Below are 72,089 nucleotides of genomic sequence, written 5' to 3' on the forward strand. Positions count from 1 at the left end.
GGGTTTTAACCTCTTGGTTTCTTAGAATTGATGGCATAATTTTTGGTGCATGAGATGCGGTTGATATGGTCTGCACCAGACTAAGGTTAGGCTGGGCCTGCGAAATGGTTGGAGGAGCTAGAGGCTGATAAGCCGGTGTTGGGGCTTGGAAATGGACAATAGGGGCCTGGTGCACAGGATAACCCAGGTAACGGTGATTGGAGGTCGGAGGTGTGGCCGAAATGTATAAAGCTGACAGATACGGTTGACTTGGTGAATACTGAGTTGAAACATGAGTTGAATAGGCAACCTGTGACTGATGGTGTGGGACTGCAGTGGCCTGAAGAGGATACACTGGTGGATGACTATACATAACTTGTGGACGGTTAGGTCTAGATTGACTATGGGATGGACGGTCTTGTGGTCGACCCGGATCTACAGGAGTTGGAGGATGAGAATATTGGCGATGTCGGCTCGCCGATGAGGTGGAACTCACATGACTTTGTTGGTCAAGAGCTAGAGAGGTCCCTTGATTCTGATCTGACTGACTTGATGCCATAAGTGAGGCATGTGGCTCAACAAGGCTAGCACGCTTCAAGAAGACCTTGACCACAAGTAAGTCCTTAAGACACTCAATTGAAAGGGACTCGTAGTCCTTGAAATTGAATAAAGGTGAACCTTGAGGAATAGAGACATGACTTAAATAACTATTGGGTTTAGGTGAAAATATCTTACTCTCTAGTTTTTTTTTGTGGCTAACTTTGCTTGGTTAGATTTGGACATTTGTGGGAGGTGTGCCCCTGATTGGGTAGTATACTCTCTAGACATAGACTTAGAAGTTGAAGGTGGGTTCAACTTTGATTCTTTAGTTTTGGGTCGAATGCCCTGACTTTTTTGAGTAGCTCGACCCATACAAACTTGTTGCACTCTACGATTTGGTTGGACTACAAATGGGTTAGCTAGGCTTAGTCCTGAGTGTGAGATTATGGACCCACTAATACTCAATATCGATTGACTTGAGGCAAAGCAGACCCAAGGAACTGAACCATAAGATCTTGTAGGTCTAGTCATGTAAAGGAGTCTAGACTATGTAGTAAATTAAATAACTGAGTCACCATGAACAATGGACATAACTACAAGACTACGCATAAAAATCTCACCCTTTTTTTTTTTTTTGAATTTTATCCTCATTTTTCTATCTAAGAAACATGATAAAGATATTTCTAAAAGATTTTTTATTATTTTTTTGTTATAGAGAATAAAGGATGCTTCTAAAGAAGATAAAGTCAAGAAAATTCTAAGTTATGCAGATAAGGCTTAAAAGCAAAAAATAAGATAAAAAAAGATGAGATTAATTTCTAATCTAAGCAAATAAAGCAGATAAAGCCTAGATCTATGTTTGTTTCTTTTCTCTTCTTTTTTTTTTAAAAATAAGTATTTTATGAAAAGAGGTAAAAAACTATTTTGTTTTTTTTTTTAGGAAAGAGAAAAAGATTCTTTCATTCTAAAAACATAAAGATGCACTTAAAGAAGATAATTATGATCTAAATATGATAAAAGATGATCTACCGATGATAAGCATGAACGGAAGAAGATATGAAAAAGATGATATAGATGATATCAAGATGAATCTAAAGATGTTCTAAAAAAACAAAAATGGTAAAGATGATCTAAAAGATTATCTAAAGAGATAATATAAAAGGTGAACATAAAAGAAAGATCTAATGACAAAGATGATCAAGATGTATATAAAAGAAAGATAATCTAAAAGATGAATCTAAAGAAGATCTAAAAATAGAGATGATTAAGTATCTAAAACAAAGATAATCTAAAAAAATAAAGATGATCTAAAGAGAATCTAAAGATAAGAAGATCAAGATGAGATCTAAGAGAAAAATGATCTAAAAAAAATAAAGATGATTTAAAGATAAAAAAGATCAAAATGAGAATTAAAAGAAAGATGATATAAAACAAGAAAGATGATCTAAAGATTGAGAGGAAAATGATCTTAAATTTTTTATGGAGAGAGAAAAAAAATAAGATATAGAAAGAAAAGTTAGAATATAATAAAAAGAAATCTTTTAAATCTACCTCAATTTTCTTTTCTTTGTTTATTTTTTTTTTGCTGGAAAAAATAAATATGAGAAAAAAAAGAAAAGAAAAGAAAAGAAGAAGCTTATTTTAAATCTAAAATACGGACCTGAAGCTCAAGGTGCCCCACGGTTGGCGCCAAACTGTTTACACTCCGATCTGCCTTTACTTGTTTGAATTGGTAGATCTAACGTCATTTAACCTAAATCTAGGGTTCCTTAGGCATGATAAAAAGCTGAGAATTTTAGGTAGGTTTTACCTATGTTTTTTTTAAGATTGGAGGAGAATTTACTTAGTTTTCTAAGGGTTTTGGGGTCTCTAGAGGTTGAATATGATTTCTGGAAATATCTCTTATTTTTTGGGATTTTGGAAGATTTTTTCTAATTTTAATTTTCTAAGGGGCTTTCCTATTTTTGGGAAATTTTTTTAATTTTCTTTCTTTTTTTTTGTTTATTTTTCATCCTATTTTTGGGTTAGTGAGATGGGGTATTTATAAAATTCTTTTCTTGATTTTTTTGGAATTGTTTTGGAATTATTTGGATTTATCTTGAAGTTTTAGCCTTATCTAATTCAAGAAAACGCATTTACAGCATCATAAAACATGTTGACTGCATCATCAGATCGCGTATGTGTCACCAAGCCGCGTATAGGCCTTTCGGGCCACGTTATAGTCTGGCCCGCAGCCCGACACTTGGGTCTTACAAGGACTAAATTGTCTTTTGTTATATTTTTTTTATCTGTAAGTCGGATTCAGACGATTCTTGGACTGTTGAAAAGATCTCGGGCTCTACTTCAAGTTGAGATAAAATTTGGGTAGTTTTGGAGCAATTAAATTGGGTCAAGATTGCCTATGGTCTACTGGGATTTGTGTGGGCTTTTAGGACCAGAATCGAGATTTTTAGGAGTTCCCGTTGCCAGAATTTTGAGGGGGGTATCTACAATTTAAAAAAAATAAAAATATACAAAGATACCATTTACTTTTAGTACATGGAGATCATAGATACTCTGATCCATCATATTTGAAATCAAGTGGTCGTAAGCGTGTACTTAACTAGACCCAAAGTTCAAAAAAGCAAAGTTCAAATTTTGTGTCACACCCCAAACTATTCAATTTGACATCTAATGACTAGAAATAATTATGAACTTCTGTTAAAAAAGATAAATGGTCTCATAGAATATAATCCCCGAGGTTATATACTGTAAAACCATTTATTTTTGTTACAAGGAGGTCATAAATACTATTAGCTATTAGATCTGAAATTGGATGGCTCGCAGTATGTCACAAAATTCGAGAATTTTTTGGTCTAATCAACCACACAATCACAGCCACCCAATTTAAAGTTTGACGGGCAAAAGTGATTGTGACCTCTTTGTTTTCAAAGTAAATGATTTCTTCTTATACTTTTCCAAGTCTAAAGTATCTTAAAATTTGTAAAATAAACAAAGGCGAATTACTATTTTTGTATCAAAGAGAATAATTACTTTCAAGTATTCTAAATTTTATAGTACAAAGAAAAAATAGACATAAATAATTTTGGGAAGCGTAACAATTTATTATTAAAAACTATAAGTTTTAAAATATTGATATGCAATTCTGATAAAATTTATTTGAAAATACCCAATTTCTTGATTTCAAAAAGGTGAAAATTTTCACAAACAATTTTAAGACGCATGAAATCTGACAAATAAAACTATAAGAGGGTGGATTCTAAATAAAAACAAAGAAACAGAACTAGCCATTTAAAAATACAAACATAAAAATCTTTTTGTTGAAAGATCACATTCTCTTTTATAAATTTAAAATAAAATGTGAGAATTAGTCAAAACTGAAATTCAAATTATCAGAAATTTAAAGGAAAAGAAATGACCACAATGCTTAATATATACAAAAGAGATGATGACCAACTCCCTACTTTTAACTTTCAAGAATTTTGAAAGAGAATTGGAGATGTACACGTGCAAACACACACGAACACATGTAAACAAATCTAATTGACCTCCATTTTTTTTAAATGTACGCGCCTTAGTGAGGCTCACCCAAATAAAATATAAACATAATAATTTTAAAAAATAATAATAATAAATCACCCATGTAAATATTTTAAGGGTATTTTCATCATTTTATTTACTGATAAATGACAAAGTGGGGTAATAGCAATAAAAATGTATTCAATGAGTGCAGACCTTTCATATTGGTAATAGACCTAGGGACGGTTAGGGTGCTTATTAAGAATATCTTTATTATTATTTTTATTCTAAGAAAATGGAATCCATTTACCCTATATGGTGGCCTAAATTTTGTAAGGGTCGCCTTCCCCACATCATATCTAGGGATGGGATCCCTATTTACTCTTGCAAGACATATCCAATGCTTAATAATGGCTTAATAATATAGACAAATAGATATAAAATCGTTATGATTTCTACGTCTCACAAAAAGGTATATCCAATTAGAAGTGTAGTTTATTGTTTAGTGCTTTTTTTTTTTTTTTTTTGGCGAGTAAGTGGGGGGAGAGGCCACCTACCTTTGGTAGGAATTGAACCTAGGACATAGTATTTTCCTGCTTGCTTACAAAACGCTTAAAGGTTGTTTGGATGTATTTGTTGTCATTGATAGTTCATATTTTCAATAAAATTAAGGATTGTCAGGATGTATTTGTTATCACTGATAGCTCATATTTTCAATAAAATTAATCTTGATATTGAAACATTTGTTGTTTGGAAGTGTCACTCATAAAATTATCTATGATACACTTATAAGCAGTTTTATGCATAAGTTTATCTTTTTGAAAAAAAAATTTATTTTAATTTGCTGAAAATCACTTTTTTTAGCCGGAAATAATTAAAATTAAGTAAAAATACTAAAAAAGTCAAATGATTGAATAATATTATACAAAGATTTGGACATGTGCAATTTGATGTCCTAAATTACAAGAACAAGAATAGCATTACAAACAAACATGAACATATCTTTTATTTTAATGTCAAAGGTTAAGAAGGTGCTTGTCACCTTCAAGCGTCCACACTATGTGGACCTTATACTTTTCCTAAGAAAAACGGGCTGTTTAGATGACACTTAGAGTAAATTATCTTATATAAAATTAATATAAATTATCTTATATAAATTAATATACTCTGCATAATATTATTTTATCAACAACAAGTCTAACAAGTTATGTTGTTTCCCATATTTTTCCTTTTTTTTTTTTTTTCTGATGCAACCTCATGCAAAACTTGCAACTTGATGCAAGGTCAAGTGTCAATTTTTTGGTGGTTGTGTTTATTCAAAGTAGCACCTTTTCTCAAAGGGCATTGGTTGTTACTCTTAATCTTTGCATAAATATTACTTTTTTTTGTGAAACTCATTGTTCATCAGAAACAACTTCTTTTTTTAGGGCACATCTCTCAAGGTGCTTCCTTCTAAGATAAATATTTAAGGAATATATCTTTTGAACAAATTTTCAAGCACATACAAATTTGTGAACATAAATTACTTTAGTACTATTTTTACTACACATTCACTAACATTTATTGTACAAATACTATTTTTGCTAACCAATTTAATTGAAGTTTTTGGTTGGACCACCATTTGAGGTACAGATAAATTGGAGTGGCCATTGTGTCTACACACTCTCTCACATATATACACACAAACATAACATACAAATATACATGGAAGCTACTACGCAATGTCTATGGGCGAAAATGAACAGTGTTTTCGTCCACAGGCTCCGTGGCATCTGATTTTTTCAGATGGCAAGGATTAAAGACTGCCATGGACCTAGCATGTCAGTAGTGGTCAAACCATCACAGACATAGCAAGTCCGTAACGATCAACAAATACGTGGAACCACCACAGACCACGCGCCGTCTGTTACGGCTCCATTCAATAAACCACCACGGACATAGTATGTCCGTGGCGGGGTAAAGCACTGTAGCATTTCGCCTATAGGTGTTTTTAATACTTTTCACACACACAAACATATATATATATATATAAAGAGAATGATTTCATGCAACGGTTGCACCTATGAGTGGTTTTCTATCATACTTGACTTATAGCTCATCATATTCTAAAGTTATTAAACAGCCATGATCATTCAATAGTATTTGAATTTTAATATTTCTTACAAATTTGATTTTTTAAAATTTAGGGCGTGTACATCTAACCAGTTCGCACAAAAGAAAAATATTATTATTTTTATTAAAAATAAAATGATAAAAAAACCCCTAAAATATTCATAGTATTAATTCGATCATTTTTATTCTTTGAATTATTAATTTTAAATTTTATTTATGTGCACCTCACTGAGGTGCACAAACCCATTAAATTTAAGGTTAATCTATTTTATACAACATTACTAAAATTCAAATACTATAAAAAAAATTATAATTGTTTGATGGATTTTCGATAGTAATGAGCCAGGAATAAAATATTATGCAAGTTCAGTCATAATTATTTTCATTTTAATATAATTCATGTCTTATAAAATTATGAATATTGTGAGGTAAGATTTTGGAAAAATTATGTATACCCTCTCACCTATAAAATTCTATGCATGGATAGACCTTCCCCGCCCCTATGGTTTAAAAAAAGAAAAAAGGTACCAAATTCCCCAATACAATTTTCTTTAGCATATAACACTATTTTCTCAAAACCCAGTCGGTTCTTTTGGTTCGACTCTCTCTCTCACTACCCAGTCGATTGTCTCTCTCACTACCCAGTCGATTGTCTCTCTCTATCTTCATTGTAGGTTGTTATTTCCTTGGATTTCAACCCTATTTCATTACAGATTTGTTCTCAAGGAGCTTAATGGGTATGACCTAAATAAGCATATTTGTGATCTATTTTAATTTCTTTGTTTTTTCATTATGTAGGTTGTTATTTCCTTGGATTTCAACCCTATTTCATCACAGATTTGTTCTCAAGGAACTTAATGGGTATGACCTAAATAAGCATATTTGTGATCTATTTTAATTTCTTTGTTTTTTCATTATGTGGATTAGATCACGCTGACAGGATCTAGTTTATTTTGTCGTATGCGGCTTTTCTGTGCTCCAGGATTTTACTGTAAAAATCTTTTTTTTTTTTTGCATAATCTATGATTTTTACCGTGATTTTCTGTGCAGTATGTTTTTCACGTTTTTTTTCTTTTGCGAAACTGTCATATGATTTATATTATAAAAACCATATGGGTTTTATTGTAATAAGATTTATATACTGTAAAAACCATATTGTAATATACTTTAGACTATGTAAAAACCATATGGGTTTTTTGAGCTAGTCTGGCAATCACGAGCCGGACCAGCTTCTGATTTATCAGACTGGTTCCAGTTTTGTATTAGATTTGTAGTAAAAGCTGGTCCAGCAGAAAAAGTGCTGAACCAACTTCTATTTATTCTTGAAGACCAGTCTCCTTGTCATACCAGTTTGAAGTTTATTATTCAAGTCAGTCCAACGCTCCATGTGCTAAACCAGTTTGAAGTTCGCATTAAAATCCGGCCCAGCATGCAGAGAGCTAGACGTACAGTGCCATCCATACGTAGTATCCCTCGATAGCGTAGATGGGAAGTTTTTAGAAAGAAACAGAGGAGAGGAGAGAGGGGTGTTCAGAGAGAATCGACGAGTAATTGTCAAAAATAAAATAGAATAAACGAGTAGATGGAGGGAAGTCCGAAAAGAACAAAGAGTGAGTGAGGAGAGTGTTTTGACATAACTCGTTACAGTCAGTGGCATTTTTGCCCTAAAGGAACTTAAAATTTGGGAAAATTAAAAAAAACAAAAAGACAAAACCAAGATACCCCAACCTAATTTTTTCTGTCATTTTTTTTCTCTAACATACACTTTTTCTACAAATACCTCCAATCAAAAAAAAAATAAAAAATGCTTAAACTATCTTTCCTTACTTTTATCTTATCCACGCCTCTTTCTCCTCTACCCACCAAAATAGGGGCTCTAGCATTATATAAGTAGGGCTCCGGTACTGTGTAAGTAGAGCTCCGGCACTATGTAAAGTGCAGTTCGACAGTAGGCTCCAGTACTGGGCACTATGTAAAGTGCAGTTCGACAGTAGGTACTGGAGAGCATTATATAAGTGGGGCTCCAGTACTTTGTAAGTGGGCTCCGGTACTTTGTAACTAGGGCTCCGGCACTATGTAAAGTGCAGTTCGACAGTAGAGCTCCAGTACTGTGCAGAGTGTAGGGCTCCAGTACTGTGTAGAGTGCGGCAGTAGAGCTCTAGCACTGTTTAAAGTACGGTCCAACAGTTTCAAAGGGCGGTCCGCAGTTGCAAAGGGCGATCCGGCAGTTGCAAAGGGCGGTCCGACAATAATCAATTTCGGTCTGGTAGTTGTCTAGGGCAGTCCAGCACTTAGGTGCTCCGACAATGTGATGGTGCGCTCTGTTAATGTGCTACTGGGTCTCTAGTAACGTGCTGCTGGGTCCAAAAGTCAACATCAAATGTGGCCTAAGTGATTTTTATGTATAAGAAGGGCATTTATGTCTAAAATAAATAAATTTTTTCTTTCCTTTGGGGAGTATTTGTATAGAAAGTTTGCTTTGGATAAAAAGTAAGAGAAAATGTTAGGTTGGGAGTAAGTTGCATAGAAAGCGTGGTCTTGGTTTTTTTTTGTAATTTTTCCTTAAATTTCAAGTGGGGGTATGCGAAGAAAGCTTTTGGAAATTGATGCAAATAAAAAACTATAACTGTACAATGCATGGAAACCTATGGTGGATAGCAGTATGTAATTTTCCCTTTGTTTTTTTTTTAAATTTTGTATATTTTATGTCTATTTTATATGAAAAATTGATTCATGCAGGCTAGACCGTATTTCTATATATGCAGTCCAGAAAGTGTATAGCATCCATCTTAAAGATGGATGCAAATAGGTGTCCCATCTAAAAGCAATAGAAACTAACGGTCCAAAGTTTTCTTATTAGAAATATTATTTTAAAGTTTTCTTATTAGAAATATTATTTTTAGTTTTTAAAATTCATTTATTTTTTCATATTCATGATCTCCATGTTAGAGATTATGTGCTCTTAAATTAAGTCTTAAAATCCGTCTCAAAATTAGATTTATTAAGAGGCCTGCATTTCAACATATACGGGCTTGGCTGCATAGAAACCGGGTCTATTTTATATGTATAGGGGTAGTTTTGACTACTTTACCAATTTTCATTTTAATGTGTAATTCGCTTCATTTTTGTTGAGGCCAAAAAACCAAAAACCATATCTCCGGGCAAGAGAAGAGAAATTCTTTAGAGTAAGAGAAGCCTCCTTTTACCAGCGTTTCTAAATAGAATTGGCAATGAGTCGGGCCTAATAAATAATAATAATAATAAAGGCAAAATATAGGGTTGGGCAGGGCCGACTCTCTCGTCACCTTGGCCCAAGCCCGGCCTAGGCCTTAGGCCATGGTGGCCTAGCCCTCGGGCCAAATTTGGTGGCCCAGGCCTTAGTTTACTGGGGCGATGCCAACTCGACAATGCTTGCCAACCCTATACTAAATAGTTGGCCAGCAACCAAGTGGTTTAGCACATGTATAGGGCCTTACAATATGAAATGGATTTGCATAGCATTCCACCAACCGTCAAATTCCAAACTGACCATGAGAAGTTGAAAGACTGTTAAGGGGAAGGCACACCTCAATCATCATAGTATTTTTGGATTTAAAAAATACTTGTATTTCAAATAAAAGGAAAAAAGTTTATATAGAGCCCTGGCTCTAAACAATCAAATTAGAGCTCACCTTAAAATTTATACTAGAATAGGTTATTTTGATGCCCAAATTTCATTAAATTGATCATCTCGCCATCAAGATGCATGGACACGAGAAAAAATGGATTTTAAAGTTTTGGAAATAATACATGATTTTAAAGTTTTAAAAATAATACATCTTGTAACGCATTTTTTTTACCGTCGATTTTCAAGATTTTCAAATTTTCATAGATTTGCTCAATCTACACTATTTTTGAAGCATTAAATTTTATAATTCAAGATTAAACCATATTTCAAAGCTATCACAAGAATTTCCAATATTGAAACCACATTTCTTGATACAATTTGAAGGTGCACTTTAATAGTGGATTTTAGCTTAGAACCTCGACTTTTATACCCTCTGATACTCTCTTTTCTTTGCCTTTTTTCTCATTCTCTCTGTACATCCAAACTCTCTTTTTCTATAATAAAACTACTCCAGTGCTGTTTCTAATTCGTGTGCACAGAAAATATAAGCAAATTACTAGTCAAAAAAAGAAAAGAAAATAAAAGCAAATTTGAGACCTTTTCTTGAGTTCCAAGAAAAAATTTGCTCAATTTATGAACACTAATTAAAGCATACAAAGGGGACAATTATTGTCTTGAGAAAGCACTCCTGCATGCCATAAAAAGGATTTACGAAATTTTTCAGCTCCTATTTCATCCACTTAATCTAACATATTGGTGAAGTTTGAAGTTTTAGGAATAGATAACCCAGTGAGTGTACTGTACAAAGTTTAAGTATACATCATCTATCTACATCTCCCATGTAAACCCAAAGTATAATAAAGCATCTCTCTCTCTCTCTCGTTAACAAATCCAATAAAACACGCACACCTGCTCAGATTCTTCCCCTCCTCTCTCACTCACCGCAGGGGAGAGTGAGAGAGATGACCTTGTCAAGACGTAGTTCAATTCTTAGAGGCAACTAGGACATTATCCTTCACTTTCTGAGAGACCCAAGTTGGGTTTGAAACTATTTTAAAACTAGTTGCTTCTGACTACAGCTGCTTGAAACCGGTGGCAAATGGCCCCAAACGTATAATATTTTACACACCAGTCACCTTGGGATTCAACAAAACCACAAAAAAAAACAAATTCAAGTCAAGAAAACCAGCACAATCACGATTTAAACTTTTAAACCCTCTCTCTCTCTCTCTCTCTAACGTAGAAGCAACTCACCATCACCAGAGACCCATTGCTCTCCCTCCAGATCACTAGAACCTCCCAAAATGCTAAATCAAACCACCATATCGAAACCCACATACAGCAGGCTCCGAAAATGCCTATTAAGCCCCCTATTTCTTCTTCCCCTCATCATCATCACCATTTCATCGATCATCACAACGATCTCAGCCCCTAACATCCTCTGCAACTCCAATGGCCAAAACACTCAACTCCCCAAACACATATTCATTCAGATTGGCAGCATACAAGCCCAGCTCGGCACCATCCTACATGATCTTCACACACAACCCCAAAACAACCAGACCCGAAAATATGCAGACTCTGTTCTAAGTATTGCCCTCTCTATAGACAAGCTCGCCCATGAGCTCTCCAAAGTGCATAACATAGAGACAGAAGAGATCAATGCCGCTAACAAAAAGAGAGAAGTGATAAAGATCAACACAGTTAACGTCAAAAGAGGAGAGAATGACACGGCTAATGCAGGGAGAGGAGGAACCAATGTAGGCAACGTAGAGAGAGAACAGGTTGATGTAAGTAATGAGGAGAGAGAAGATGGGTCATGTACTGACAGGCTCTTCATTTCAAAAGAACTCGAATATTATACAGTCCCAAAGACAAACAAAAATGGCAGGAAAAACTTCCTGGGTCTAGAGGCTATTTACCCTTCTGTTGGGTTGGCTTGTAAAGCTTTATCAGTAGAGGTGGACACATACATGGCTTACAAGCCCTATGAGCAATGCCCAGATGATTGGATCACTATCCAGAAGCTAATGGTTATGGGTTGTGACCCCCCACCCAGAAGAAGGTGTTTTTCAAGGTACCCCAAAAATTTTACAAGCCCAATTTCCCTCTCTTCATCTCTATGGAGCCTGCCTAGTGATAACCAAGTCCTATGGACCCACTACAAGTGCAAAAGGTTCTCTTGCCTTCTCTCTAAAAATGTAGATAGAGGTTTTTTCAAGTGCTCAGACTGCTTCAACTTAACTAAGCAAGCCTGGTTATACCCAACAAATGCATCAGAATCAGCAGAGTTCACTATTGAAGAGGTGTTAAAATTGAAGCCTGATGAGATAAGAATTGGGCTGGATTTCAGCCCTACAACTGGTACTTTTGCTGCAATGATGAGAGAGAAAGGGGTCACAGTGGCCTCTGCAACCTTAAATTTAGGGGCCCCCTTCAGTGAGGTGATTGCCCTAAGGGGACTCCTGCCCCTTTACCTCTCGATAGGTTCAAGGCTTCCTTTTTTTGACAACACACTGGACATTGTGCATTCTACACTATTCTTAGATGGGTGGATAGACCTAGAGTTTCTAGAATATATTCTATTTGATTGGGATCGAGTGCTTAGGCCTGGTGGCATTTTGTGGATTGATCGATTCTTTTGCGCTAAAGAAGAGATGGAGAAGTACCTGGCAGTGCTTATGAAACTTCAGTATCGAAAGCATCTTTGGAGGCTGGTGCCCAAGGTAGACAGGGAAGGGGGCGAGCTCTTCTTCTCTGCAGTTATGGAAAAGCCCTCTAGAGCTTAGAGTTGCCTCTGTATATCACCAAAAAAAAATGAAACATCGCTTTTTCTCTTTTCCCATAGCATTATCATCCATCCAACAACATTACCAAAAAATGGATCTAAAACTCTATGTAGAAATTTTGCTTTTTCTTACAGAACAAATGCAGGGTTTAGGTTACTTAGGAAAAAGAAAATAGGTTTCAGGCTATTTATGTGAGAGAGAGAGAGAGAGAGAGAGAGAGAGATTTTAGCTTAAAAAAGAAAACGACGACAGCCTGGAATAAAGAACACTGCTCAGCAGAGAGACCTGGCCATCCATTCATCACTTTTATGTTAACTTCAGATCAATTTAGTTTGAGTTATAGAATCTCCTTCCAAAATCGAACAGATCTGTCATTCCCACATGACACAAAAGCAGCCTCAGTTGGGGAGTGTTCGAGCCAGCGAGGGGGTCCGATGTGATTCGATGGCCACCTAGCAACCTTGTCACCAGTTAGAGCATCCCAGATGACTACCTGCAATGCCTTAATTTCATAAGGGGAGAGAGAGAAGAGAGACACAGAGAGAGAGAGACAGAGAGAGAGAGAGAGATCTGACTTCGTTGTTTGGTTCATCGACAGATAGCACAAATTCTTCTGTTTCATTGAAGACAGCCTGCAAGCAATGATTTTAATGCGTGAAAAAAAGGCAAACCCAAATAGGAGGGACTTTAATAGATGAATATGTAATTCCCATAAAACACATGAAAAAAGGCAAACCCAAATCGGAGGGACTTTAAGAGATGAATTTGTAATTCCAACAAAACAATTACATTTTCTAGGGAAGATGTGAGAAATATAAAGAGGAGTATTTAAACTAGTCAAATAATAGCAAACCAGAATTTCCGTGTTCTAAAGGACACCTTAACAAGCACCGAAACAATGCAAATGTTGGATTTAGTATTGGATTTCAAGACAACCTACAAATGTGAAATTTTAAAGTACAAGACAAATTAGAATGAAGCCTCAAGCAGAGAGAGAGAAAGATGTTGATTTGTTAACTAACCTGACAACGCAATTGTGTATGGATAGCTCCGATGTACTGCTTGACTAGTCTACCACTCCCAACTTCCCACAGCTTAACTGTAGAATCTTTTCCACAAGAAAGAACATACCTGCCAATACAAATAAAGGACTTGCTCATGTTCTGTTCTTGTTTTAGCCATTGTTTTCTCAAATAGCGTTTAGAACTTGTTCATTATAGAATGCAACATAACTGTGTGGTTTACACTAATGTTAAGTATTAAGATTCTCGCTGGTAGGGTACCATGATAATGAAATGCACACGGAGTGCAGCTGATGATATAAGAGGCATACACAATTTCCTACGTGATATTTCTCATTCAAACTCTAGCTTTTTTCTCCTCAATCCATCTCTACTCTCTCTCCCTCTCTCTCTCTCTCTCTCATAGTCATGAACCACGAACCAACGTAACCAAAAAAAGCTTAAGCACCCTAAAGTGCCAACAAAGAAACTTGAATGCCCACCTTTGGTCCTTGGTGAAATTTGCACTAGTGGCCTCTACTGAACCATGTGCCCCAATGATCGATCGTACGCATTGGGCACTTCCACCATCCCATACTCGGACAGAACCATCTTTGGAGGCTGTCACATACATTCCACCATTAGATGAATACCGAACCTGCAGGCCAAAATATGATTATCTACATAACATAAGTGCCAAGATAGCTTCATTTTTTATGGTTTAACATGAGTTTTAGCAACTTGTGAAGAAATAACAAACGCTTAAGCTTGCCTGATTAATAGCGCCATTGATATTTATGTCTTGGACTTTAGCTGATAAATAACATTGGAAAGTATTGATGTCATACAAGTGCGCAATATGATGATCAGTGCCTGTACAGATATAACATCCTGATCAGAACCTCAAAAGAGAGATATGGATGTTTTGTACAATAAAAGACTATGGTGTCCGTATAAGTCTATACAAACATTATATCTAACATCTTGATATCAATCACAACAAGCAAATTTACCGAAATTTCCAGAGACCCCAAAATGCTAGAAACTCAAACTATGAAAAATAAGGACACTTATCAAAGCTTAGCCCATAAATCAATGGAAAGCTTGAACTTCAAAAAATGAAAGAAATACCAATTTATATGTTTGCAATAACTAACACATTGTTTTATTGTCAAATTAAATTTTTATCTCAAATTGCAATTTGGTGAATTACCACGTGCTGTCTAAGGTGTTTCATTGTTCTAATTTGAATTGCAATTTCCTATTTTGTGATGCAATAGCGGTGGTGGTGGAATAAAACGATTAAATGCCAAAATCAAAACACTTCTCTTCGGAGAAAGTGACAAACCAAGTTGATATGCTGAGTGAGCAATTCGAACTAATTGGATGGAGATATCCACCTTGAACTAGAACCAAAATCAATCGAACAAACATTACCTGCCAAAAGAAAGAGCCCAGAAGGATGAAAGGAAACTGACCGCACATTATGAGTATCCTGCATCCCAATTGAAAGGAAAAACATCAGAAACATAAAGATGTATATTTTATTTATACACACCTGAAAGGCTAAACCCCATTTACAAAAAGAATATAAATCAAACCTGGATAACCCTGTATGCTCGCTTCACAGCAGTTTTTGAAAAATCAAAAAACCTGGAAACAATCTCCCTTAGAAATGATTGCATAACCAATAAAATGGATAGAAATCTATGCAACAATGACATGCATATGGTGTGCATTCGGGAGAATCCAAAAAGCCAACGCACTAGACATGCGTGTCAACAAGCATGCAGATACAGGAAATCTGTCGACATGCATGTTAGAAAAATTTTCATTTTCTTAGACTTGCAGAAATGGCATGGTCTTCTAGGTCGACGGGCAAGTCCACAGATTGGACAAACAAGACATGACTGTCGGTTTGTATGACACGTGTCTTATTGTTTGGACAAGCATTTTTATAATTTCCCATATGTTTTATTTTTAAAGTTTATGATTTAAAAAGTCACAAATTAATTTCATACATATATAAAATCACTATCAATATATATATATATATATATATATAGGCCCTAAACAATCAAATTAAGGCACACCTCAAAAATTCACTATATGTATATATATAAATATAAATATCTACACACATACATATATGAAAAGTTTATATAAGTGTCAACCTTATAATATTGAAGTAAGGTACACCTCAAAATTTCTCTTGAAGAGAATGTTTTGACATTGGAAAACCTTCCAACTGATCATTTCGACCTCAAGATGTATCAATATAAAAAATAAAAAAAAGAAATTGAAGTCTTACAAACAGTGCATTTTGTAATAAGTTATCTCGAGCGTCTATTTCCAAGATTCTCAGGTGCTTATAGATCTGCTCGATTTGAACTATTTCTTCAATTTTAAATTCATAGCTAGGGATGACAATATTTTCAAGGCATCATAAGGTTTCTGATACCTGAACTACATCTCAAGGTAAAATTTAGAGGTGTGCATTAGTTCTACAATATAAGGAGGGCACCTTGTATAAACCTTGAACCCTATACATGCATGGTGCTTACACATTATATAGACTTGTATGGACATGTCATTCTGGACTTGGCAAAATATTGGTAAGTGAGTGATGTAATGGGTTTTTTAAATTTTACTTTGCTAATTTTATATTTTTAGATTTAGGGTTATTTTGGTTGTAAAGATTTTGAGGGGCAGAATAGGAAGTTTTCTATAGGAGGATTAGGATGTGTTATATTAAAGGTGGAAGTTTAGGTTTGTAGGTAAGATTGGTGGCGGCTTCCTATGTTTATGAGATTTACGTTAGATTGAGAGAAGGAGAGAGGGAGATAGAGAGAGAAAACATGGTGGAAGCAGTGATTCAAAAGCAGACTGCCCAGCGCCTAGGCGGTCCAGAAGGCCTGGGCGCATTGCCCAGGTCTAGGCAGCCAATTTGGGCGGTCGAACCCTAGGAACCTGCCTAGGCGGGCGCCCGGCGCTCAGGCCCTACGCCCCGCCCAGGGGCAGAAAAACCATTCGATGAGGGCAGTTTTTCGTCGTTTTTTTTTTGTGTTTAAGGGCCAAAAATTAGGGTTTTAGGTTCATTTGAAACCTAAAACTTGTTGGAGCCAAATTTACAGAGAGAAAGCCCCCAAAAAACTAGATTGTGGTGAATTTTTTAGGATCGAAGGGTTACTCAAAATTAACAAAAATTGATCAAAGCATCACCCATTGGTATTATATTTACTTTTTTGATGTTTTGCAAAGTTATTAGGAGGTTTTTTTAAAAGATTTTGATTATTTAGAAGCATCTTTGAGGTGGAAGTTTGAAGATTGTGCAATCAAACTCAAGTAAATGATTTTTTTTTTTTATTGCTTTAGTAATTTGCATTATTTTTTTGGATGTCTTCTTCGGTATCTAATAGGAGGGGTGATCCCGGTCGAAAATATGGCTATAACCCAGATACTAATGATAAAAATTGCATAAGATGCAAAGTTTGTTAAAAGGATACAAAATGGGGCATAAACCGGTTCAAGACACATCTTGCCGGTATCAGGGGGGATGTTGCCCCATGTAAAAAGACTCCTGATGCTATTAAAGAGGAAATAAAGAATTTTTTAAAAATTGTGAAAATGAAAAACGATGAGAAAATTGCCTCTATAGTAGAGATTAAGTCTGCGGTTCGGGTCATTTTTGAAGATGCTGATAGTGATGAGGAAAGGATTGGGGAGGGATGTCAAGAGGTTGAGCAATCCATTATTAGGGGAAAGGAGAAGGGAGTTGTAATTGCTTCTAGTTCTGAGACTAAGAAGCCTCGAGTTAGAGGCCCTATGGATAGTTTTTTACCCCGGTCTGACCCTGAGGCTGCAAAAGAGAAAACAAAAAAGCAAACCACCATTGAAAATAGAATCAAGAAGGAAGAGAGAGATAAAGCTGCATATTATCTTGCTACATGGTTTTAAGAGGCGGGCATTCCTTTCAATACCACTCGCTTAAGTAGCTTCTATGTTGCGATAAAGGCAGTTGGCCAATTTGGCCCTGAGATGAAACCCTAAACCCCATATGAGCTTTCAGAGCCTTTTTTAAAAAATGCAGTGAGTGCCACAAAGGAACCTGTAGAACTTAAGAAAGACGCATGAGCTTAGTATGGAGTTTCTATTATGACTGATGGTTGGAGTGATAAGAAGAGAAGAAGGCAGACGAATTTGCTTGTGAATTTGCCTCTGATCATATTCATGATGCCCATTACACATTTCAAGTGATAGAGAAGGGAAGCAAGGAGGTTGAGAAGCATCTTGTTGTACAGGTTGTCACAAACAATGCTGCTCCTAATGTTGCTGCATCTAATTCGTTTCGCACAGCTTATCCTAGAATCTTTTGGACACCATGTGCAGCACATTGTATAAACCTCACGCTTGAGGCTCTTGGCAGCTTAACCGAGATATCAGGTGCAGTGAAGAAGGCCAAGTTAGTTACAAATTTCATTTATAGCCACCATCTCACCCTCAGCATGATGCGTACCTTTACAAAGAAGAAAGAGATTGTGAGGCCTGGGGTCACGAGATTTGCGACCTGGTACTTATGTCTAGATAGCATACATTCGAGGAGAGTACAGTTGAGGCAAATGTTTATCTCGGATGAGTGGAGAGCATGCAAATGGTCTAAGGATCAGGTTGGGAAGGTAAGAGATATTATCCTTTCAAAGGCTTTTTGGAGAGGCGTGAAGGGCGCTCTTAAGGTATTTTTTCCTCTTGTCAAAGTCCTTCGCATGGTTGATAGTGACAAGCCTTCTATGGGCTACATATATGATGCTTTGGAGAAATGCAAAAGAGAGATAGCCCAAAATTTCAATTATGAAAAAACCCACTACAAGCCTGTTTGGGAGATTATTAATGAGAAGTGGGATAAGCAGCTACATCAGCCATTGCATGCAACTGGTTATTATTTTAACCCAGCTTTGTTTTATTTTGACAAGGATATACAAACAAATGACACAATTATGAATGGATTTAATGAGCGTGTAGAGGTGCTAGTCCCTGATCTTGAAATGCAGGATATTATATTCGCTGATGAGCTAAAAATTACAAGTGCTCAATAAAGTCTTTTGGGACTCCAATAGCGATGAGGCAAAGGACCAAAACTAGACCAAGTATTAATATTCTTAAGTTAATCTTTATCAAGTTCAAGTAATCAAATAATTATATTATTTATATGACTGTTTTCTATATCTTTGCAACCCATTGGTGGAGCCAACATGGGTGTAGTTCTCCAAATTTACAAAAGTTGACCATTCGGATATTAAACCTAACCACTTCTTCATCCAGTTGTGAGCGGAATTGGAGTACTTTTGAAGGGGTAAGTCCGTAAGGGTAATTTGTATAATTTTATAAATAATACATGAACCATAGATATTAGATTTTAATTAGTTTCATTTGATTTTGTTAGATTCATACAAAGAAAAGGAACATGCTTGAATCAAAGAGGCTCAATGACCTAGTCTATGTCAAGTACAATCGATTCTTGAATGATAGGCTTGCTAAGAAAGATAAGAGAGATCCCATCAGATCAAAAAATATGGACCATGCTATGGAGTGGTTAGTTGATGATGATGGTGAGGTCAAGGGGCATGAAAGATTGACATGGGACATGGTCATGGATGCTTCAGGGACATCAGCTGATCCTCTTAGGGCCATTAGATCTTCTGCACAGAGAACAAGGATGGAGGAAGAGGAAGAAGAGGCTGATTCAGAAAAGACGGAGGAAGACAAGGACGACCAATATGTCAAGGAGAGCGACGACTCCATCGACTCTGATGAATATGATGACAGCTGACCCAAGATTTTCTGATGATGAATGAATGATGATTGATGAATATTGATTGTTGAATAATTATTAAACTTTGAAGTTTGAACTTTGATTGAGGTATTGTGTATTGATTATTGAACTATCGAAGATTCTTTTGAGTCTTCAAGTATTACTTTCATAGTTTCATAATTCATTTTTTTTTTCTTACTCATGGTGGTGTACTGCAATACTGGTGTGATACTTTTTGATAATTTGGTTGGTTGGAAAATTTTAAGTTTTAATTGGATATGGAGTATGAACCAACTTATGGATTATGGTTATGCTTATGGAGTGTGTGTTAAATGCTGAATAATATGTAGTACAATTTGAATTATGTACTGCAATACATAAAACTGATACTGACATAACTGCAGAATGCCAGAATCCTTATTTGGATTCAACTGGGCCGCCCAGGTTCTGGGCGCCCGCCTAGGCGCTGGGCTGCCTGGACCGCCCAGGACCCACCTAGAGCTTTTTGAAACTATGGAGGGGAGAGAGAGTTTGTTTTTCTTTGTGGGTTTTTAATTTATTTGTATTCTTCGTTTTAGTTTGTATTTAAATGAAAGGAGGTCCCTTTTGGAGAACTTGGTTATTTTGAAAAGAAATGATCTTGTGAAGAGATCTTTTGGGTTGATTCCCTTGCAAACCCTAAGAGAGGGTGTATTCTTTCATTACTTTATATTATTTTTATTTTATTTATTTCTTTCCTATCTTCCTCCATCTTCCTTGCATCAGTGAGTTGGATTCTTCGAATTCGAGCCAGACACATGTTCTAATATCCATGCCCTTTTAGACGTCTGCATTTTTGTTGAAAAGGCTGCAATGAAATACATAAGATACCCCCACATATGACTAATTAAGGCAAGGATGACTTACTTAATAGTATGATCCTTTGCCCCTGAAATCAATACGGTGGCCTGAGGATGGAAATCCAAGTCATTGACAGGCTGCACGCATAAGCATGAAGATTTAAGACACAAAAAAACCTATCTCCAGACAACTTGTTTTTTTACCACTCTAAAAATGATACACTACAAAAAAGATGAAAGAAAGAAATGGCATAACAATCAATGGTCACTGAAACATTTATGCCGCCTAAGTAGAAGTTGCGCAAATATTTCTCATCTTAGTTTGCCAGTATAATTCTCAATAAGAAACTAAAGCTTAGAAGTTGCGCAAATATTTCTCATCTTAGTTTGCCAGTATAATTCTCAATAAGAAAATAAAGCTTGCCTCTATATTAACAAGTAAAGCACAGATATGCAAATTAGGATACTGTTTCAGCCTAGCCAAAAAGCTTTGTTCCAATAAGTCAATCCACCATATTCATTTGACTGGCCTTTCAAAGCACAGTTTCCTTCTTTTTTCCTTTTCTAGCTTTTTGTTTTTTTTGAAGTTAAGTTAGCAAGGATTTGAACCTTGGATACCACATTGCAATCCTAATGCCCTAGCCAATGGGACAAGAACAACTTGTCATAGAACACACAGAAAAGTTTGGATTTATGTTTTAGGACAGATTGAAGGACTAGGAGTTTACCCATATAAATTGAGATTCTTTGATAATTAATATATAATTCCTATTGTGTTAAATTGGATTTCCTATAAAAACTTGTTGCAAAAGCACACAATCACAAAATTCGTAAAGCATAAAACTTAACAGCAGACTCCAAATTTGCTACTTTGCCAGAAAGCATGCATGTGACATCAAAGTCATGAAACAGTGCTTACTTGCAAATGATCATAAAATGTTCGAATAACAGGTCGAACAGGGCCATCCCTTGCATTTGAGTCTGGCATCATCATTTGCTTGACCTTCGAAATCTGAAAAAATAAGGCACAAATATCAGAAAAAGTTAGCATACAACACATCTTCTACAAATCCTGGATAAATAGCAGGGACAGTATATACTCCTATGGGTACTCTTAGTGGATTGTTGTCACCACCCAATAAAAGATGTGCAGAGATGGAGAAAGAGCAAGCTGCAACAACAAAGGCATCAACCTAACAGTGAATACCACTTCCTCAAGTCTCATCATCACCATCGATCTTTTCATTGGATGGTGATGACCCCAATGAAATACAGTCCATAATGCATTCAATTATGGTTTACTTCCTGTAAATAACAGTAACAACCTCAAAGAGTTTGATGGATGTATCTGCACTTCCGGTTGCAACAAATCGCCCATCAGGGCTAAATCTAGCACATCTAGCAGCATTCTACAAAAACAATATTAGTGACATTAAATTTTTACATAAACGAGGATGTCAAATTAGTATCACAGAGTTCAAGCCAAGAAACCACCACGTGCTCAAATCAAGAATGATCAATGGAAGGCCCTAGTTGTGTAAATAATGGAGAATTTCAGTGTAGTGAATTCACTAGTATGGAAAAGCATTGTCCATTGGGAATATCACTATTCAATGAATGAATGGTGGATAGTGATGGAGAGTAAGCAGGACTCCCAAGAACAGGAAATGATCCCAAAGGGAGGGTCAAACTCTCTCTCTCTCTCTCTCTCTCTCGTCTTTGTCATCATTTCAACGGAGTAAAACTGAAATATATGATTTGACAATTACAAGAATATTTTCAAAACAAAAATTGGGCCATCCAAGGGAGAATTGCCCAAAAAGTAAAAAATGAAACTGAAACATAAAGAAGCAGCCAAAGTTGGACAAAAGTAACAAGGACATGTGTTTTGGCAACAAATTCATCCACGTGTAGTCCTAACAGGGCACACAGGCAGGCGCATGAGAGAGAGAGAGAGAGTTTGTCAAGCATGAACAAATTGACCCTACATATGAGAAAATTCAAAATACCATAGGCAGCAACACCATTCAAAACATAAAGCAAGCTCATTAAGAAACTGGAAAAACACACTCAGAACACGATACCAAAACTTAATTGCATTACTTTCAACATTCACCTTGTACCTTATGTTCAGAGATATGTCTAGTTTCATGCTTTGGAAAGCTCTTAGATGAACCTTTAGAGTCCTGCACAGCACTGGTTAAAAGAAAATTTATGAATGACCTAATTAAGGGAAACAAACAAGCAATTACAAAATCTGAAGTATGAAGAACGACCAATATACCTAAAAATAAACAATATGAAACAATTACAGGAAAACGAAGCCAATATCATCTAGAAATCATGCAAGCAAAAAAATGTAAAAGAATCAAGTTTCAAAAAAATGTAAAAGAATCAAGTTTTCTACAAACAAGATGATATATCTTGTTTAATCTTTCCTTTTTCTTTGAAACAACAACACATTTCAACTACTACCAAGATGAAATCTAATGCAGGAAATGTTGGGTCACCTGAAGTCAAGAGAATGTGTTGGAAGAGTTGGGACCAAACCATATCCTGCAGAAATCACAGTCCCTCCTCCAGTGGGATCGACAGTAGAAGTAGGAGAAACCCCCCTCAATGCCTCTTCTCTCTCAACTGCAAGACCCTGTAAACACCTCAGACCCCACAGAACGAAGAACTCCCAAACCCAAAAAGCAAACACTTTCGAGATTGAACGAAAATGCAAAAGAAAGCCTATATTTGAAAAAAAAAATTATGAAAGAGGCCCATCTGTGGAAAAGTTGAAGAGAAAAATCCAACATCCAATGATACGATGGAGGACAACAGATTCAAAAAAAAAAAAAATTGATACAATCGAGGACAAGAAAAAACAACTCAGTGAACACTGATGGCAAGAGAGTGTGAACCACGGCCCATCACCATCCATCATCCCATTGGATGATAAAGCGCCCATTTGATTTTCCATGGTTCATAGGTCGCACTCATTACAGTATCTACTACCAACTCAAAAAACTTGAAGCTAACCATTGAAACCCAAGAACCCTATCCATAATCTTCAAAGAACAAATTGAATAGAAAAACCCAGATATCCATTCCATTCTACCATTATAGACTTCAATCAGATGAAAGAAGAAGAAGAATAAAATCCTAACATTAATCCTAGCTCTAAATGAATAATAGCAGTGTTTAAAAAACCCCTAGGCGGGTCCTAGGCGAGCTGTGGGGTCCAGGCCGCCCAGCGCCTAGGCGGTTGCCCAGAACCTGGGCGGCCCAGTTGAATCCAAAAATGATTCTACAGTTATATATTGTATAAAATATAAGAATTAAGTATTTAGGGCACATCAGAATTCAAAGTATACTACACATTAGCACACACTCCATAAGCATAACCATAAGTCGGTCCATATCCAATTAAACTTAAAATTTACCAACCAAATTACCAAACCAAAGCTACCAAATACCAAACCAGTGGAGCTACAAATCCACTATCCACAATACACAACCAAGAGGAATGAAAGTAATACTTAAAGACTCAAAAGAATCTTCAATAGTTCAATCAATGTTCAAAGTCTAATTATTATTCAACATTCATCATTCCTCATCAGAAAAAGTAGGGTCAACTGCATTTGCATCATATTCATCGGAGTCGTCACCCTCCTCGACATACTGGTCGTCCTCCTCCGTCTCTTCTGAATCTACTTCCTCTTCCTCCACCCTCGTCCTCTATGCAGAAGATCTAGTGGCCCTAGGAGGGTCAGCTGATAGCCTTGAAGCATCCATGACCATGTCCCATGTCAATCCTTTATGCCCATCGACCCCATTATCATCAACTAACCACTCTATAGCTCTCTTAGCAAACTTATCCTTCAAGAATCGATTATACTTGACATAGACTAGATCATTGAGCCTCTTTGATTTAAGCATGTTCGTTTTCTTTGTATGAATCTAACAAAATCAAATGAAACTAATTAAAATCTATGATTTCATGTATTATTAATACAATTATACAAATTACCCTTATGGCCTTACCCCTTAAAAAGTACTCCAATTGCACCCAACTGGATGATGAAGTGGTTAGGTTTAAGATCCGAATGGCCAATTTTTGAAAATTTGGAGAACTACACCCATGTTGGCTCCACCAATTGGCTGCAAAAATATAGAATAAAATCATAAATAAATAATAGAATTATAAAAAATGCAACTTGATTACTTGAACTTGATGAATTTAAGAATATTATTACAACCTGGATCAATTTTGGTCATTTGCCTCATTGCCATTGAACTCCCAAAAGACTTTAATGAGTACTTGTAATTTATCAGCTCATCAAGGCATATAATATCCTGGATCTCAAGATCAGGGACTAGCACATCTATACACTTATTAAATCCAGTCATAATTGCATCATTTGTGTGTATATCCTTGTCAACATAAAAAAAAGTTTGGTTCAAAGAATAACCGGCTGCATGCAATGGCTGATGTAGCTGCCTATCCCACTTCTCATCAAAAATCTCTCAAACAGGCTTGTAGCAGTTCTCATCATTATCAAAATTTTGGGCTATCTCACTTTTGCATTTCTCCATAGCCTCATATATGTAGCTCATAGAAGCCTTGTCACTATCAACCATGCGAAGTACTTTGACAAGAGAAAAAAATACCTTAAGAGCATCATTCACACCTCGCCCAAAAGCCTTAAAAAAGATAATAGCTCTCACCTTCTTCCCAACCTAATCCTTGGATCACTTGCATGCTCTCCAGTCATCTGAAGTAAACATCTGCCTCAACTGCACTCTCCTCGAATGTATGTTATCTAGGCATAAGTACCAGGTCGCAAATCTCGTGACCTCAGGCCTCACAATCTCTTTCTTCTTTATAAATTTATGCATCATGTTGATGGTGAGATGGTGGCTATAAATGAAATTTGTAACTAACTTTGCCTTCTTCACTGCACCTGATATCTCGGTTATACCGCCAAGAGCTTCAAGCATGAGGTCTATACAATGTGCTGCACATGGTGTCCAAAAGATTCTAGGATAAGCTCTGCGCAACAAATTAGCTGCAGCAACATTATGAACAGCATTGTCTGTAGCAACTTGTACAACAAGATACTCCCCAACCTCCTTGATTCCCTTCTCTATAACTTGGAATATGTAATGGGCATCATGGATATGATCAAAGGCATCAATAGACCTCAAAAAAATAGTCCCTAAAGGACAATTCACAAGCAAATTCATCTGACTTCTTTTCTTCCTATCATTCCAAGCATCAATCATAATAGAAACCCCATACTGAGTCCATGCATCCTTCTTAACTTCTATAGCTTCTTTCGTGACACGCACCGCTTTTTTCAAAAGAGCCCCTGAAAGCTCATATGGGGTTGGGGGTTTCATCCCAAACCCAAATTGGCCAATTGCCTCTACTGCGGCATAGAAGCTGCTTAGGCAAGCGATATTGAAAGGAATGCTCGCCTCAGAAAACTATGTAGCAACATAATAAGCAGCTCTATCTCTCTCTTCCTTCTTCATTCTATTTTCAATAGTGGTTTGCTTATGTGTTTTCTCTCCTGCAACCTCAGGGTCAAGCCGAAGCAAAAAACTATCCATAAGGCCTCTAATCCGAGGCTTCTTACCAGAACCAAAAGCAATTACAACTCCCATTCCCTTTCCCCTAATAATTGATTGTTCTACCTCTCGACATCCCTCCCCAATCTCATCCTCATCACTATCATCATCAACATAATTGACCCGAACCCCAAACCTAATCTCTGCTATGGAGGCAAATCTCTCATCTTTTTTTATTTTTACCATACTCAAAAAATTGGTTATTTCCTCTTTAACAGCATCAAGAGTCTTTTTACATGAGCAACATCTCCCCTAATACCGGAAATATGTTCTTGAACCGGTTTATGTCCCTTTTTGTATCATTCTCACAAAACTTGCATCTTATGCAATTTTTATCATTAGGATCTGAGTTGTAGTCATATTTCCAACCAGGATCACCACTCCTATTAGATCCCGAAGAATACATCTCAAAATAATACAATTTATACAAGCAATAAAAAAAATTACTTACTTTGATTGCTCAATCTCCAAACTTCCACCTTAAAGATACTTCTAAGGACTCAAAATCTTCTAAAAAACTCCCAATAGATTTATAAAACATCAAAAATTAAATCTAATATCAATGGGTGATGATTTGATCAATTTCTCATAGCTTTGAGAAACCCTTCAATCCTAAAGAAATCACCAAAAACTAGTTTTTTTGGAGGTTTCTCTCTCTAAAATGGGCTCTAATTCCGCCTTTGGACGGGGCGCTGGACCTAGGCGGCCACCCAGGTCTGGGCGCTAGGCGGCCACCCAGGTCTGGGCGCTAGGCGGCCGCTTAGGCAGTTTCCCGGGCGCCCAGGAACCTCCGCTTTTTTTGGGCGCTTAGGTGTGGGCGATGCACCCATGCCCCCAGATCCACCTAGACGGATGCTCAGGCGCTGGGCGGTTGGCTTTTTAAAACATTGCATAATAGTAATATTATACCAAAAAGAAAATACAAAATTAAAAGAGAACAAAAAGAAAATACAAAATTAAAAGAGAACATAACTCCCAACCCAGGAAGAAAGTCATAGAAAAGGAACTAAAACCAGATTCCAGAAGAGTTTAAAAAGTTCTTCAAAACCAGCACTAAGACTAAACTAGAGAACTCACCAAGGTCTTGCAATTAAACATTAAACGGTCATACCCAAAGAAATCACAATATTCAGTTCTTAATTTTGACATTATGTACCGCTTAAGGGTTTCAAAATAATTCCAAGAAATTGCTGAGAAAATAAATTATTACAACACAATGCACTGCTCTATCAATAGCAAGAAAATCTATAGAGAAATAAATTCAATAAGTTGGTAAGTTATAAAAAATATAATTATATAAGTTGCTGAGTAAAACCATGAAACAACATACAAAATCCAGTTTTGTGTTCCATTCAATGCGAGCTTTAATAGGGTTTTCCATCCATTAGTATCTCTTCATTTGCTGCCATTTTTGGGTCAATGTCTAACTGCAAGTTGCAACTTTCATGAGTCCAAAACTCAAAATCTCCCCCTTTTTTCATTTTTTGGAGACTATGAAACCAATTATTTACCCTAAATCCCTAATCTTAAGAAAGCCTAGTATAAGAAAGAGAAAGGAAACCCTAAAACTGACCTTGGAGACGAGATCAACAAGCTTGTTCGAGGGGACCTCAACGTTCAGTGGTGTCATAGTTGCAGAAGCCACAGCTATTGCAGCCTGTCAAGAATCAGATATTAGGGTTTTCCAGTTCTGGTTTCAACCATGGTTTCCCAGACAAAAGTTAGGGACTTTACCTGGTTCAAGTTGTTGTCCCTCAAGTGTGAAACAATAAATGCATTGACTTGGCGGAGGAGCTTGCCATCCTGCAAAGTCTGCTCCAAACTTATGTCCATTATAGACCCCTCTGAGTTCCTATGGAAATGCCTAGAGGTCAATATTCATTTAAGGCATTTAAGCTTTCTGAAACTGTTAAGCAACTCGTCTCCACTGAAATTTCCATTAGAAAGATTTATAGTTTCTGAGAAAAGCAGAGAAAGCCATCACCGTTGAAGAAACTAAGACAATATTTTTTTGCAGGTCAAAACTCCGATGAACAATTAGGGTTTTTTTGAAGCAATTCGAAGAGAGACGCCATTAAAGAACCTTCCAAAGCTACCTCTGCAACCATTTGAAAGTAGGTGGACCAAAATGGTACAAATAATTTACGCAAATGACACAAAAGTTTATACTTTATAACGATTTGAAATTCCTTTCTTCTCTTTTTTTTTTTTTTTAACTTTTATATGCTTCCCGTAAAACATAAAGCTTATATATTTCCTCTTATCCAACCGTCCATTCTGGATGGAGGACTAAGATTGCCCCCATGTCACATCTCTACACTATTTTATTTTTAATTTTTTTTATAAAATATTTTGATACCCAAATTTTATACGTTCAATCCTCTATTAAACTCATACTAGCAAAAAATATAAAAATGATATTTTTAATAAAATAAAATAACCAAAATACCTCTGAAAATTTCAAGGGGTATTTTGATCATTTTATTTTATCAAAACAATATTTTTAATATTTTTATAAGGATGCCCCAATGAGAAGATGACACGTACCAAATTTATATTCATACAATTTGTATAAAAAAACAAAAAATAAAATACTTTGAGACGTCAAATCTAAGATCAAATAGTGAGTGGCTCTCTTAATCAAAACTGAACGGTTGGATGGTAGGGGAAGCATAGATCTTCAATGTTGTAGGAGAAGTATAGAAACCTTTCCCATTTTTTTTTTACATTCATATAGAAAAATTATTTTATGCGGATTGGACCGTAGTTCTAAATATTCAGTCTAGAAAAGTGTTAAGCATCTATCTTAAAGATGGATGCAGTAGGTGTTCCATCTAAAAATAATGGAAACTAAGGGTCCAAATGTTTCCTTATTAGAATTATTATTTTTATTTTTTAAAAGTTATTTATTTTTTCATATTCATGGTCTCTAGGTTAGATAGTACATGTCTTTAAAAATTAAGTCCTAAAATCCATCTCAAAAATAGATTTATTAAAAGGCCTGCCCACATTTCTACATATGTGGATGTGGCCACATAGAAACAAGGTCCATTCATATATCTCAACATTAAACTAATCAATTGTAAGCAGTGGTTTAAAAAACGGATCAGTGCCCCGGATATGGCACTCAAAAAACCCATCCTGATCGGTGAATCGATGATCCGAATTGGGAATCGACGATCCGGATCAGGAATCGTCCGACTCGATCGGATTAAGCTTTAAAAAAATCTAAAAAAATTATTAAAATTCATTGTAAATGTTGTCTTTTAGGAATCCAATAAGAAACAAGGGTACTACATTATTAACTTTCATTTTTTTTATCAATTTGTGAATATTGAGACGTTATAAAATCATAGAATTATCATGGATAAAGTATATCAATCATGCATAGACTACAATAAAGAGTAGACTAAATCGATGCAAAAATGGCCACTAAAATTTCTAATTCGCAGAAAACCCCAATCCGCTATAATACAAAATTATTACAACCTAACTAACTATAATATTATATACTGAAATTAAAATTGTTGGTTAACATTTTATAATTATTTTATTATACAAACAATAACAAATCCAAAATATTTTATAATATCATCTAATTTAAAATGTATTATTGACAACTATAAGAAAAATAGTACATTACATGATTTATAATGCAAAAATTAATAAATAAAATAAAAATTTAGTTATCAATGTAGAAATTATTTGAATGTGTATCAATTTTCAAAATAAAACTTCAATTTTTCAAAATTTTAATTTTTTAGATTCTAGAATAAATTTAGTAAAAAGGATTGTTAATAGAAAGATAGAATTTCAAATAAAATATTTTTTTTTTAACAATATTATTTTCTGCTTATTTTTTATTTTTTTACAATAAAAATAGTATGTTACATGATTTATAATGTAAAAATTAATAAATAAAATAAAAATTTGGTTATCAAAATTATTTGAATGCGAACCAATTTTCGAAACAACACTTTAATTTTTCAAAATTTTAATTTTTTAGATTCTAGAATAAATTTAGTAAAAAAGATTGTTAATAGAAAGAGAAAATTTCAAATGGAATAACATTTTTTTTTAACAACATTATTTTCTGCTTATTTTTTATTTTTTTTACAACAAATTTTTTTTTTTAACAACATTATTTTCCCCTTATTTTTTATTTTTTTAACAACAAAAATAAAATAATGTAGCACGAGCTGTTTATTTTTTTACAACAAAAATAAAATAATGTAGCGCGCCCGAAAACCTGAGATGCCCTTCAACTAAGAGGAAGCAATAACCATAAAGCCACGCTGTGGCAAGTGTATTAAATTTCCATAGTAATGATACTTATTCACCGTTTATTTTAATTTAATGCACTTTATGGGAATTATCCCACATCAAAGAATGAGTATCAAAATTAGTGATATAAATAGTTTCGTTGTACCTCATTAATTGCACGCGTGAAAACGTGGGGCTACGATGCTATGGGATTGAAAGCTTGCCACGTGTGACTGAGAAGGGTTGAAGGCTTGCCTTGTGCTTGCCATGTGTGATCGAGAACCGGTATCATGTGACCGGTTCTCCCCAGTTTATGATGTCGTATAGGTGGTTTATTGAGAAGGGTTGAAGGTTTATTGTTCAGAACCGGAACCGGTATCATGTGACCGGTTCTCCTCGATTTATGACGTCGTATAGGCGTTTATTGTTCAGAACCGAAACCGGTATTATGTGATTGGTTCTCCCCGGTTTATGACGTCATATAGGCGTTTTATTGTTCAAAACCGGAACCGGTATCCTGTGACCTGTTCTCCCCTGTTTATGACGTCGTATAGGCGGTTTATTGTTCAGAACCGGCACCGGTATCATGTGATTGGTTCTCCCCGGTTTATGACGTCGTATAGGCGGTTTATTGTTCAGAACCCGAACCGATATCATGTGATCGGTTCTCCGCGGCTTATGACGTCGTATAGGCGGTTTATTGTTCAGAATCACAGAATCATGTGATCGGTTCTCCTCGGTTTATGACGTCGTATAGGCGGTTTATTGTTCAGAATCACGGTATCATGTGATCGCTTCTCCCTGGTTTTTGACGTCGTATACGCGGTTTATTGTTCAAAATCAGCGGTCCTGATCTAGAACCGTACGGTTCTCGGTTTTGCTTATTGTTTAGAACCGGCGGTTCTGATTTAGAACTGGGCGGTTCCCATCTAGAACCAGGCGGTTCCTAGTTTTGAAAAGTAATCGGCACCGGGATACTGATTCCCGTGCTGACTTGGGCGAGTCCGTTGCGACTCACCGATTTTTAAATCACTGATTGTAAGGCTTTTCCAATTTCAACTGATTGTAAGGCTTTCCAATTTCAATTGAGAACCGGGCGGTTCCCGATTTTGCTTATTGTTCAGAACCGACAGTCCTGATCTAGAACTGGGGGGTCCCCGATTTTGCAAAGTAATCGGCACGGAGATACTGATTCCAATGCTGACTCGAACGAGTCCGTTGCGACTCGCCGATTTTTAAATCACTGATTGTAAGGCTTTCCAATTTCAACGGATTGTAAGGCTTTCCAATTTCAAAATACTCTTTTCTACTGAATTTTTAAGGAGTACCTTACTTGTATAGTGAAATGTTTAAAAAAACGAATTGATGACCCGAATTGGTGACACCCATACTAGTGTCAGATTGGTGGATCGGTTCAAAGAATCGGTCGAATCGACAATTTTTGTCCCAATGTTTTTTCAAAAAATCATTTTAAATCTTTTAAAATAGTGTTATTTTAGTTTCTAAAAGAAATTAAGAGTGATGCAATTTGTATTTTCATTACTTTGTAAAAATCCATGAATACTGAGACGTTTTCCTGTCTGGATGTCAGCATAATTATTAATTATAATGTAGTATCATGATATTGCTTCAAAATAATTTAAAAATATTAGAAAACACTTATATATTATCAGATTAAAAATAATAATTTTTCATATAAAGTGAAATTAGTATTCCATTAAACATTTATTAAATTTTTTTATTCGTCCAAAATTATCACAATCTAACTAACTATAATATCATACATTGAAATTAGAATTATTGATTTATATTTTATTATTTGATAATCATTTTACTATACAAATAAGAATAAATTTGAAATTTGGCTTATAATATCATCTAATTTAAAAATCTAAGTTACAACTATAACAAAAAATAATACATTGTATAATCTATAATGTAAATAAAATATAAGATTTGGTTATCATTGTAATTAGTATAATTATTAATTACAATATTATAATAAATATGATTCAAAAAACAAGGGTATGATCCACACAAATATATAAATATAATGTATAATAATTAGTGTTGATAGAATATAGAATTTAGAAACATAATTTTATAGAAATTTAGAAACATAAATTTATAATCATATTTTAATAAAATTAAGAAAATAAATAAATAAATAAATTTATTCGTGGGATAATTGAAAAAGCAACTTGAAGATAAATTAAAAAATGGTATGAGCTAGTATTATTTTTCTTTCTTGAAATATCCCATAAGCTAGTATTTTCTGTTAATGATCAATAAACTAGTATTAATATTATTTTTTGCTCTTTTTATTATCTTATGAGCTAGTACTATTTTTTTAATCCCAATTAGCTAATAGTTTAATATTAAACATATAGTGAAATAATCCCAGGAGCTAGTAAAAGTTCATTCAATGCGGGCGTCAATTAGACTATGAGTGAGACAATGGGACAATGGACTAATTCAATGGAACTTTAGAATTATAACTATATTGTCTATCAGTGTTGCACCTACTAGTCCATTCAATGCAACGCCATCAATTTTTGGGTGAGAACAATGGAGTATGAGAATTATCCGAGATCAAAGAGATACAGGAGAAAAATCGCATATATAAAAGCAATTGAACCAACCAGCGTTTTAAAAATCGCCGAGTCGAACCGGACTCGCCCGGTTCGACTCGGAATTCACGAAAAAGGGACCGGATCGGTTCAAAAACCGGGAATCGTCCGGTTCTAGAGAGAACCGGACGATTCCGCACAGTGACTCGCCGATTCACTGTGCGGAATCGGCGAGTCCGTGAAGAACACGGGTTGCACAGTGTTCTTCACGGATTTTTTTCAAATTTGTCATTTTTTGATCACTTTTTTTGTTTTTTTCGGCACGTGATCTGTTTTTCAGGCTGTAAACAGCTTTATTCAGCTTTTTTAACGATTTAATGGTGGAAAAATTGGTTGTTTTTGGATCAAGAAAAATTCGGGGTTTAGGGTTTCCGCCATTTTTGAAATTTCATGCCAAATAGGGCATGAATCTTTCAAAATTTGTTGGCATATTGATCTTAAAGCTGTGAATCAAAAGATTTTGTTACTAATTTGTGAAAATCGTTGAGAAAAACAGACTTTTTTGGAGATTGAAGGCTTCGGTTCACAAAAACAGGTAAGAACTTTGGGTTTTTTTGTTTTTCCGCCATTTGATTTATTTCATGGCATATTTTGAACAAAATGAGTTCAATAATTAGGGTTTTTAATCTTTATTGTGTCTAGTATGATTTAAAATTTTTAATTTTACGTAATCTGGTCAATTACAGCAAGAAATTTGATATGAACAGTGAGATGTCAGGGGAAAAAAATTCCGCTGTTTTTTTTTTTTTTTTCCGCCTTTTGATTTTGTTTTCATGATATATTAGAAATAATGTGTTAAAAATTTAGGTTTTTGATTCCTTATATTGTTGTTTATCAGAAAATATAGTCAATTGGATGTAATTTATTCACTTGGAGGTGAATTTTTGAGTTAAAATCGCTTATGTAAAACGACTCTGTGAAGAACAAATTTTTTTTTTTTTTTTTTTGTTGCCCATGATAGAATTTTTTGTAATCTATGATCGAATTTTTTGTAATCCATGATCAAAATGTTTGTTTTTTTTTCTTGTAATCCATGATCGAATTTTATTTTTTATTTTTTATTTTTGTAACCCATGATAGAATTTTTTGTAATCCATGATCGAATGTTTTGTAATCCATGATCGAAATGTTTGTTTTTTTTTGTAATCCATGATCGAATTTTTTGTTTTTTGTTTTTTATGTAACCCATGATAGAGTTTTTTGTAATCTATGATTGAATTTTTTGTTATCCATGATGTAATTGTTTTTTTCTTTTTTAGTAATCCACGATCGAATTTTTTGTTTTTTTTTGTTTTTTTTTTTTGTAATGCATGATCGAATTTTATGTAATCCATGAATGAATTTCTTGTAATCCATGATAGAATTTTCTGTAATCCATGATCGACTTTTTTGTAATCCATGATCGAATTTTATGTAATCCATGATCGAATTTTTTGTAATCCATGATCGAATTTTCTGTAATCCATGATCAACTTTTTTGTAATCCATGATCAAAATGTTTGTTTTTTTTACTTGTAATCCTTGATCGAATTTTTTGTGTTTTTTTTTTTTTTGTAACCCATGATTGAATTTTTTGTAATCCATGATGGAATTGTTTTTTTTTGTTCTTGTAATCCACGATCGAATTTTTTGTTTTTTTATGTTTTTTTTTTTTTTTGTAATCCATGATCGAATTTTATGTAATCCATGATCGAATTTTATGTAATCCATGATCGAATTTTATGTAATCCATGATCGAATTTTTTGTAATCCATTATCGAATTTTTAGAAAATTTATGAATTTTTTTTTTTAATCCATGATCGAACTTTTTGAAAATTTGTTAATTTTTTTTTTAATCCATGATCGAATTTTTTGAAAATTCGCTGTACTTTTTTTTTTTATTTCTTTTTATCCATGATCGAATTTTTTGAAAAATGATGATTTTTCGAAAAGATGTGAAAATCGTGATAAAGTTTTGATTATCATGATGTATTAAACATTTAAACCTAATTTTTAATTTTTATTGTTTGAGTTTGCTGTAATTTTTTTTTTTTTTTTTTTCATGATCGAATTTTTTGAAAATTGATGATTTTCCGAAAAGATGTGAAAATCGTGACAAGGTTTTAATTATCATGAGGTATTAAACCATATTTTAAATTTTTATTGTTAAAGTTTTTGTTGAAAAAATTGTATGTTGATGGATTATTTATGCAAAAAAATGCATGTTATTATATTTTCAATACAAAACTGTATTTTTTTTATTTGTTGTTCATGGATTTTTAAGTTGGAATGAATGATGTTAGCCGGCTCTTTGAAGAATTGTTTTTATTATTAATTTTTTAATGCAAAAAATGTATGTTCTTGATAATTGAGTTGTAGCCATGCTTGGAGCTTGCATTTTGTATTATTCTAAATGTTTGTAATTGATATGTACGAAATATTATTGTCAAAAAAGGTATTTTGCAATAACAAATAACAACGAATATGACTACATGAACTACCGCAACATATTATCACTACATATTGTGATTATTTTTCTTTTTGAACTGTCAGGTTAATTTAAACTTTTTACATCTTAAAACAGTTGAATCATGTCAAGATCTATAGAAGACCCTGCATGGCAACATGGGGTCAGACTTGATCTCAACAAGAAAGACAAAATTATTTGTAATTACTGTCAAAGAGTGATAAGTAGTGGGGTACATAGGTTCAAGCAACACTTGGCAGGGGTTAAGGGAGAAGTTTCTGCATGCACTAGTGTCCCTAGTAATGTAAAAAAACAGATGGTGGCAATTCTTAATGCTAGCAAAGGTAAAAAAATTGCCAAACATAGGACATATCAATATTCGCATATTCATCCAAAAACATGAAAATTCTTAATGGAGTACCCTCATTTTTTATTGAATTCCTAAAAAACAATATTTATAATGAATTTTAATAATTTTTTCGGATTTTTTTGAAGATTTATTCTGACCGATTCACCCGATTCCGATCCGGACCGCCGATTCGCCGATCCGGATCGCCGATTCGCCGATCCGGATCGGTTTTTGAAAAGCCCGATCCGGGTCACCGATCCGGTTTTTAAACCATTGGAACCAACACAAATACACATCACATGTTGGGGTGCAGGGCCACGTGCAACCTCCAATTTTAGCCCTACGAGATAGCGGTGCATGCCCCACATAAACAAAAGAGGGATGACATCACATGGCCATTTATTTGAATTTTATGACATCACATGAGCATTTATTTGAATTTTATTATTTGAATTTTTTAATAGAAGATTGATACGGACAGGCCAGACCTGGCGATTCGTTTATTTGAATTTTATTATTTGAATTTTTTACTAAAAGACCGATACAGATAGGCCAAACCCGGGGATTCGTGATGTCAACAGGACCCGATTCAAGGTAGAGAGTTAGCCGGATACAAGATGGGCTGAATGATACCCGATCCGAATTGCCCGATTCCGGATCGAATCCTCGATTTTTAAAACACTAACTAATGATTAATTCAAGTTTGTGTCATAAAACGTGAGAGGACACATAGGTAGCGAAGTGCGCATAAACTATGTTCCTTGAGATGCATACCATACATTTATTCCCTCAAAAAAATTAGTTGGGAAATTCTATTTATATGAAATTTTGGGATCTATCTAATTATAACTCAATCCAACTTAATAGAGAGAAAGAGAGAGGGGCAAAGTGGAGATGAGTGTTTGAGAGGATGTTGGTGATGAAGCAGAACAAGCTGTAAGGATGCATATGCTCAAGCTGTGAAAAAGGCTGATTCTCAATACAATGTGCAGAATGGTGCTTATGAGCATCCATGAGTGGTTGAAGGTTTCCGTGAGAATATAATGGTTTTAAAGGTGTTTGATGATGTTCGTGTGAATTGAAGAAGGGTTCTTAGACCGACTTTTGCTGGGATCTTTTTCTCTACCATTATCAAACTTAGAAGTTTAGACAAATGGGCAAACTTAACTAAAAAACATGTATGCAAGTTGTTCTTGAATCACTTTGTATTGTTTTTCAAGTCTGGGAAAGATCAAAGTGCGTCAATTATTAAGCAATGCCACTGGAGATATCAAGGTAAGTTGTTGATTGGACAAAGATGGTATGAGATTTGAAATTTGTCTATGATTAAGCCAGAAAGAATTTGGATTAAAGCTAAAAGTATCTCAATTAATGTGGGGAGTTTTGATGTGTTCAAGAAAATTGTTGATCGATATGGTAAGTTTGTAGAGAGTGATTGGGGATATGTTATTTGGGAACATCTGGGCATTATTCGTCTAAAATTTAAAAAGATACATAATAGAAATATTCTTGGAAGTGTTATTGTTAGAGAAGAAGATCTTGATTTTCTAGTTAAAGTTGTAGTTGAAGATCCAAATGTAGGTGTGAATATTAGTAAGAAAATGAAGTAGAGTGGAAGTGGAATAAAACTGATGATGGTTGGCAAGAAGTTAGAAGGAGAAAGTTAGAAATGGTTTTAATGGCACAGAAAGGTACCATCAGAAAGAATGGTGGGTGTGATTAGAGGGTATAGTGGCTCAATGCAATCTTGCTTAGCAGCGAAGACATGGGGCAAGAGGATAATCAAGTGAGAAAGAGGCAAGTGGCATGCCAAGGGCAAGATATAATTCAAAATGGAGGTGGAAGGATTAATAAATTTCAAAATAAAATAGAATGACATTCAATTGAAAGGAGGAAGAACATTGTAAATATAAGGGAAATAACTTAACTGGTTCAGATGGGCAATAGTTCCCAAATCAACGATGATGAGCAGAGAAATACATATCAATGTAAGCGGCAAAATGGTTAAATAAATATTGAGAATTCAAAGGAGTTCACTAAACAGTGTAAACCTATGCATTAGGAAGGGAGGATAGAACATGTGGAGGAAGACGAGAGAAGTTTGCAGATTGTGATAATAATAATATGGCAGCAATGGTGTAAACCTATGCATTGGGAAGGGAGGATAGGACATGTAGAGGAAGAAGAGATGTTTGGGGATTGTGATAATAATAATATGGCAGCAATGGAGACGGGGTGCGATACTGGCAAAAGATATGCATGGATATGAAGGGTTGGGTGTACAAAATTTTGTTCAGGTAATAATAACAAGGGGAGAGAGAGAGAGAGAGAGAGAGAGAGGTGCAGTTATGGTTTGGAGAAAACATCACAAGTTTGAGAAGTTTGTTGCATCACAAGAAAGTTGTGGTGGCTTTTAAGCCGAGGACACCAAAAAGCTCAAACAATAGTAAGTAGCTGGTGGAGCAAATAATTTTTCTCGACCCAGAAAATTATGAGGAGATGGTAATTAAACATAATGATATTGTTTATGGCTTTATGCTATGGATTCGGAACCAATAGATGAAGTGGGTGAGACTTCACAGTTGCATAAATGGAATGGTGACGATATCCTGGATAATATTTAGTCATTTTGTATGATCCTAGCTATAGAAGTGATTCAATGTGAAGAGAGGATGGTATCAAGAGAGTAAATTCACCAAATGCTGGACGCAATGAAGGTTCAAGCAAATGGTCAAATGGATAAGGTCGTGGATGTTGTTCAGAAGAGGACGAGCCCTGGAAAGAAGAAAGTGTCATGCAAGGAAAGCCAAAGGATGAAGAAACATGTTGAGCATATGAAGACAACGAGTAACGAGAGGGTTATGTCTAGCAACAAGAATGTTGCAACACATAGAGATAAAGATGTTTGCTCGTGGGTCTGAAGGTTCGGTTGTGTACTTTAGCAGATGTGCTACTAAACGTGGCTCTTCTCTTAAGAAATGTTATAAATCTTGTCTTGGAGTATAAAGGGTCTTAGTGATTTTAAAAGAAAATTGGAGCTTCTGATGCTTGTAAAAAAACAAAGCCCTGATTTAATTTTGCTTCAAGAAATGAAAATATCCAACCGATGTATTCAAACTGTTAGATCGCTATGGGGTTGTAAACCCATACGATTTTGCTGTAAAGAGTCTTCTGGGATTTCTTGACTGTTTGGGATCCTTCAATGTTAAATGTTGTATGTTCTAGGCTGGGCTCTTAGTCTATTTTTAGTGTTTTTGTGAATGTTAGAAGTGGTATGAAATGGATGTTGATAAATGTTTATGGAACAAACGATCCCTAGGAATGATTTTTGGTATGAAATTTCAAAGGTGGGACAAGAGCTTTCCCTTCCGTGATGCATTGTGGGGATTTTTGGTATTATTAGGTGGCCTAAAAAGTCTAGTGTTTTACACAAAATTAATTCTTGTATGAGAGGTTTTTCGAATTTTATTATGAAAAATGAGCGTTTGGATCTGTCACTCTCTGGGCCCAAATATACATGGTCCAATAATTGTGTCCTAAATCCTATTATGATAAGGCTTGACTGGTTTTTGATCAACTTAGCTTAGGTTGAAACGTTTACTCTAGGTTATGTTTGTGCTTTACCCAAACCATCATCGGATCATATATCCTTGCTATGAGAACATGAAAGCCGAGCAAGAGGAAGATATTACTTCAAGTTTGAAATGTTATAGCTCGCAAAGAAGTCGATTAATGATTTGGTCAGGATTGCTTGGAGCAAAAATGAGTATTATGGTTGGTTTGGTTATGTGTTGTTTAGAAAAGTTAAAGGTATTAAGAAAGAGTTAGTAGAATGGGGAAAGAGAAACAGATGCAATTATAAGGTTAAGACTGAGGAGGTTGACTAAAGTAGAAGAGTTGGATAATAAAGAATTGACTTCTGGTGTTGTAGCTTATGAGGATGTGTTGGAAAGGAATAGGCTGAATAAAGAGCTACATGAGTGCTTACGAGCTAATGAAGTTTACTACAGGTAACTTTCTAGAGTCCGATGGTAGAAAGAAGGGGACTTGAATTGTAGATTATTTTATATGACTATAAATGTAAGGAAAGTTATTAATAGTATTTAAGGTCTAAAAATTCCTGGAATTACAGACGATGATGTAGCTGGATGGGAAAATGCAATTGTTAAGCCTTTTCTTCATGTACTATACGTGACGCTGGCTTTAGTCAGGTTTCTTTTTGTAAGCTCTTGGCTGAATGGATTAATTGCCTTCAAAGACCCTTTTCTGACCAAGAAAGTGAAGAGGTTATGTTTAGCTTGGCGGGTGATAGAGCACCTGAGCCAGATGGGTTTCCATTAGGCTTCTTTCACCTTTTCTGGGATACTATAAAATATGAGATTATTGGTATGTTGAATGAATTCCATCAAAGAGATATGGTGAATGTTAGCTTAAACTCCGCTTTCATTGCTCTTGTCCCAAAAAAGTGCTAGTTGAAAGTTTAAGTGATATTCGACCCATAAGCTTTCTTACTAGTTTATACAAGATAATTACAAAGTGCTTAGCAAAGACGTTGAGAAGGCTTTGCAAATGGTAGTTAAAGGTCCCAAATTGGCATTTATCAAGGGAAGAGAAAACACGAATAGTAATGTGTGTATAGGAGTGTATCAGTTCCAGGATTGCCGAGTAATATGTAAAATTGATTTGGAGAAAGCCTATAACAATGTGAGATGGAAGATTATTCTATAAACTACAAAAATAATAAGTTTTGTTGCAAGATGAGTGTGGTGGATTACGGGCCGTTAGTAGTTGGCTCATTTTTCTATCATAATAAATTGGAAGTCAAAAGCTTTTTAAAGCCACTAAAGGTATTAGACAAGGTGATCTCTTATCTTATTTTCTTTTTTCACAATAATGATTGAAATTTTCTACGTGATGCTAAAATCAGTAGTGGATACAGGTCTCCTAAGAGGATTTACTGTCAAGAAAAATGGTACAATGGTGCCTCATTTACAATACGTAGATGCGGGTCTTCTAAGAGGATTTATTGTCAAGAAAAATGGTACAATGGTGTCTCATTTGCAATAGGTAGATGATACACTAATCTTCTGTGGTGTTAATGACCTAGAAATTCTAACTCTGAAGAAATTTATTTAGATGTTTTGAAGTGATACCTGGGTTGAAAGTTAACCTTTAAAAAATAAAATATTATTGGGGTTGCAAATGAGGGGGAGAAGGTTAAGGTGTGTACTGAAATGAAATGTGGAGTTGGTAATTTTTCAATCAAATACCTTGGAATGCCTCTGATTAACAGTAATAGGCTTATTGCTTTTTTGGACCATCTTATTATGCAAATTGGACTATGGAAGACTAACCTCTTTCTTTGTGGAGATTGCTGTTAATTAAGAAATCATTGACTAATCTTCTAATTTACTATGTCCCTTTTTCAATTGCTGAATGATGTTGTAAGGAAGTTAGAAAAGCTTATGAGATGATTCTTGTGGGGCGGAATGATAAGAAGAAATTTAATTTGGTGAGTTAGAAAAATGTGTATACTCTTATAAGTGATGGGGGGTCTATGGGAGTAAGAGGTTAAAGATGATGAGATATGTGATACTGAAAAAGGCCAACTACGGAGACAAATTTTAGGTAAAGAATATAGGGAGGATAAGAAATATGGAATTGTTACTAAAGGAAGAAATAAGAATGGATTTTCTTTGATTTGGAGAGGAATTTCTTCTCATATAGGTCTTTTCTTGAGACACATGAGATCTCTTGTTGGTAGTGGGAAGCAGGTTAGATTTAGCAGTAAATATAGATAGAGGAGACGACGTTAAAAATTCAGTTTCCTAATCTATTTGCAAAAGTGATTTCAAATAGCAAGATAGTGAATGAGATGGTAGGGAGTAAAGGTTTTAATATAGCATGGGATATAAAGTGTTCATACAGAAGAATTGATGAGATTATTGATGAAGAATATGTGCAGTGCATGGGAGGTGCTACAACGTTACTGTTGCCCAGAATTGGAAGAAAACATTATATGAGAGCTTGAGTGAAAAATGAACTTTCATTGTGGGGTCTGCTTATAAGCTATTGTTTTATGATCATAACAGGTGGAGAGATCCTACTATGTCAAGGATATGGAGACTGCCATTACCATGAAAGTAAGGGTTTTTGTATGGCTATTGGTTTTGAACAAGATTTTAACAGTTGATCTATTGATAAAAAGAGGTAAAATCTTGCCAAATATATGTTTAATGTGTAAATAGGATGAAAAAATAATATAGATCATTTGTCCTTTCAATGTATTTTTGCAAGGAAAGTGTGGCAATGGTGTTTTGATTGATTGGGTACACAATCTCCCATTTCTATACAGGCTAATGGGATTTTTTTCTCAATGGATGCTCGAAGATGTTGACAAAAAAAGAAGAGTCATATGGAATATTACAAAAGCAGCAGTGTTATTGTAATTGTGGAAGGAGAGAAATAGAAGGTGTCTTGAAGGGTTAAGAAGATGAGAGACGAATTATTTGAGAAGATAAGAGTAATATGGTTATTTGTTATAGAGGATTGGTGGGGTGTTTCTTGTGTTGATCTAATGTACAATGTGGATGTTTTAATCAGGTACAGATCTGTGAAAGTGATACGGGTGGGACTCGACGAGGCACCTCTAAAAGGCCGGATTAAACTAAATTTTAATGGGAGCTCGCATGGGAGTTCTGGACTAGTAGAGATAGGTGGTATTATTAGAGACTACAGTGGTATGGTGATAAAAAAATATTATGGTTTGGTGGGGGTGACTATGGCAAATGAGGCAGAGCTCAGATATGTTCTTCAAGGCATAAAGTCGGCTAAGGAAATCAATAAGTGGGTCGTAGTGGAAGGAGATTTAATGAACGTAATTAGATGGATCAATGAGGAGGTGGAGTTACCATGATCTTTGAGTGGATTATTGAGAGAACTGAGGGACGGGTGTATTGGTATGGAATGCATTTTTGTTCATGCATATAGAGAGAAGAATATAGAAGCTGACGCTTTTGTGAAGATGGGTATTACTGCAAAAGGTTTAATTATTTTATGTATCTTATTGATTTCTTTTTTTGTTTCTTTTTTTTAATGTAATCCCCAATTGGCAATTGTATTGTTGTAAGATGCAATTTAAGTAATAGTATTTCTTCCCAAAAAAAAAAAAAAAGAACTTAAACACAATCTTGTAAAACTTTATATGCGTATGCATAAAACATATGTGATTGCTATTCCATGCCACCTTTTTTTCGTTGATAAAAATAACGTGAATCTTTTTAATTAATATCCTTATTACTATATAGGCATGGAAAAGGAAAGGGAAAGCCAAAAAGAGTTACATATTGCAATTTACCCTTCTCTACTCCCTGTTTGGCTGCGTCATCCACCTCATGAAAAACATTTGTAAATGAAATATTAATGCTCCCACACAAATCCATAATATCAAACCAAATAATCCGTAAGGTCAAAGGAACTCTCAACATCCCCCACACCATTGATAAGATTTATTGAGTCACCCTCAACGTCAATAATATTCCCCACTCCATTATTAATTATAACCTTAAGACCTGTCAATAAGGATACCAACCCCGCCTCAATTGCCCATGTATGGCAAATGAGGCCAAGGTCAGATATGTTCTAGATTACTAATCAAGCTCCTATCAAATTTTAGCTTGATAACTCCCTTTGACCGCGCATTCCATCCTCCAATGATCTTCCTCTTAGATTTACCCATTTTGACTATCTCTCAGATGTTAAAATTTAAATCATATCTAGAAAGACCCCAACAATCCTCCCTCACCAAATCCAGACAAATTTAAGTCTTTGTAATTTTCCTTTTAATATTCCCTCTTCTAAAGTCACATTATCGAACGCTATTCTATTTCTTTACTTCCAAATTTGCCAAACTATTGTGGCACAGTATCGAACACCTTTCTATTCCAAGCCACTTGACCTATATGGATTGTTGGGATGTTAGTATAATTCTTAAGGGTTTTACATAAATCATTTTGATATAAAATTTGAGATATACACACTCGTAATAGTGGCTCACATAGCAAAAATAAATTTTTTTATAAAAATTGCCAAAATACATTTACAGTTTATGATTACATTATTATCATCTGTTTTTTGTTGAAAGTATTTTTTTTTCCTTATTTTAGTAAGTGCACCCCTCTAAGAAAGTTGGCATGTCGCAAATTGTCCACTGTGAGTCATCCAGTGAAGATCAAATGCATGCAGACTAATTTTTTTATCCTGTTTTTTTCAAATTTATATTCTTTCTCACTTTGATGAATGCTACTTTCACGAATAATTTTTCATTTCCTGTTTGTTCCCATCACATTCATGAAAGTCCTAATCATCAAACAATGTAAAGTTTCAATGGTTTTGCTGATCTCGATTTGCACTACCTCCCAATTGCTTTAAGTATGTTTTGTTTTTTTGATAGTTCACCGTAGAAGGGTCCCTTGTGATAGGAATGAAACTCAATATCTCATATTGTGATGCCTCAGATCACCTGGCATTAAGTATGCCAATGTGGATATTAGAAACAACCTCTAGTCCTTAGAGTTGTTTGAAAAAAACTCATAAATCTCTAAGTCAAAACCACATTCTTATAATAATCAGGGCTGTTGATTATTTGTACCATGATAATACTTCTCTCTTCTTTTCCACGGAACTAGAACCTCATTAAACTTGTGCATCAATTTTTTCTCCCTTTTATCTGTTTAAGGAACTTAATATTTGTCCAACTTCTAAAATTTTTGGTTTGATTTTTTTCTTTTCTTTTTTAAATCACAGCTTGCTTACATATAGGGACATGCGGCTCTTCTCATCTGTACAAATTATGTACATGCTTTATTTCTGTTTTAAACAAGGAAAATGTTTATATAAGTTTGAGTCCCTAAACAATCAAACTACGGTGCACCTCAAAACTCATTAAAAGAAGATGTTTCCTTGTTGAAAAACCCTCAGATCCGATCATCTCGACCTTAAGATACATGGATGTAAAAAAATATGGACTTCAAGTCTTAGAAATAGTGCATCTTGTAATGATTTATCTATACCATTAATTTTTAAGATTTTCCAATTTTCATAGATCTGCTTGATCTACACTATTTTTCAAGCTTGAAATATTATAGTTAGAGATAAAAATGAATTTTCAAGCCATCATAAAGAATTTTTATACTAAAACGATATCTTTCAACAATATTTTAAGGTGCGCCTTACTTTGATTGTTTAGGGCCTTAGCCTTATATAACCCACACCCTTTAAAAAAAAATTGTGCATTTATTATGCTAAATACCAACTCACAGAATTTGTGTATGTATTTAATCTTTATTTTTTTCTTTAACTCCTTCCTTAGTTACTTGAAATCTACCCTGAAATAAAAAATATTCTAAATTTAGAGTAAACCTTAATCTCTCTCTCTCTCTCTCTCTAGAAAAGACTTCAACTCCTTAATTACTTGAAATCTACACTGAAATAAAAAATATTCTAAATTTCGAGTAAACCTTCATCTCTCTGTCTCTCTCTCTCTCTAGAAAAGACATAACAAAACAGCGATTGGCTCCAATCTTATTAACCAAAGGCCTCTCTCAAGCTTGACTTGTGCTGATTAACCTTGGGCTCCACTTTTGAATCACCACAGAGTGCTTAAAACAGATTTTTGAGTACCTAACCAGAAATGACCAGACAAAGAATGAACAATGGGTGTGTCATCCAAGGGCATGATTTTTTTTTTTTTCATGCAGTTTTCAAGGGCATATTGAATATTTATTTTGATAGGTTGGTCGCTATGGGTAGGTCACATCCAAACAATTTCGGGTCCTAAAAGTACTCTTAACTAAAATTTTACCACAGGGAGAAAATGTGTGTTTTGCTTGGAGCATATACTCATTTCAGTTACTTCTTTTCTCATAAATTTTGATTTTTGAGAGACTACAGTAGAGAAAATTACAACAGCATGTAGTGTTGGGATCCATGAAAACCATCAACTAAAATCAACCTCCTAATAAAAAGAAACACAAAATGATTATATGGAACATAAGTCTAAAATCTTCATATTTGGAAATGGCTGATGAAATCTTTGTGTAGAAAGATGTAACCCCATATCCAATCCCTGATACAATGCCTTGTAGTTAATTCACTGGATTCTGTCCCAGAGAAAGTAGGCAAACACAGAAATGGACCTCTCTCTCTCTCTCCCTCTCTGTTTGCTAGCAAGCGGGAGCAAAAGAATGTCTTTCCTTTTAAATATTGTGGTGAACAGGATAGCAGAGATCAACCACATGCATAAAGCATGTTCATAAGATGCCAATGAACAAGAAATTTATAGATTGCTTCAAAACATTGTTTACACGGCAAAGAAAAGAATCGATAATAGAGCTTTGAGCTCGAATCAAAATTGGCGTCCTTCCAATGGTACACCACTATGAATCATACACGAAGTAAAAAAGAGAAAAAAAAAATCAAGTACAAAGAATTATGCCCTCGTACAAACAATAGTATTTACCCTGCCAAATAAACTGAATGGTGTAGCCTCCTCTGATACTTTTTGCTCTAATGTCCAGTATACCAAGAAGAATGAATGCAATTTCTATTGAGTCAATCTTATGATATGTGATATGTAAAAGCTAGCACTTGCGCCTCCAATTGGTATTGGGAATGAGAGAGAAAGTTATTGATGATAATAACATCAAATCTGTATGTCCTTCGCGCATATACGCTCTGCAACCAAACATGCCAAGGATAAAGAGAATTAACTTTGGACTGACTTAATTGCAGAAAATTAGCGAAATTAGCAAAATAAACTCAGTTTAAATTTGGACCCAAATACTTATATAGCTACATTCCATGTGAAAAGTAATTAACATGGTGATACATTATGAATAGATATGAAGTAGAAGTCAGGGATAATCCACCAAATTGACATACATCATGAATCCTAATTTCATGCAAAGATTAGTAACTTTATTGCATCTGAGTCCCAGAGCAAACAACTAAGATCTAGTGACAAAAACACAAGTGCCACAATAGGCATTGCACATGGATGTCTCTCAGAAAAACTTACGATCAATTGTTTTACAGTTAAGATCAATTTCTAAATCTTCATTATTAAAAATTTTGACCCAAAACTATCACTAAACATCCAAGATGGCATAATTTCCCCACTCTACTGATAAACTTATTACAATTACCATATAGAAAGATAGCATTTACATTAAAACTTACAGATGTTTTCCCCATTATTATATAGCTCAAAGTTAAGATATTTTCTTTTACTTAAATTTTTCTTAATAGGAAAACATAAAATTTGAGGTTTGTGGACGTAATCCTTTACTCTTAGACCCAAAATCCAGAGGCCAATTTGCCCATTTAATGTTCATTTGGAGATATTATCTATGTTGCATAGATAATATAAGCTTAAATATTAAAATTCACGTATATTGGATTCACAAATTGGTTCAGTGACTGTTAAGTCTTTTCTCTATCAGCAAAATAAGAATGATTCAAGACATTACTCTGCAGTTCATGGAATCATATTCACATTCCTACCACAAAAACACCAGCATTTGTGAAATCAGTGGCCAAAATTACAATAATGAAAAATGAGCAAATAAAAGAGCAGAAGTGCCAAAAATGATGGTGGGAAACTTCTACAAGGAAGTGCATGAGAAGCATATCAATGCATGGCATAAAATGTGACTTATTACATATGTGACAACAGAAAACCCCAAAATATTAAATGGTACAACAGAAACAAGGAAAATTACAATGTACATTATAAGAGAGAAGAGAAGTTCCTACTGAGATATTCACAAGAAAATATTATGATATTATGTAAGAGAGATCAGAGGTTCGTACTTAGATATTCATAAGCCAAAATCATAGAAGTTCCCCATGCTGACATGCTGACAAATCTCGGGCCTAACCCTCGATATAATCCTTTCCATCCATCCTCCACAATCAACCGTTTAACAATTTGCTTGGTAGTTTCTCTTTTTTCATGCCCCATCACCTGAAGAACCAAATTGAAATTTCAAGTAAACACGATCAATGGGATATAGATCCATGCCCTTACTTGCAATTAATGGGATATAAATCCATGCCCTTACTTGTAATTAACTTACCGTGCAACATCAATAACAGCGGAAAAAAGCATGAAAATGAAAGAAGAGTGGATTTTAGTGAGATACATTACCTGGAGACGAGTCTTGATGGTATCCAAAGGGGTTGTTGCACAGGATGCCACAGCGCCTGCCACAATTCCTCCGGTAGCTTGAACTAAAATAATTGTCGACTGGCTAGGAACTAGTTTCTCATGGTCATTGCCATAGCCTAAGAGCCTGCAAATGATCAATATGCGTAAAAGGAATCTTTAATAAAAATCAAAAAGAAGAAAAAGAAATGCTGCAGTTCTGACAAAGAAAACTGAGAACCGAAACACACCAACATCTAAAGGGCAAAGGTTCAAGAGCTAATCACATAATTCTAAAGAAAACTATTCCCTATATATGCTCTCTCTCTCTCTCTCTCGCTCTCTCTCTCTCTCTCTCTCTCTACAGCTTATCATATAATTCTAAAGAAAACTATTCCTATATGCTCTCTCTCTCTCACTCTCTCTCTCTCTCTCACACACACACACACACCCACACATACCCAAACACACACCATATGCGCGTGCACACACACACACATTCATACTCCCCAAATTCCATAGGCAACTCTTCGTTGCCCTTAAAAAGACCGACTTAATGGTGGGATTGAGACTCCAAACTTCGAAGATGGTCATAAAAAACCAATTGAACAATTGAAAAAATGATTTTAAGCTTATATAAACCCATATCTGACATTGCATCAAAATGACTACCTGGAATTAACTATATTTTCTCTATCATCAAAAACTATTTCTGACCATTTATTTCAATTTCTTTACATTAACATGATTCTTATAGTACCGTTCAAGGAGTCGATAAGTTAATTCTTGTGGATGTTTATTTGCTGGGTTGCGCACGTAAACCAGGAGCAATTATAGACGCAATAATGAAACTTTGTAAGAAGATATCTCGAGAAATATATGAAGATAGAGTCTAGCATGCCCACTACCTACATTGCACATAATTGTGCACCACAAATACGAGCTAATGAACAGATATGTGATACCATAGAAACACATCACAATCCTTTGCGGAAAAAAAAATGATTTGCTGATACGGAAATAAGTAGAGAGAGAGTGTGTCCTAAAAATGGCATTAAATAATGCCCCTAACATGGTTTCTTTTGGGGTGATGAAACTTGAGCATATGGAGGAAGGGGTGTATGTAAACACTCTAAGCACCAAAAGGTCAACCAAACCAACAATATTTCCACAAAAGCTATGAAACTTGATTCTAACAAAAAGTCTTGTAATTCTTCCATCAAGCAAAAGAGGTTCTCCAGATAAGTATTGAATGGAAGGATGCTACCTTGAAATTTCTCATTTTATTTATTCTCACTTTGAACTCTTAATTTATGGCAAATATGTTTGGAGATAATATTTTTAATAGGGGTGGCAATGGGTTGGATCGGGTCTCGACCCAACTCAGGTCTAAAGTTTTGGATCAGGACCTGAACCCGACCCATTGAGTCCAAAACTAGGACCCAAACCCAACCCGGTTCGGGTCCAAGTCTAGAACCTAACAAATGTTTTTGAAAAACTATTCAACACATATATATAGGGTTCGTCTAGAGTTAACAGCCCATCAAATTATAAAGGTTAATGTTAGAATGCGTTGTGATAAGTATATTTATTAAAAATCATTACTTATTATTTATTACGTAAATCAATAATTAAGTAAGAGAAAATTTGAAATTTTTACAAAAATACAATAGCATTCTGGAAGTTAGTATCCTGGAACTTTATTTATAGAGTACCTTTGTCCTATAGTAAAAATTTGAGCTTTACCCTTTATGAAGATGATAAAAGTACCCCTTGTCGTTTAGTTATATTTATACAAACACCCTTACTTGATGAGCAAGATATGACAAAAGGTAACTTTTTTTTAAAAAAAAACCACAATTAGTAAATCCACTCTTCACAACTCACTCTACTATTAACCTTTGTAATTTGAAGGGTTGTGAATTGCAGATTATCCCATATATATAAACACACAGACACACCCATACAGACACACCCACACACACCCAAATCATATATATATATGCAAATTTATCAAAATATTATATATTTTAAAAAATATTTTACATACATATCACGTGTACATATATATTTTAAGTTATATATTTTAAATGCATAAATACACATGTACGTATGTGTGTGTGTGTGTGTGTAAATATGTTCAGGTTGGGTCTGGTCAGGTCAACCTGGACCCGGATCCCACTCAGATCCAACTCAGGTCAAGGGTTTTGTACCTGGACCTGACTCACCGGGTCCAAAACTTGGACCCGGACACAGTCTTAGACCCAGATCGAGTCGACCTGACTCGATTGCCACCCCTAATTTTTAATGAAATTTGCTGAATACACAGTCTGTGACCTGGTTGACTTCCCTCTTTAAGGCCCGACTATGACTGTTTTAAGAAGCACAAAATCTAATCCAATGAGTATAGTATTCGGTACTCCAAAGGGCATACTTGCCCCTGACATTGGACATCACCAACCATACATTTATGAAAGTCTGAGGGGGGACCCAATTATGAGTAATCTTTATAGTCTGTCATCAGGAACAAATGGTAGATGCTTCTATAGGGTAGCATATGTGGTACTCCCACTATGGATGACTGAACAATTTTCAAAGACCAAATAACCCTATGGATGACCATGACTTCTCATAGGTCTCACATGACTAGAAAGAAATGCAGATTATTGATGACGCTTTGATAGCTCACAATTTCATTCATGCAAGGCACGGTGACAGAGTTCTGGGTGTTGCATGTAGAACAGACTTCGAAAAAGCATATAACAGGGATGATTGGGAACTGTTGGATGAAATTACGAAAGTCTTGAGATTCGGAGATCGTTGGAGGAAATGTTGGAAGGATATCTCTCTTCAGCACAATTTTCATTTTTTATTAGCAACTCTCTGAGAGGTAATTTCAGAAGCACCAGAGGTCTTGGCAAGGGGATCCATCTCCCTTTCTTGTGTTCCGATTGTTGGTGAGACCTTTACGTATGCTCGATGGAGTATACATAGCTGGTCTCCTAAACGGCTTCAATGCCTCATCAAATGGCCCACTTATCTCTCATCTACAATTTGCAGATGCCTTATTAATTTTCTATTTTTAAGTCCCTCTTATCGATCATCTAAGTTATTTATAAAAGAGATCGAGAGAATAATGAGGAATTCCCTCATCTTTTTTTAGCTGGTGGGAGGGTTGGGGGTATCACTAATTCAGAGAGGGTCTGCATGCCTAAATGGCAAAGGAGGGAATGGAATTAAGATCAAGGAAATTAACAAAGCGTTTTCTCTTCTTTTTTTTTTTTTTTTTTTTTTTTGAGAAATGTTGAACATTTGTATTGCTTTGAGAATGAGAGTACAAGTTGTTAAGAATAGCCCGAGAGTGCCTTACTAGACAAGACTCCTGGTAAAAAATAATAGGTCAACTGACACTATACAAAATGGGGTTATAGGTTTACCCCCTTACAAAGTATACAGTGAGTTTACAAAAAAAAGAGAGTAAAAAAGTTGCCCATTCCAGGAGACGGGTACTCCTAGTCTTCATCCTTTGTGGCCGGCCCAATGCAAAAAAATGGTATGGGCCCAGTCTTCATCGTGGGCCTTGGCTCCATCCTTGGCCAACAAATCCACGAGCCCGTTTGACGTCCTTGAGGTATGCATCCATGAGACGGGTATATCCCTTGCAAAGGTGTACAATGTCATCATAAAGAGGTGCAAGATACCATGGGGGAATAGCTTCCTTGGATGCCCAAGAAATGATGTTTTGGGCATCCCCCTCCACTACTAGGTTTTGTCCCCAAGATCGATCCAAATTTTGCAGGCCCCTGAGGAGGGCCAATGATTCGGCATACTGTGAATCTTGGATGCCAAGGTATTCAGAGTAGGTGAAGAGGATGTTGTGTTGGTGATCTCTAACAACCCCACCTGCACCTGCACCTGCATGGCTAGGGTTTCCAAAAGAGCATCCATCAAAGTCTAATTTGATTGCTCCTTGAGGGGGGGGTTTCCAGGTGCTTGAAATTTTCTTTTTCTTTGGTTTGTGTAGAAGGATACGCTCCCATTGAGTTAGGAAAGAGTTCGTTGAGATACCTTTGAACAAGTGATGGTTTGACGCCTAGAAGGTTACTAAGGATGTAACCTTGTGAAAGAGAAAAGGGGCTAGGTAGGCCTGTCCCTGAAAGATTCTGACATTTCTTTCTTTCCAGAGAATCCAAACTGTCACTGCCACTGTTGCTTTCCATAGGATTCTTCCCACTTTCGGCCAGTGTGAGGCCAAATTCAAAGCAAGTGGATCTTTGACCATTGGTGGTGTTGCCCAAAGGACACCAAACAGTTGCAGCAGTCGGCTCCAAAGATCGTGAGCCAACTCACAATGGAGAAAGAGGTGATTATTGGATTCCTCTTCGCACAAGCACTTGATGCACCTATTGGGAATTGGGATTCCTTTCTTTTGTAGGTGATCGACAGTTAGTGCCTTGTGGGAGCCTGCTATCCAATTGAATGTTTGCACCTTGGGGGGGGCTATAGTCTGCCATACCTGAGAGAGGACCGAAGTTGGATTAGGAGGGAAAATAGGGGGTTGGGTGAGTTTTTTGTAGAAGGAGGCCACGGTAAACTCCCCTGAAGGGACGAGGGACCACACCAACTTATCCCTACCTTGGATAGGAATAAAAGTACTGTGCAGTAGTGCCGACAAAGCGTTCTAAGTATGGGACAAACAAAGTGGGGTGATGATGAGCGATTATTGCACAGAATGGAAGGTCCTGGGTATTTGGAATGGTATTAATAGTGTTCGATCCAGCATCACCATAAATGTTATAATAAAAGTCAGGAATGGCAGGAAGACAAAATTTTGGTCAGATCCGTGAGAAATCAATGACCTAGGGAGCAATTTCCTGGTTTGTATGCTATTGCAAGCAAGCAGTATGCAATTGTTGCAAAAGTCATCAAAAGTGAAAGAGGGCGGGCAATCTGGTATCCAAGATGTAGACGAGATCTAAAAAAGATGAAGAAATAAGGTTTTCTAACTAGTTTCAGATGTTACAAGAGTTCTTTTTCAAGCCAAAGGGTGAAGACAGATTAAGGCAAATTCCCAGTAATATCAATGTATAAGGTGCTCCTTGGGAGCAGAGAGCAAAAGGCACAATACATAGAGTACAGACCATAACTGAACTACCTGAAACACAGGCCTTTGCTTGGCTGGTGGTCACCAACAAGATTCTAACCATTAAGCACAACAGACATGCACTGATCATTAACATATGCCTAATGTGTAATTGATGAGGAATATGTCAATCAATTGTTTTTGCTTGGCTCAGTAGCCAGGTATATCTGGTGTTTTTTGTTAAGGCAGCTCCATTTTACATGGGTACAACCTCCTTCAGTTTTTGCATCTTCGGCACAATTGTTTACTCCACGGGTAACCGAATCAGCTCTTGCCTCATGGAGGCTCACCGTGTTAGAAATGTTTTGGATAGCATTGTTGGAAAGAAACAATAGACCTCAATGATAAAAGCAGTACAGTTATTACATCAGAAGAGCAAGGAGGGAATGGAATTAAGATCAAGGTATTGAACAAAGTGTTGTATTGGACAACAAAAGTGGAGTGATGGTGAGCGACTATTGCATAGAATGGAAGGTCCTGGGTATATGGAATGATGATTAATAGCGTTCGATCCAGCTTCACCATCAATGTTATAATAAAAGTCAGGAAGGGCACGACGACAAAATTTTGGTCAAATCCATGCGAAATCAATGACCTGGGGAGCAATTTCCTGGTTTGTATGCTATTGCAAGCAAGCAGCAAATAATTGTTGCAAACGTAGTCAAAAGTGAAAGAAGACAGACAATCTGGTCTCCAAGATGTAGAAGAGATCCAAAAGATGAAGAAATAGGGCATCTTCCAACTTGCTTCAGATCGTTACAAGAGTTCTTTTTCAAGCCAAAGGGTGAAGACAGATTAATCTGTGCACCTGTCAGAAAAGGCAAATTCTTAGTAAAATCAACATATAAGGTGCTCGCTGGCAGCAGAGAGCAGAAGGCACCATACATAGATTGTGGACTATAATTGGACCACCTGAAACACAGGCCTTCGCTCGGCTGGTGGCCTCCAACAAGATTCAAACCACTAACCACATTTGCAACAGAGGTGTGCTGATCATTAACATATGCCTAATGTGTAAGACTGATGAGGAATCTGTAAACCAGTTCTTTTTTCATTGCTCAGTGGCCAGGTATATCCCGTGTTTCATTTTACATGGTTACAACCTCCTTCAGTTTTGCATTTTACATGGGTACAACCTCCTTCAGTTCTTGCCTTAGGGAGGCTCATCTTGTTCGCAATGTTTTGTCTAGTATGGTTGGAATTAAACAACAGACCTCAATGATAAAAGCAGCAAAGTTGGCACATCACGAGAGCATGTTAAAGCCATAGCCATTGCATGGGCAAGAGCTAGAACGAGTGTGTTTAGTGCTCCTAGAGAGCAGATTTTGGGTCTCTAGGGCAAGAGATTGCGAAAGTACAGGTAGTGAGAAAGAACAAGTCCTCTAGATGGCCAGCTCCACAAGAAGGTTTTGTTATACTGAACTTTATGAGGGTTCCAGAGAACCATGGCCCTGCAGGGGAATTATTTTGACGGATCACCTAGGAAAAGTCTTGATGACATTCTCAGGACTCTTCCACAACGTGACATTCACTCGAAGCTGAGCCCTGGGCCTTATTATGTAGGCTTCGATGCATCATCAGAAATGGAAGGAACTTATTAGTAAGTGAGATTCTGCCAACATTATCACGTGGGTAAGCAAATAGGAGAGATTTTTGAAGAAATAAGGGCATGGTCTAGGCATTTGCTAATCACTTTTCTTCATACATGAAGCGAATCAAAGTATGAAGCTGATTCTCTTCCCAAAGAAGGGTATTCAAAGCGAGGCTGACAGTTACATCTCTTTGTAATACATAAACAGGTCATGGGGAGAGATCATGTAGAGACTCTTTATACAAAGACTGAGTTTGTATAGCCAAAGAGATGCGCTTGTACATCAATTTTGATATAGATGGAACTCAGTTAATAAAAATAAATAATAACAATAACAATAACAATAATAACAACAACAAAAAACAAAAAAAAATAAAAAAATAATGACAACAACAACGACGACAACAACAACAACAATGACAACAATAACAATAACAATAACAATAACAATAAAAATAACAATAACAATAACAATAACAATAACAATAACAATAACAATAACAATAACAATCATAATAACAATAACAATAAAAATCATAATAACAATAACAATAACAATAATAACATAATAACAGCAATATCAGATTACAATTGTATGCAACTGATACTTATGTGATGATCTACTAGAAGTTTTTCGACTCTGATGGTTGTTGCCAATGCTTTTGTGCAACGACCCATTAAATTTTCTCTTGTTGCAGAATAAGAAGAAATATTCATTGAGAACAGCAAAACCTAAGCAATTCCATCCACTTAGTTTGAACTCCTTTGACATAGTGGAGTAACAACTGGAAAAGTTCCTTAGAAGAATCAATTCCCAATCAAAATGGAGTAAAAAGGCACATTCTATTCAATTTTATGACTATTTAATCTATTGAGATTTTATGTATGGAGTACTTGCAAATAAACTATTTTGGGCTAATACTCATTGCTCAGTGGTTTTGATGTCTTATTCTTGCAAATTAGGTTGTTAATCTATATCTCACGATTACTAATCAATAAGCTGCATGAATTTCAACTCAATAATATAACAATGAATAACCTGACTATCATTTTCAAGATTTTGAAACACCATTAAAATAGAAGATCAACAAGAAACGCATAAAGGATAGAAAACCTTACATATGGCTAAGTTTCTTACAACTTATAAGAGATAAGTATTACAAAATGGTTCAGAATGGCACATACCTCCAAATGTAGCGCTGGCTTGAACCATAACTTGCCCACCACATAGCACTTGATGGGGAGTAAGTCATTACTGATAAGCCAAAACCCTTGTATAGCCCTCGAAAGCCATTAGACTTGAGAATTTTACGAGCAACATCCAGCCCCCCATTGTATTTTGTATGACCAGCATATCCTTGAACCATCAATTTTTGACTCACCTAACATTAAAAAAAAAAACCCAATAAATAAAAAATCAGATATGGAGCAGCAAAAAATGTACCATAAACCACTCTCAATATGCAGAAACCAAATAGGATCTCACTATAATGGAAGAGAAAGAAGCTTATAAATGAACTAACAACTTGGTAATCAGGATTAGTAAAGCAACCTGATGCTTTCTATCATGAATATATCTCACTAGACAGTCATGAGAAGGATAAATCTAGTCAATTCGTAGTGGAGCTAACTACTTGAAACAGAAACAACACTTATGGTGTTTTACTCTATGCTTGTTTGATAGCTGCTGATTGTAATTATGATGGATTTCTGATGTGCATATCACGTACAACACATTAAGTATTACTGTTTCTTGCAATAGAAATTACATGTGCATGTTTGAAATCGACCTAAGTGAATGAGAGATTCATATTTCCAAATATGACCAATCTAAACAGTATCTGGTTTGGTCTGTCGAGTTATTTGAGCATTTTATGTTGTACATTGCCTTTTTTGATGTGTTATTTTTTTCCCAAAAAAAGATCTCTTGTTCTTACTTAAAATGTATGTTGGTTTGTGCCTTTCTGGTAAGTGCAGTATAGACTCCTTAGAAATGAACTGTGTTTGTACTGGACATGCCTATGCACACAAAAACTCTAGGAGTTCTGATGGGACAATGAATAATAAGAATATGTGGGTTGTACGGCTCATTTTCCAGGGATTGTGGTTCAATCGGTCAAAGCACCGCCTGGTCAAGGCGCAAGCTGGAGATTAGAAGCCCATCAGTCCTGATTAGGGTGGTGCTTGATAACCATGTCAAATTATATGAAGAGCTATAGCCAAAAGAACAAATTAGAGGAAGAGCTCCCGATGGGGGCATTTGAATTGTCGAATAGATCTAAAATCATGTGAACATATGCCGATTCAATGTTGGTTCAATAATGTTTCTTCAAAAAGGAATGTTTAGTTGCAGGTAACCAATTTTATGATGCAAAACACCAATTTGAATGTTAGTTAAAGACAAAAAAAAAAAACAGAACATGCTAGAACTTGTGCAAATAGTAAAAAATCAATTCCCTGCCCACAAATAAGAATCACTGAACAAGATTGACAAATTTATAAAGTTCATGAAGATTCAAATATCCCATGATGGATACTAAAAGGAGAAGCTTGAATTGAAGATTAATCAACCCACCACATCAAGTGGCACGAAAACTGCCTGAGAAAGAAGAGAAGAAGTCATGCCAGCAACACCGTTGGCTATGGCAGCCTGCATGGGTTCAGAAAACTTGAATGGCTCAATCATTTTGAAAGCAGCAACCTTTGTAGTCTCCAAAGAAGTAAGAAAAATAATCCTTGTAGGAATTGCACCAGTTACAATGGTACCAAATCCTCGGTAGAGGCCTGGAATGCCATCCACTTTTAGGATGCTTCTAACCACCGAAAAAGCATTTCTTTCTACTGAATCTCTTGAAGCAACCTGGAGCCTCGTCTTTATCACAGATATTGGATATAAGGCAGTAGTGATCCCAGAAAAAAGGCCTGCTCCTACGACATAAAACTTGGTTTTATCAAGCCTGCAAGATCAAGTTTGAAAAAGTGAGTTTCTTGTCACACAGACAGTGGCATTGATAATCCCCATGATGGATCCAAGATGTCACAAAGGCTTACTTATCAAGACAGAATCAAAGATACAGATGGCTCTCATTAACATTTTATTCATAGGAATCTACAATGACTATACTGATTATAAAATTTCTGGAAAAAAAAAAAGTCAAACATTTAGAGTAGGATGTGGTTAGCATGCGGCCAAGCCCCCACATGTAGAAATGCGGGCTTGGCAATAAATATATTTTTGAAATATAATTTAATCCTGATTTTTGGAGAATATATAATCTTTAACATGGAGATCATGAATATGAATAAATAAATAAACATTGAAAACTAAAATAATAATTATATTAAGAAAACATTTGGACCATTAGTTACATTTGTTTTTAGATGGACCACCCTATTTGCATCCATCTTTAAGATGGATGCTTTATACCTCTGCACCGCATATTGCACAAATGTGGTCCAGTCTGCATGAAACAATTGTTCTTTAGAATATAGGGAAAAGTACACTTTAATCAAATTGGTAACAGAAAAACAACGTCCATTATGGAATGATGAACAGCAACGAAGAGAGTGGGAGCTACCAGGTGGGTCTCAACATCTCTCCATCACCATCAATCATTTCATCGGATGGTGATGATCCAATAAGCTATTATTTTGTCAATAATTTGAGTTGTAGTATATCCCCATGAAATACTATCAGAAGAGCAATTCAGATAACACAAAACATTCTGTGTGTGTGCTTAACACGAAACGTTCTGTTTGTGAGTGAGCATGCGCAAACAAATGGAAGTAGCTACATAAATGGGAGTGATTTCCTTATAAATCCGAAACAAAAAACACAATTTTCATTTCAATCTGTTCATCTTCACACAAATAAGCCATTCAATTTCTTTAGAATTAGAGAAGCTACTTAAACATAAAAAATATTAAGGGTAAACAGAACTTGAGAATGAATTAGCCTAAGAAAATACTAAAGCTTCTATTTAGGACAAGATCCTTTGATACACAAATTTTGATTGGCAATAACATTCTTACAAAGAAAATCAAAGCACAAAGTCATATTCTTAGGAACTAGGAACATGATCAATGTACAAATTACATAAGTTAGACAAGAAGTACTCAATTTCCAGAAAACTGTACCCCAGTAGCCAGGGGATTGGACTTCATCTAATTACATGAACAAGAACACATTCCTCTTGCAATTTGTTTATATTATCTTCAGTAATGCATATAAAATGGACCACTTTCTATCTTGTGTGCACACTACAAGAATCAGCAAACATCAAAATCCTTCCCCACTATCATTATAGCTATATTTAGAACATTAGCAGTCACAGTGTAGTGTTCAATTTTTTTCTTTTTCCTTTTCATAGTAGAACCAAATTTAACTAGCAAACTTACAGAAACTTTCAAAGCTTATTGTATTCTTTTTTTTTTTTTTGCAACTTTGAAATAGAACTGTCCATCTTTTCCATGGAGAGAACATTTCTTACCGAAAAAGATATTAAGCCCCAAAACAAGCAAAAACTCAAGAAACCATTTGAACATGCAACCTCAAAGATCGTCATGTTCACAACCAAATTACTATTGTCCCAATTACCCCAACATTTTCAATAATCTACAATTAATTAATTAAACTATTTACAAATCACGACATATCATAAAGCCAACGATGAATGCCCAGAAATAAAATTCACAGAACTAAAAACCCCTCTTCTGGCCAATTAAAACCCAAAACTCAAAACTGTGCAACATTCTCATAATTTTTAGAGAAAGCAATTCACAAAGACAACCAATATGAATAACTAACGCATTAGCAACAAAAGTGCAACTACAAAACTGTTCAATGTTTTTGGCACCTATGGAGAGAGCTCATGAAATCACAGTAAGGAATAGGATTTTTTACCTGTCCCAGTTTATTTCCGACTGCTCGAAAGATTGTGTTCTTATCCGAGAAGAATCCATTGATGGTAAATTCTCTCTACAAAACCATCTTTCTCCACAAATTCCCAAAGACAGAAAGATTACAACACAGAAAACAAGATGGAACAATTCTGCTTCGTGAGAAAGAGAGAGAAGGGTCAAGACATTTGAGTTTGGTCAAGAAGCGATGATCTAATATTAAGGAAACAGTTTGTACAGAGCCGAGCTTCTAAACAATCAAAATTAGAGCCCACCTCAAAAATTTCACTAATGGTTTTAGGGCAAGCTTTTGAGTTTGGGTAATAAGCGAGGATCTAATATTATGGAAACAGTTTATAGAGAGCAAAGGTTCAAATCAATCAAATTAGACCCCACCTAAAAAATTTTACTAATGTTTTTAGGGCAAGCTTTCTATGCTTCCTGGGCAGCATTGGAGTTATTTAGTCCCTCTTGCCGAGTCTGAATGGAGGGTTAAGATTGTCCTAATCACAACATCACGTCTTTACATTATTTTATTTTTAATTTTTTTTCTATTTTGACATCGACATCCATTCTTTTATTAAACTCGCATTAGCGAAAAACATAAAACAATATTTTCAATAAAATAAAAAGGCCAAAATATGCATAAAAGTTTTAAAAGGTATTTTGGTCATTATACTTTATTAAAAAATTATTTTTAATTCTTTTATAGGTGCGCCCCAATGAGAAAATGGCATTTACCAAATTTCATATTCATACAATTTGTATAACAAAAACTAAAAATAAAATACTTTGAGACATCGGATCTAAGATCAAATGGTGAGTAGCTCTCTTGATCAAAATTGGACGGCTGGATAGTAGGGGGAGGGTAGAACTTCTATGATGTAAGGGAAACATAGAAACCTTTCCCATGTTTTTATCCCCAAATATAGAAAACCTTATAAATTTCACTAATATTTTTATCCCCAAATATGAAAAGCATTTATATAGAGCGAATGTTCTAATTTCATTAGAAGAGATTGTTTTGATCCCCAAATATCCATTATATCAACATAAACATATATGGACATAAAAAAAATTAGATTTTATAATTAACAATAAAAATATATTTTATGACTACGACAACAATTCCCAGTATGACTTTGATTGTTTAGAGCGTCCGCTCAAATACAAACCGCATGTCTAAATCGCCCATCCTCACTCATGACCTCTCCATAAATGAAAAACTCTCAGTACAAGATCGTATATTATACTCCCACGGGAGCATACACTATAGGCTTAATCCCCCGGGCATGTCACCCATTTAGAAGATTTTGTTCGATCTAAAATTTTGGAAACCATTCATGAGATATAAAGATAAATTTTGAATTTTAAGTATCTTACAAAGGCCATTTTGGAAAAAAATTTATCGAAATTAATGGATCCATGAGATTATATGTACAAAATTTAGGGTTTTACAATTACAGCCAGATTAGATTTTACTAGAAAGAGCACACAAACAATATGCTTATATGGGAACATAAAATATTTTGGCCACTCTCCATAAAAGTCGTTGCGAATGCTGGCGGCCCCGCCCGCAAGGTTGACGCGAACGGGACATTTGACTTTGGCCGAGAATCACTATCTGTATGTCATAATATACTATATGATTATCTATTAGATTTAAATTGGAGAAAATTACATAGACAAATGTTATAGTTTTTATTATTACGATTCTACCGAATAGCTTTTGTTTTTACCACTAAGTTCGTTTTCATTATTACCACCATGTCTGATTTTTCATATCAAAACGTAAATTTAAAAAAACACGACTTTACCTTTTTAAAATTATTGAACAACCGAATGTATTTTCAATTGTTAAACTGGGCCAATTTCGGTTTTTGAATAAACGAAAAATTTTAAATTTTCGAAATTTTTTTCTCTCTTATGAGTCGCGTATCCTCTCTCTACCTCTCCGACTACATTACATGGGTAAAAATGATTTTTTTTTTAACTCTCTCTCCCCTTCACCCGGATAACTATGACTTCATAGAGTTAGAGAAAATATGCCACAAGAGAAAGAAAACATTTTTCAGTTCTTGAAAACTTGAAAATTGAAAATTTTTGGTTCTTCAACAAACGAAAATTTAGTTCTTCAAAAACCGAAATTGGTGTATTTTCGGTTGTTACTTTGAATTCGGCTGTTCAACAACCGAAATAGGGTAAAGTCGTCTTTTTTAAAAATTTCTGTTTTGACATGAAAAAAAATAGACACAGTGATAATAATGAAAACTATTCGGTAGAGCCGTAATAACGGAAACTATAATAAATATGCATGTAATTTTCCATTTAAATTATCTACTACATTATCTACTACATTTAAATTATTAATTGAAGGTTAACTACTATGAGAGAGGAAAAAAAGAAAAAGAAAAAAAAAAGAGATAACTACTATGCCCGTTGAATCTCTTCACCAAAAAAGAAAGGATAACTACTCTGACTGTTGAATCTCTTCACAAAAATCGAAAGGATAACTACTATGACTGTTATAATATAGAGGGATACATGTGTGAGTTTTTTAATTCAAACTAAAAAAGGCCGGAAAAGAAAACGATAAAATAGAGATAACTATTATGATTATTGAAAGATATTATGATATAGGGGAAATGATCTATTGCAACGCTTGTAAAGTAGTATAATACAACCACACCTCTAGAAAACCATATTTTTGACATTTGTATGACCTCAAATTTTGCACACACATTCTCTTCATCCTCATAATCAATCCTACCAAGAAACAATTCAATTTGCACCCTAGATATGGTCAAAATTAGTATCCATCCAACAGTGAATCTCGACCATCCATTTGGTGAATTTCAAAATCTAGGCCTTAAAAAATTCAAAATCACTTTTTTCTATTTTAGCATTATTAATCTAATGATGATAAAGCTATATAAAATTTTAGGGAATAAAAAAATCCTTATGTAGCCTATATCTAACCATCTTAATAAAATGAACAACTTATATTAATTGAGCTGGAATGAAAACTTTCTAGAGCATTTTTTCAAAATTTTATTTTTCATGATTATTCTTCAGAATGAAAAGAGTGTACATTTAAAAAATCGTGTCAAACAAATGTCTCTAACATGGTTCTTGGAGATGGTTGCATTATACTACCATACAACCATTGCATGAAAGCATTCCCCTATGATATAGATATAAGAGATAACTATTATGACCATTTAGATCCAAACTGCCAAAAATATGACCTTTGAATGGCTGAAGTTTTTAATGGAATTCAAAAAGCAAAGTTTGGTTGTTGGAATTTTTTAATGGAATTCAACTGGCAAAGACACCTTTGAACAGTAGAGATTGATTTTGAAATAAAATATTACTCCACCTGAAATTGTTCTAAACCACCCAAATGCTCATGGTTTATCGGTGTTATAAACCACCTAAATGCTCATCAATTTGAAAAAACTGTAGCGAAAAAGCCATGTTAATCGAAATGCTCATGTTTTGCATCTGAAGACACAATTTCGCGAAAAACCCATCTTTTATTCACGGACAAAAATTTCAAACCTTAAAATAACAATATATATATAATTTTTAAAAATAATAAATGGATAATCCTACCTCTAAAATTTACACGTACCAAGGATGGATTATAAAAAATCTATAAATAAAGGATCTCTCTCTAAGTCTCCTCTCTCATAATCTCTCTCTCTCTCTCACTAAGTCTCCCTTCTCATAATATATATATATCTCTAAGTCTCCTCTCTCATAATATCAAGGGGGCACGCCCCACCTAGTTTTGCAAAGAGGGGCACACCCCACAATTCATGACATAAGGCTTAGGCCTTGGGCCACAATAGTTGTACATACTCTCATATTGTGTAAGGTCTTGCCTTAAGCTTTCCCATACTTAGAGGATTTGAGATTGACCATTGATCTCATGCGCCATTGGAGGACGAGACTCGTATGGGCGTACTAAGCCCGATTGAGGTAATTTTCGGCATCTTTATTTAATGATTTGTAATATTTCTTTTTGTGCTTTCTTTCTTATTCCCATAAGCATTGAGACACATTTTATTTATTAAATAAAGAAATATTTAGTGGTAGCAAGTAAGACCGTCTTTTTATTATTTATTTGCTTATTTCAAAAGAAAAATTGTTGTACTTGGACCATTGTAAGTGATCTAACCTGTGAAACAAAATAAAACTTAAATTCTATACATCGTGCTACATCACCTCGTCTTACTTTCGCTTATCTCCCTTTTCACATGGCTGAGCTTGAGGCATTCCTTGGTAACTTCTTGCGTATGAATTCATTGACATCCATTCCATGTCTATTCAATACTACATGTGCCCAGAACTGATAATTATGGTTAGCAACCCTCCACTTCCATTTTGTGAGAAGGGATTCATTCACCAGACACAAATGTTTGATTCCCAATCGCTTTTCTTTCTTGAGTACACACACATTTTTCCATTTAACCAAACTGTATTATTTTCTTAAAGAGACTCACTTCAGAGAAAATTCCTCATCATTCTTTTAAGAAGGTCTATAATATAAACCGATGCTTTAAGCCGTGAGAAATAATAAATTGGGAGGTCTGCTAATGTGGCTTCAATAAGAGTGATTCATCCCCAAAAACATATTTGATCTTCTATCCATCTAACTTGTGTTGAATCTTTGAATAACTGGATCCTAAGAAGATCTTGGCAATGGTCCATATGTTAGTGTCAGACTCAAATATTTTGCCGAGCAAGTTATCAATTTCATACTCCCACCATTTAGCCCAATTTCTTACTTCTTGCTATGTGCAATTAATCCCCATGATCTTTTTTTTTGTGTGTATTGACTTGGTTCCTGAGATTAGCTCATAGCACATTAAGAAAAGCCATAAGTTTCGCACCTGTTGTGTTTTTGCTTCCACTAAAAGAAGAGTGTCTTCAACAATACTGTAGATGAGTAATACTTTGGCCATTTAGAGGTAGCTTGCAATCCCTGAATGAGCAACCCCTTCAACATCTAGCTGAAAGATTTAGCAACCAATGTAAACAAGAAAGGAGACAAAAGGACCCCCTTGTTGCAAACCTCGGGATGCCTTGAAGTACCCACATGCTATACCGTTGATGATTACTGAAAAATGAGTTGTGGAAAAGCATCCGTACAACCCATTTTATCCATCTAATATTGAAACCCATTAACTCCATAGTCTTGTCTAGGTAATCCCATAAGCTTTCTCGAAGCCAATCTTCAAGAGCACTCATCTCCTTCCCTATTTGTAATGGTGTATATAACTTTCTGCATAATAAGTATCATATCCATGATCTGTCTGTCTTTGATGAAGGTTGTTTGTAGACTTTGCACTACTTCTTTCATTGCCTTTTTTGGCCTATGCACAAGTACTTTGGCCAATATCTTTTAAACAGACGATAGCATAATTATCGTCTTGATGACTTATAGAGATTATATATTCTATTTTTTGGAACTAGAGTGATAAACGTCAAATTCAATGCCTTGTTAACCACTCCATCATCATAGAACTGGTTAAAAGAGTATCTCCAAATCCTCCTTTACAACCTTCCAAAACTCCAAGAAGAAAGCAACTGCACACTCTCCTCATGTTATCTCTTAAATTAGGACCCAAAAACAAATCCAAAAATTTGGAAAAATACAATTTTATTTATATTTTGTTATTACCTACAATTATCTTGAAAAATAAAATTTATTAAAATTAACTATTAAAACAACTTTTTATATACATTCATATATGAAGACTAGATAGATATACAACACAATTTAAAATTGTAAATAGATTAAAGATGCAAAAAGTAAAATGGAAGTAATTGAAGAAACGAAGAGAGAGAAAGAAGTGGTGGCCTACTACGACCCACTATTAGGGTTGAGAGTTGAAATTTGAGAAAAAGTAAGGCCCTCATTTTGGGATAAGGTGTGATAGTGTGAGTGTGTGAGGTAGGATGATATAGGGAATATGTGGTGTTTTCACTTTGAACTTAGGCAAATCAAGAAATGTAAAAAATAAATAAATATTAACTCTAAGTAACTATTGTAAAAAATATAAAAAAATATGTGATCCATGTGGATTGCACTATTTATTGTAACAATAAAAAGAGATAGAGCAAGCTAGAGAGAGAGGGAGAGGAAGAGGAAGTTAGAGAGAGACAGGCTCCTACCATTCTCTCTCTGTCATTCTCTTTCTGCCTCTCTCTAATTTCTCCCTCTCTAGAGAAAGAGAAGGCCAAAGGCCCTGTTGCCCTTGAGAGAGAGAGAAAGAGAGGTACCTTATTGCCCTTTAGAGCGAGAGAGGGAGAGAGGAAGGGAGAGAGACAAAGGGTAGAGAGACTTTTGAATTTGAATTTCAAATTCCTTTGAAATCAACATTAGAATTACATGCACGCACTCATCATGAGGGACATTTACAAAAAATAAATAAGTAAACAAATTTCGGTTAATACCTACCGGTCTCCGAGAAATCGGCCGGCTCTTAGGAAAACCATCAGGTTTGTTTCTAACTTGGCCAGTTTGGCATAAAAATCGACCAGTTATGGACTGGTCATGTGGGTGGCTCCAACCCGCCCCTAGTGGAACTCCAGAATCAAGAAAACCTGACTCGGCCACTGTCTGGTTACAATTAATGCAACGGTTCCAACTTGGACAGACCAATTTTTCCTACACTAGTATCCACCCCAACGATAGAATTGCCTGCTATGTTGTTACTTCTTCAAGAATTAGCTACGGTATGAAAATACTTCCTATTATTGTTCGCCTCCTTTACCCATTTTGATCTAGATCTTTGAAATTAATATCTCTTCAAATCTAAGAAGATCATCCATGCCGATTCTATACCCCCATTCAATTGTTCTGCCTTATTAATTGTCTCTAGAGAATTTGATGTTTCCATTATCTTTTTTGCTACATCCCCAAATTTTAAGTTTCCCCATTGTTTAAGTCTATACTTTAAGACATTTCAAAATTTAGGCAATCTGGTGACTTGTATCACCCCAATCTACTATAAGTTTCTCCATACCCAAAGGGTCTTCATAAGCAAGTGATTTCTCTCCTACCCACATTAGCTCAAATCAGAAAGGTCAAAAGAATCAAAATACGATATGAGATTGGATGGGGCATTGCTTTAACTAATGTTTTTGGATGAAAATCCTCCAAATGATAAGTCCCCAATAAGCGATCAAATTTGGATATTGGTGGATTGACAATAGAATTATTTTTAACTATATTAAAATCAAGTAAACATTATGTTATGGCATTAGAAAAAGCATGAGCATTATAAGCAATCTTCTATTAGCATAATTGGATTCAATGGATCCTCTTATCTGGTTAATTCCGAACCCCACACCGCAGCATCTCAGATCTCATAATAACATCAGACAAATACAAAACCAAGCCTTGTCTTTCCATTCATCACATTGGGCACATAGAAATCCGTCAAGCACCACTCCAAAGGCCCCAAACCAGAAAATATAACAGATTAAATCCTAAGAGAATTTAAAAAACAGAACCAAAGACCTGAGGGTCCCAACACAGTCAAATGGCCTCCGCAGAGACCAACAAAAGAAGAGAAACAGAAATCCACCAGGCATGTGCTCAAAAAACTTCTAACAGCTAATACATCATGCATTTTGCATCATGCATTTTAGTTTTTTGAAGGAGTAAAATGTGGGGGTTATACCTCACTTTTCATGGAATATAGCATCTCTTCCGTTCTTCCTATTATCACTTCTTTTTTCATGGGTTTGCTAGACCAATCAGCAGACGAATCTGAATACCCCACTTGTATATTTGTATTCTCCCCATATTTTGTCCTCGGCACCATTGGTCATCCACTTGGATGGTGTGATGAGTGCCCTTGATTTCAAACTTCTTAGAAAAAATCTTTACAGAAAGGTTTCTATGCTTTCCCTACATCATAGAAGTTATATCCTCCCCTTACTATCCAACCGTCAAATTTTGATCAAGAGAGCCACTCACCATTTGATCTTAGATTCGACGTCTCAAAGTATTTTATTTTTAGTTGTTTTTATATAAATTGTATGAATATGAAATTTGGTATGTGCCATCTTCTCATTGGAGCACACCTATAAAAAATATTAAAAATATTTTTTCAATACAATATAATAACCAAAATACCCCTTAAAAATTTCAGAAGTATTTTGATCATTTTATTTTATTGAAATTATTTTTTTTTATATTTTTCACTAGTGCGAGTTTAATAGAGGAATGAACATCCAAATTTATAAAAAAATAGTTTATAAAAAAAAAGAAAAAAATAAATAGTGTAGAGACGTGACATTGTGATTGGGGCAATCTTAGCCCTCCATCCAGAATGGACGGTTGGATAAAGGGGATGATAGAACTTTTATACTATAAGGGAAGCATAGAAAGCTTACCTGAGTCTTTATACCACATGTTTCGAAGGTGATGTAATGTGTGAGAAAGATATTGGTGAATGAGGTTGGGTGAAAGGCGAAGTTGAGAAGAACAAGAAGTATCTTTTTAATAGAGAGATAGAAGAGATTACATGGCTTTTAAATGCATCAATGAGAGAGAAGAAATATCCATAATATATGGAGAGTAGTTGTGTTCTAAGGGGCCGTTTGGGTACTTGAAAATCTATTACGTGATAATAGATTATAAGAAAATATGACATTTTCACTGTTTGGGTACACTTTAATAATAAAGAAATTGAAAAAGATTATACCAGATTACTTGAGATATCCCAAAACATCACAAAATCCATTACGTGCGGTGAAGGGTACAAACTCTATTACATGTTTAACGGGTAATCTTTGGAAATGTTTGGCCTGCGCCTCTCTGCCTTATCCTGTGTATAATTATTAATGTAAGTAGAAAAAAATATTTCCCTAGTCTATCTTGTATTGTATAATTATTAAGGTAAGTAGAAAGTGAAATTAGGGATATGAAAAGGGTAATCTAAATTGATTTGAACAGGTATACAAATTTAATGAGGAACAATTTTCAACTGCAATCATAATAAAAAAATTTATACACCATCTATCCCCAATTTGGATTGTAACCCTCATCTAACTTTCATCTGAAGACAAAAACAAATTCTACATCCCTCCAATTTGGATTGTAGCCCTCATTTTACTCTCATATAAAACAAAATTTTTTAATAATGGGTAAATGAAAGTAGGGGAAATTTAAATTGATTTGAATAGATGTAGAGCTGGATGAGAGACAATTGTCTACCGTATTCGTAATAAAAAAATTTCTATCCCTCTATCCCCAATTTGGGTTGTAGCCCTCATTTGAAGCTATCAGCTCATATAAAAATAAAAATAATAATTTATCATTGATGAGAAATTAAACAATGCAATCATAATAAAAAACTTTCACCCAACATAATCCTCATAAGAGATTAGTACATAAGATACCTCTTTAGTCTCCTCGAATGCTTCAAAATTTTATAATATAATTACCAAATCTTCTAGTTTACTAATCAAACTTCTTCCCATTTTTAATTTATACCATAAATATTTTGATTTTGGTATCATAAATTTATTGTTCATTTGAAATTATATATAGAGAGACATTTGAAAGATTTCTATAAAAAATAAACAAAAATAAGGCTTATCACAATAAAATCATGTTATTCCAATCATATTATTCTAATGACTTATCATGTTGAAAGCAAAGTCTAATCATGTTAGCCAAACATAGCCATAGTTTTCATATTTGGTTGGTAATGCATTTCCCATATTTCTTTGAGAGATAGCCAAACACGAGAAATGTATTTCCCAAAAATACTACCCAAACAGTGATAATCCATTTGCAGGTAATGTATTACGCTAGTAATATATTTCACAGGCAATGTATTTCCAAGTATCCAAACGGCCCCTAAATGCATCGATGAGATAGAGAGAGATATTGTAAGTATTTTAAATGTATCAACGAGAGAGAGAAATTGTAAGTGTTTTAAATGCATCAATGAGGGAGAGAGAGAGAGACAGACCGTCTCTTAAATGCATTCATGAGAAAGATAGAAAAAAATTGCATGTGTTTTAAATACATCAAAGGGAGAGCTTATGTTTCTTTAGAAAAAAAAAATAACCAAAAGAAAGAGAGTCTATTAAATACAATGGAATTCCTAAAAACCTTGATTCTGATATGAAAGCATCACAGAAACCCTAATAGACCATAGACAACCTAGAACTATTAGAATTGTCCAAACTTGTCCAAAAACTATTTCAAGCCATAATAGACCTTGAGAACTTCCCAACGGTCCAAGAACTGCATGAATCGGACATACGTATCACAAGATATAAGCCTTAGAAGTTCTAGGGGGAAATTCACCAAATGTCCCTGAATAAGGGGACCGGGAGACCTACGTGAGAAAATATGTGTCACGCGGGCCGCGGGAGGCTCCGCATGTCACGCGAGTCGTTGAGGCCACGTCATGGGGCCCATTGGGCCCTAGCTTGGCCCAAAGTCCTTTTTTTTAACACATTTTGGCTTCGAATAAATCCAAAAAATTCAAAAAAAAAATGAAAAAACCCACAAACCTAATCCTAAATAAATTAGGAGAATAGGTTGAATAATTTCACCCTAATCCTAGTATAAGCTATAAATACCTCATAAAAAATAGACCATGTTGCCTCATAAATCCATCCAAAACTTCTTAGAAAATAGGATAAACTCTCAAAATTAGAAAACATACCCCAAAAATAAGAAAAACCTTAGGAAATTCCTAGAAAATTAGAAAAATCCCTAAACAAATCACCAAAAATCCCAAAATTTAGTTTTTATCTTAGGAGATCCCTAAAACCTAGAGAAAAACTAAGAAAAACCTTCTCCAAACTCAAAAAATCCTTAGGTAGACCCTACTTAAAAATCCTGAGCATTTGTCCTTGCCTTTGAAACTTTAGATCTGGTGAAATACCTATAGATCTACCAATTCTAACAAGTATAAGGCATCCAAAAAGGAGATAGTGTCTTAAATCAAAAGAGCAATCTGATCTAATACCGAAACTCCGGATTTTGGGTTCCCAGAGGTAACTATCTCTTTCCCCGTCTAATTTAGATTATTTTTCATTAATTACTTTAGTATTTTCCTGTAATTTTTGTTATTTTTTAGTTGGTAAAATTTCAAAGTGTTTTTAAAGTACTTAACAGAAATTTGGAAGCTTGCACTATCAGTGGACTACGAAAAGAGTCAAATCTTAATATATCCATGTCATTTCTGAGCCCATAATGAAGCAACCCTTATTTATCTATTTTTTATTAAAATAACTCAATTTTGCAAAGATTTGAGTTGATCTTTCCCAAATATTGATGCAGATCGGAGCATAAACAGGAGGTCACAATATTCTCACTTATTAGATGTCAAATTGGATGTCTTGGGGTGAGTGATGAATTCCGAGAAATTTTTTTTTTTTTGGACTTTGCGTTTATTCAATGATACTCTTACAACCACCCATTTTGAAATTTAATAGATAAAAAAGATTGTGACTTTCGTATAAAAAGATAAATGGTCTTTTTATAAACAATCCATTATTTATACAATAGAAAAAATGTGAACTTCTATGTTTATCCCACAAGAAAGAAAGAATTCCTTTCAAATGATGGTGGGCCCTAGTTGATAACCTAGCTCTACACCAAACGTGATGGGAATATGAACACGCACTCATGAAAGGAGAAATAATCCCCCTTCCTGGTAACGAATTCTATTGATGGAAATCCCCTTGCAGTTTGAAAAACCTTTTGTGAATTTTCCTTCTCTCTCTGATGCATTACCATCAATATGCATGTGTTTTTAGTGTGTACAAGCTTCTTGTAGTTATGTGATTACGTGAACAACTGTAACAGTGGTGCATTTTAGAGAGAGAGAGGCAATTGGTTGCATGTGGGAGTGTGGTGCATTTTAGAGAGAGAGAGAGATGGGTAGGTGGTTGCATGTGGGAGTGTTTGGTAAGGTTGGAGAACTTTACAATTTTGTATAAAGCATAGTGAGAATGCCAAACCAGATAATATTTGATCCATACATCTATAGGGATAGGTTTCTATGTTTCTTCTACGACATAGAAGTTTTATTCTTCCCCTACCATCCGGCCGTCTAATTTTGATCAAGAAAACCACTCACCATTTGATCTTAGATCCGACGTCTCAAAGTATTTTATTTTTAGTTTTTTTATATACAAATTGTGTGAATATGAAATTTGGTACGTGTCATCTACTCATTGGGGCGTACCTATAAAACATATTAAAAATAATTTTTTGATAAAATATAATGACCAAAATACCTTTTGAAACTTTCAAGGGTATTTTAGTTATTTTATTTTATTGAATTTTTTTTTTTTTTTCACTAGTACGAGTTTAATAGAGGAATGGATGTCCAAAATTTGGTGTCAAAATAGTTTATAGAAAAAAATTAAAAATAAAATAGTGTAAAGACGTGATATAGTGATTGAGGCAATCTTAGCCCTCCATTCAGAAAGACGGTTGAATAAGGGGCAAAAAAGAACTTCTATATTGTAGAGGAAGCATAGAAAGCTTGGCCATATCTATATATGATACTTTAATCCTTTCTTCCTATCTTCTATTTGAATGCAATGAAGATTTGTTCATTTGACTTTGACCATAAATTATCACAGCCTAAAAAAGTACAAAATATTACTAAGCTAAATTCTATATTACATATTAGGCAAATTCCCAATCAAAATTCAAAAAAGTTGGTCTTTGTTGAAAAAGAGGCAATCA

The 72,089-nt window shown here is 35.0% G+C and overlaps 3 protein-coding genes across 20 annotated transcripts; 1 reads left to right on the forward strand and 2 right to left on the reverse strand.

The window, feature by feature from the left end:
• The first annotated feature begins 9,049 nt into the window (after positions 1-9,049).
• Positions 9,050-12,716, forward strand: LOC18446240 (putative methyltransferase At1g29790). The gene has a single exon (XM_006856361.3). It carries the CDS (start codon positions 11,062-11,064, stop codon positions 12,544-12,546), a length of 1,485 nt encoding a protein of 494 aa, XP_006856423.2. The 5' UTR covers positions 9,050-11,061; the 3' UTR covers positions 12,547-12,716.
• LOC18446239 (Transducin/WD40 repeat-like superfamily protein) lies at positions 12,572-28,038 on the reverse strand. Of its 18 annotated transcripts, XM_088848596.1 has the most exons (15): positions 27,552-27,837; positions 27,391-27,474; positions 24,228-24,344; positions 22,706-22,842; positions 22,319-22,391; positions 21,521-21,604; positions 21,115-21,207; positions 20,263-20,333; positions 15,149-15,200; positions 14,985-15,042; positions 14,320-14,420; positions 14,051-14,205; positions 13,569-13,677; positions 13,122-13,178; positions 12,572-13,039 (listed from the first exon to the last, which is right to left on the reverse strand). In XM_088848596.1, exons 7-15 carry the CDS (start codon positions 21,187-21,189, stop codon positions 12,884-12,886), a joined length of 834 nt encoding a protein of 277 aa, XP_088704722.1. In that variant the 5' UTR covers positions 21,190-21,207; positions 21,521-21,604; positions 22,319-22,391; positions 22,706-22,842; positions 24,228-24,344; positions 27,391-27,474; positions 27,552-27,837; the 3' UTR covers positions 12,572-12,883. The 18 variants fall into 18 exon arrangements, 8 of the variants coding, with proteins under 8 accessions (XP_088704722.1, XP_088704719.1, XP_088704723.1 ...); XR_016041874.1 differs by lacking the exon at positions 24,228-24,344 and having other exon boundaries at positions 14,320-14,360; positions 15,026-15,042; positions 27,552-28,038; XR_016041866.1 differs by lacking the exon at positions 24,228-24,344 and having other exon boundaries at positions 14,051-14,168; positions 27,552-28,038.
• Positions 28,039-45,830: 17,792 nt separating this feature from the next.
• On the reverse strand, positions 45,831-59,826 carry LOC18446237 (Mitochondrial substrate carrier family protein). The gene is made up of 6 exons (XM_006856358.4): positions 59,349-59,826; positions 57,021-57,402; positions 55,631-55,827; positions 47,715-47,859; positions 47,378-47,531; positions 45,831-46,240 (listed from the first exon to the last, which is right to left on the reverse strand). The coding sequence occupies exons 1-6, from the start codon at positions 59,405-59,407 to the stop codon at positions 46,209-46,211; spliced, it is 969 nt and encodes a 322-aa protein (XP_006856420.2). The 5' UTR covers positions 59,408-59,826; the 3' UTR covers positions 45,831-46,208.
• Positions 59,827-72,089: the final 12,263 nt, after the last annotated feature.

Source organism: Amborella trichopoda, chromosome 10 (assembly GCF_054954075.1).
Source record: "Amborella trichopoda isolate Santa Cruz 75 chromosome 10, AtrichopodaSantaCruz75HAP2 v2.0, whole genome shotgun sequence".
Lineage (NCBI taxonomy): Eukaryota > Viridiplantae > Streptophyta > Magnoliopsida > Amborellales > Amborellaceae > Amborella > Amborella trichopoda.

What these genes read in the sequence shown, in the direction of transcription:
- LOC18446240 (XM_006856361.3), top strand. Translation starts at nt 11,062, where the DNA reads ATGCTAAATCAAACCACCATATCGAAACCCACATACAGCAGGCTCCGA.
- LOC18446239 (XM_088848592.1), bottom strand. Translation starts at nt 24,593, where the DNA reads ATGACTGGATTTAATAAGTGTATAGATGTGCTAGTCCCTGATCTTGAG. An exon ending in GACATATCTCTGAACATAAG is followed by an intron (nt 21,605 to 22,318) that starts GTACAAGGTGAA and finishes TTGTTTTTGTAG; the next exon opens with AATGCTGCTAGATGTGCTAG. An exon ending in CATCCATCAAACTCTTTGAG is followed by an intron (nt 21,208 to 21,520) that starts GTTGTTACTGTT and finishes TTATTTTTTCAG; the next exon opens with ATTTCGAAGGTCAAGCAAAT.
- LOC18446237 (XM_006856358.4), bottom strand. Translation starts at nt 59,407, where the DNA reads ATGGATTCTTCTCGGATAAGAACACAATCTTTCGAGCAGTCGGAAATA. An exon ending in TTTTCGTGCCACTTGATGTG is followed by an intron (nt 55,828 to 57,020) that starts GTGGGTTGATTA and finishes TTTTAATGTTAG; the next exon opens with GTGAGTCAAAAATTGATGGT. An exon ending in TTTGGCTTATGAATATCTAA is followed by an intron (nt 46,241 to 47,377) that starts GTACGAACCTCT and finishes GTTTGGTTGCAG; the next exon opens with AGCGTATATGCGCGAAGGAC.